The 72,089-nt window shown below is 42.0% G+C and overlaps 1 protein-coding gene and 1 non-coding gene across 2 annotated transcripts; both read right to left on the reverse strand.

Annotated features, from left to right (window-relative positions):
• Window positions 1–11,486: 11,486 nt before the first annotated feature.
• LOC119263142 lies at window positions 11,487–11,593 on the reverse strand. Its single transcript, XR_005130149.1, has one exon. It is a non-coding gene; the product is annotated as a U6 spliceosomal RNA (small nuclear RNA).
• A 12,713-nt stretch (window positions 11,594–24,306) lies between these two features.
• Window positions 24,307–30,928, reverse strand: prmt6 (protein arginine methyltransferase 6). Its single transcript, XM_017725257.2, has 2 exons — window positions 30,184–30,928; window positions 24,307–25,237 (listed from the first exon to the last, which is right to left on the reverse strand). The coding sequence occupies exons 1-2, from the start codon at window positions 30,886–30,888 to the stop codon at window positions 24,731–24,733; spliced, it is 1,212 nt and encodes a 403-aa protein (XP_017580746.1). The 5' UTR covers window positions 30,889–30,928; the 3' UTR covers window positions 24,307–24,730.
• Between the last annotated feature and the right edge of the window lie 41,161 nt (window positions 30,929–72,089).

Genomic DNA, 72,089 nt, shown 5'->3' on the forward strand with positions numbered 1-72,089 from the left:
GTTGGATGGTCAGTTCTGGATCACTCCAACTCATCCCAAAGGTATTAGATCTAGCTCCATCGCTCCAGAGAACATAGTCATGCTGCTCCACAGTCCCACCAAATATCATCCTAATAATAATGATAATTCCAAAATTAATCAGACATGTTTCCCTTCTTTAGACAGTAAAACCAACAGACCGAGAATGAGCGAAGCTCCCTCTTTTGCACATTAGAGAAAGGTCAAATCCATAAAAGGCCATAAAACATTATCATTGGACTAAATAATGAAGCATTTAAATGGTTTGTATGGTTTATCTGCAGTTGTGTGCAAATGTTTGGGCACCCCATTTCGTTAAAAAGTGTGTGAAGAACACACGTCGGCACATTTTAATGCACAAGTACTGTTTAACCGCTGAATTGACCATTTTGGAAAAAAAAAAGTGTGCTGCACAAAAGTTACGGCACATTTTACGTTTTCATTTTTATTCCAATATAATAAACTCATCAAATAAACAGAAACTGCGCACTAAATTTGCAGAGGAAGAGGCATGTTCATGGGCAAACTCAATAAGACATCATTTGACAAGAGGTGGTCGACCTCCTGCACTGTCTCTAGTAGATTAGAGACCTCAGCAGCAATCGGAGAGTCGAATCGTGGAAATACGTTCATCTGAACCACCTTTGAGACTCTGAACAAGAGTCAAGAAGCATGCTGATAAAATCTCTTTTAAAGATGATCCATCATCTGTCATCAAGCAAAGAGTGATTCTATACATTTATGGCATTTGCTCTTATCCAGAGCGACTTACAATTTGATTATTTTCACACAGCTAGGCGAAGGTGGTGTTAGGAGTCTTGCCCAAGGACCCTTATTGGTATAGTGTAGGGAGCTTACCCAGGTGGAGATTGAACCCCAGTCTACAGTGTAGAAGGCAGAGATGTTACCCACTACACTATCCAAACACCAATTCTATACTACTAAGAGAAATCTTATCATATGCAGGGCGGTCATGGGCTGTAGGTTAGGGAACCAGCCTTTTGACCGGAAGGTCGCCAACAGTACGTGATTGAGGTGTCCTTGAGCAAGACACCTCACCCCCAACTGCTCCCCAGGTGCTGTGGATTGGGCTGCCCACTGCTCTGGGCAAGTGTGCTCACTGCCCCCTAGTGTGTGTGTGTGCTCACTAGTGTGTATGTGGTGTTTCACTGCACAGATGGGTTAAATGTGGAGGTGAAATTTCCCAGTTTGTGGTTCTAATAAGGGTCACTTAAGCTTAAATACTTCGCTCTTGTTGGAAGAAAACCTCGTATCTCCAAATTGTTAACTTCACAGGAGAAGTTAAAAACCTACTTTACTTTTAATGGAAGTCAATGGAACCAGACTTTTCTCCAAGTAGCTTTTGGGCTGTTTCGTTTGGTCCATTTATATGTACACAAGGTTTTCTTCCAACAGCAGCAATTTGGACCATTTGCAACATTTACACTTTAAAGCACCTTCAGTGTAATTTGCTGCAGCACGTATGTAACATGGTTAACTGCTGTCACCAAGCAGATGTGCTGCGAACTCATCAGGTGCATCAGCTGTTGATGATATTAAGCACAAAACTGTCTTTACCACCAACAAACACAAACAAATCAGGGTCTACTGCTCATTTTTAGGAACAATAAACAAGAAGTAATTGATCATCCAATGGAAGGATTATTACTGCAGCGCAATAAGGACTGCAGGAAAAAGTCAAAGCACCTTCCCATAAAACAGCTCGATCAGAAGTACAGAAGTAGCTCGACAAACTCACTGCAGTCCAGTACCTTGTAGAACTGAGATGGAAGTACACTTTCAGCAACTCTTGTTGGTGTTGGGTAGAACCATTTTTAAAAAGAGGTTCTTTAAAGAACCTTATCCAACAAGGTTTTATGATAATATGTAAAACCATGGAGAAAAAAAGGGAATTCATAAATGGTTCTTTGCTTGGTTAATTGGTTCTTTATAGTTCTGTTTTGGTACCACAGGCAGTTGCCAGGTGCCAAGTGGTTGCTATGGTTTTGCGAGGTGGTCATAATGGTATTCCCAGCTTAGCTAGGGTGCTGCAAAAGGCTGATATGGTATGCCGGGATGTGGCATGCAAAGGTGTTTTCCATGGTATCCCAGGTTGTTTTTAAAGAGTGGTAGGTCTTTGCTATGGTATCGCAGGTGGGTTCTAGGGTGTGGTAGGTGTTTTCTATGGTATCCAAGGTGGTTTATAGGGTGCGGTAGGTGTTTTCTATGGTATTCCAGGTGGTTTTCTAAGGTGTGGAAGGTGTTTTCTATGGTATCCCAGGTGGTTTCTAGGGTGCGGTAGGTGTTTTCTATGGTATTCCAGGTGGTTTTCTAAGGTGTGGTAGGTGTTTTCTATGGTATCCCAGGTGGTTTCTAGGGTGCGGTAGGTGTTTTCTATGGTATTCCAGGTGGTTTTCTAAGGTGTGGTAGGTGTTTTCTATGGTATCCCACGTGGTTTCTAGGGTGTGATAGGTGTTTTCTATGGTATTCCAGGTGGTTTTCTAAGGTGCAGTAGGTGTTTTCTATGGTATCCCAGTCAGTTTTTAGAATGTGGCTTGGCGACACAGGTGGTTGTTAGGATGTTGCTGTGTAATTAATATGTTTCCTACAGTTTTGCTAGATGGTCGCTATGGTATCCCAGGTGGTTTCTAGGGTGTGGATAGGTGTTTGCTGTGGTATCCTTCAAGCACTTTAAACTGTTGCTACGCAGGCAAACATAACGGAGATGGTTCAGCTTCCATACCTTGAAAAATCTGAGACAAGTTAGAATGAAAACCCAGCAGAAAGGAAACAAGAAAAAGACGAATATAAATGAGCAAATAAAATAAACTATTTGCTACTCATTTCTGTGCCTCCAGTGTTCAATTAACGTGCGGTGTTAATCCTAATGCAGATGTTATTTATCTATTTCTTTTGCAAATGTTCAGGTCATTCTGTACTGCTCTGTATATAATATGTCTACCTAGACTTGCATGTGTACAGGTACTCACGCATCTCTTTAGCTCCTCTGTAGCTCTTTATTATTCCCTCGTTTTCATTCCTTATTCTATTTGTCGTATTTTCCCATAGCGAGGTACACTCTGTGTGCTTGCCTGGTCTTTTTAGCACATTGCAAGTCATGTATGTCCACTCAGCAGGACTGATTCCTTGTATGCGTAACATAATGAACTGATTCTAATTCAATGTCTATTCAAAGCAGCCAGACTTAACCTCAACAGGGGGGATTTTGCTGTGCATATAAACTCCAAACCCCAGAAATCAATCGGTTTCCTTCCTATATAGACTGAGACACATCCACTGCGCTGCCTTCACTATATTCAGCACCACCATAAATCTTAAAATCTATCGGAGGGCTCAGTAACTGGCATATTAATTGACATGAGCAGGCAGTCACGTGACCCTCCGGCCAGTAGAAGTAGCTCTTTCTGTTTATGCTCCTATACTGACATATTGATGATAAAGAAACTGATGGTTGCAGATCTTCTGGCCCGTCTCCGTCTCTGGTGGGTATCGAGTTTTATCTCATCAGTTTAGCGCATTGCTAACACGCTAACCAGAGGGGAAATTAGAGCCCCGTTTCCATATATAGAGAAATCTACTTTATGAAAGTAATGAGATATTTATTATACTTCTGTAGAGCAGAATCTTTGATGATCTATCGGATTGGTTTTGTCTTTCATATCCTAACGAAGGCAATCATACCATCTGAGATGAAGCACACGATGAAGCTGGACGCAGCGTCCAGTACCATCTTCATCCTCCGCTAATTAAGATGCCTGGACGGTTCCGGTTCCACATCACTTCACGGAAGAGCTTCTTGGGGCGAGATGCCGTAGAAGAGTCACCTTTGGTTCCCTAGAACACCTGTTAATGGATAAGATGTGTCAGGTGTGAAGAACCTTCACAAAGTACAAAGAAGCTCAATGGAATGTAAAGTTTCCAAATGCAATTGAATATTTTTACATTACATGGAGGTTCTTTAAACTTCAATAAAGGGTCCTCAAACATCTGATTTACAAAAAAGGACCATCCAGAGTAAAGTTCTTTCGGGAACCAGAAGTGGTTCTTCAACGGCATTGCTTCAAAAACCTTTAAAAGCTTAAAAATAAGGGTGCCTGAAAATTTATTTAGATGTGCAGTTTTTTAGTAGGTGTGGAACCTTTATGTGAGGTTCTTTATACTGAAAAAGGTCCTCATTCACAAAAAGGATTTTTCTCCTAAACGTTTTTGCCCCACCTTGAAGATTTATTGAAAGGTTCTTTAAGGAACCATTAAAATGAAAGCTTTATACTGGAAGCTCTTAAAATAGATGGTTTTTCAAGGGTTCTTTGGTAAAGACAGTGGTTCTATATAAAACCATAAACATGGTAAAGTTTAACCGTAAAGTGTTGTTTGCATGGAGAAATGGTTCTTCAGATTGATTGAGAATGTGTTATATATGGTTCTATATATATATATATATATTTGAAAATGGTTCTATATAGCGCCAAAAACTGTGCTTGCATCATTATGATGTCAAGCTTGTATCTACAGCAGAACCTTTTTACGCTATATAGAACCACCTACATCATGTTCTCCATCAACCTGAAGAACAGTTTCACCATGCAAAGAATTCTAAGCATGCCAATGGTTCTTTGAGTGTTCTTGATTTATTAGAACCACTGTCTTTTCACCTTTTTCAATTTTATACTGTTTATACTTCTTAAAAATAAATGTTCCCAAGTGGTTCTTGGTTAAGGTGGTTCTTCAAGCATTTTTAGTAAAGAAAACTGATCTATTTAGAACCATGAACACTCAAGGAGCCACTTGCATCATTGAGCGGTTCCTTGCATGGTGAAATGGTTCTTCAGAGAGACAGAGAATATGTTGCACACGGTTCTGAATTGAACCTTTTTGAAAGGGGTTCTATATAGCACCAAAAAAGGTTCTTCTCTAGTTACAAGCTTGACATCATTGCAACATGAGAAGCATTTTGGGAGCTGTATAGAACCACATACAGCTCATTCTCCATCAGTCCGAACCATTTCACTATATAAAGAACCATTTAGTCCTGCAAGTGTCTCTCTGTATAGAACCATTTTCTTTACTAAAGAACCCCCAAAGAACCATTTTTGCCTTAAAAAGAAATGGTTCTTGTTTTAGACGTACAGTTAATGGAAAAACATGGAACTGGCATTTACGTAATGTTGAGGTTCTTTAAACTTGTAAATCTCCAAAATGTTCTTCAAAGAATCACGAACAGGAAGGAGTTTGGGACACAAGCCCGGTTCCTCAGTGACATCACTCCAAAGAACTCTTCCTGGAAACTTCATATTTAACACGGTTATTCCCACAGTGTGAGCATTCATGATCTTCCCGAGGGAAAAATGTAAAAATGTATTTATTTGTAAAAATGTGGTGAAGCACCAGCAAAAAGACAGAAACCCATTTTCTCCTAATTGAAACCAATTTGCTGATATTAAGTGCGGAGCAGCAGAGCAGCTCTCCAGCTGACGGTAGAGTCGCTCCACATCATGGAGCAGGATTTTTTTTAAGCCTGTCCCCGAAATTGAAATATCATATTAAGTAAAAACAATACCTGAGAAGAATTACAAGGCACTGTAATCCAGAAAGTGCATGATTGGGAGGGGATTACGGCGGGGCCGCCTGCGAGCTGGATTTACTCAGGAGCGAGGCTCCCCTGTTCAGCTGAAGAGTGATTTCCAGCCCGGTCTGGATTTAAGTTCTGTGCAGTGTTTGGGATTTATTTTAGCGCCGATGAACAGCGGCCGCCTTTACCGTCTCCCTCAGCAGCGCTGCATGTTCTGTTTATCCAGGCCTGTGTGTTTAGTGGAGGGAATGTAAATGATGGAAAACGGTCCGTGTTAGGACCTTAAATATCACGGCTGTTAGAACAAAACCCCGTATCTCCATCTCCGTTTTTTGACATAACTGGAAAATGTTTGTTTCTCTTTACATTGTGTGCACATTTCATGAGGAACAGACCAAGAGAAACGGCCCAAAATGACCTGGAAAAAAATTCTGGTTCCATTGACTTCCATTGAAATTCAAGCCGGTTTTTTCCTTCTCCTGTAAAGTTACCATTTTTAAGATGCGAGGTTTTGTTCTGACAGCAGCGATTTAAAGGTTCCTCAAAAGGTTCTTGCTTTAAAGATGCAGCTCTAGAAAAACCTTTAACCCCTTAAATGGCCAAAGCCCTAAGAACAGCTCAGCTACGCATTTAAAATGTTTTTTTAAGGGTTCTGTAGTAAAGAAAATGGTTCTATCGTTACAAGCTTGACAACGAAACAATAGAAGTTTACAATGCAAAGAAGCCTTTAATCATGCAAAGGGTTCTTTAAGTGTTCCTGGTTATATGTAGAACCATTTTCTTCGCTAAAGAACCTTTGATCATTTTTAAGAGTGCAGTTTGTATTGTAGTCTATGTAGTTACTGCATAACAAGGCGTGGTATGTAATAAGCCTGGAATTTTAAGTTTAACTAAGTTTAATCTCAGATTTTGTTATCGTTTCCAACCTAGTTGGTACCCTCAAAGGTATGTCTTCAGTGCCGTTAGTTAGGGAACATAACTGTACAATAAATCGTTGAAATTATATATTTTAGTTGTATTGCATAATTATATTCAAGCTGCGGCAACCACCTAGAGGCAGTGTTTGGCTTGTCTGATCTGGGCTACTGTATAGCATAACATGACAGTGCAACATGGTGACCTCTTTTGAAAGAGTTGCATAACCTGATACACTATATTTCCAAAAGTATTCGGTCGTCTGCCTTCACGCGCATATGAGCGGTTGCCAGGAGACGGTACTTGTCTGACTGCACTGTGCCGAGTGTAAAGTTTGGTGGAGGGGGGATCATCGTGCAGGGTTGTTTTTCAGGAGTCGGGTTTGGCCCCTTAGTTCCAGTGAAAGGAGCTCTTAAAGCTTCAGCTCCAAGAGATTTTGGACAATTTCACGCTCCCAACTTTGTGGGAACAGTTTGGGGACGGCCCCTTCCTGTTCCAACATGACTGAGCACCAGTGCACAAAGCAGGTCCATAAAGACACGGATGAGCCAGTTTGGTGTGGAAGAACTTGACTGGCCTGCACAGAGTCCTGACCTCAACCCCATAGAACACCTTTGGGATGAATTAGAGCGGAGACTGTGAGCCAGGCCTTCTCGTCCAACATCAGTGTCTGACCTCACAAATGTTCTTCTGGAAGAACGGTCAGAAATTCCCATAAACACTCCTAACCCTTGTGGAAAGCCTTCCCAGAAGAGCTGAAGCTGTCATAGCTGCAAAGGGTGGGCCGACATCATATTAAACCCTATGGATTAAGAATGGGATGTCACTCAATGTATGTTCATACAAATTTTGGTGAAAAAGTCGTTTACTTAGCTTACTGGCTCATTAGGCACTTATTGGTTTGACTTAATGGGGTGAATAAAATGGAGTGTGTGGAGACTGTTAGGACTGCTCTGCTAGATTCTGACAAATCTAATAGATTTATTGCACTTTCTTGACTAATATGGACTCTGGACGTGTGGATTCAGGTCTCAGTGACTTCAGACTTACGTTCAACAACGAGCTGAACGTGGTCACATCACGTCTGAAAGGCCGCCAGGCTGAGCGTATAAAAGCGCTACTTCACAAACCTAAATTGCAATAAAAAGACAGAGTCGATTAAGTCAAGGCAGGTACACAGTAGCACATACATTTGTGTTATATACACAGAAAGTTTTTTCATTATTTATTCATTTATTTTGGAACTGCTCTATTTTATTTATGTTGTCATACTGAGGAAGGAAAGATGATGTAACACAGTGGTAAACACGCCCCTGTCCCAACTTCTTTGGAACGTGTTGCAGGCATCAAATTCAAAATGAGTGAATATTTGCAAAAAACAATAAAGTTTATCTGTTTGAACATCTGTCTTTGTAGTGTATTCAATTGAATATCGGTTGAAAAGGATTTGCAAATCATCGTTTTCTGTTTTTATTTATGTTTTACACAACGTCCCAACTTCACTGGAATTGGGGTTGTAAAAAAAGCCCTAACCAACCCAGCAAAGACAGTAAAACACGTTTTCAAACCTTTTTAAATGTATAAATGTACATTAGTGCAGTAGGTGAAGTACAGAAGTGTGTTTGGGACGTGCCGTTAGATCAGCCAGTGAGACGCGATCAGCAGCTCCAGTGGCTGATTACAGCTCCGCTGTGCAGCTCAGTAACAGTTAAACATCTCTGAGCAAAGGTTTAAGGCATCTATTGATTAAGGAGCATTTATTGAGGTAAACTGATGAACTTATAGGGGGGCAGTTGTGGGCTGGGGGTTAGAGAACTGGCCCTGTGACCGGAAGGTTGCTGGTTCAATCCCCAGTGCTGACAGTCCATGACTGAGGTGTCCTTGAGCAAGACACCTAACCCCCAATTGCTCCCCAGGTGCCATGAATAGGGCTGCACACCGCTCTGGGCAAGTGTGCTTCCTGCCCCCTAGTTTGTGTGTCTTCACTAGTGTGTATGTGGTGTTTCACTTCACGGATGGGTTAAATGCGGAGGTGGAATTTCCCTGTTTGTGGGATTAATAAAGCATCACTTAACTTATAGAGTAAAACTCATGTTATTTGCCAACTTTCGGGATTCGTTGTCCGTTTAAGGTGCCTCAGTGTAACTGCAGCTCCATTTAAGGTGGAACGGAAAATTAAAACGAGAAGCTGGTGAACAAGAAGCTAACTTGAGCTTGACATCCATGCATGAGTTTATTTATTATCGAAGAGCTTTGTCAACTTCGGAAGCCACTTTTATTAGATTCTACAAAATCTCACACACTGGGATGTTCTGAGCTCTGTAGATGTGCAGGCTGAACAGATCCAGTCCACCAGTCTATCTAATCTTCTCCTCGTAGTGTTTTCTGGAGACGCACCTAAAGCGTCTACATATCTTTTCGTGGTCATTCTGGTCTACTTTGTTAGTTTTTATGCACTTGCAGGGCAGGATCGGCAGTAAAGGTGAGGAGATGAGAATAGAAATCAACACATTTGCATTTATGGCATTTGGCTGACGCTCTTATCCAGAGCCTCTTACAGATTGATCGTTTTACACAGGTAGGTGAAGGTGGTGTTAGGAGTCTTGCCCAAGGACTCTTATTGGTATACTCTAAGGTGCTTCCCCAGGTGGGGATTGAACCCCAGATTACAATGTGGAAGGCAGAGGTGTTACCCACTACACTGCACCAAGCACGCTGGTATACCAACACAACATACCATCCTCGCCTATCAACATGGAAATTAGCTTTTCTTAATGACAATCAAATACCATGAACTATAGGAAAATACATCAAAGTAGATTTAGAGTAGCTTTCGCAAGTATAGGCTGCTGAAGTCTTCATCCTAGGCAAAATTTCTTGTTTGCAACGAGTTTCCAGTCCTCTCTCTGGAATGTTAAACAACACATTTATTGTAAAAAAAATGTGATTTGAAGTTATTTAGCTATAACTTTAAATGCTGGTGAGGTGAATTGGGTAATTAGCAGTATGCACAATTTTTCACTAATAGAACATATCAGTGTTGGACTACAAGCCAAACAAACAAACAAACAAAAAAAGAACAAAACTTTTTAACCCCTTAAAATCTCAGGCTTATTACATATGAAGGCTTATTACTCAGTAACTACAGGGACGTCAATACAAACTGGTTGACCTCCTATTAGGTTATAGAGTGTGTAGTACAACGCTGGGCCTGCTGGTGAACCCTGGGCATTTAGGGGGTTACACTGATCTTTTGAGGCGTGGTTACTTTCTGTCATTGAATCATGAACATGGATCAGACACTCATTTCACTGTGCGGTTTAATACAGACACACTTGCTTTGTTGTTTTCCACACATTCAAGACAACAACGGAGCCAAACATGAACGAACTGAAATGATGGTTCTAGGTCTAGTTCATTTCCCACCTACTGAGAAGACAGCCGGAACCAGCATAATAACCATGATTAACGGTGCAAAGATGTTTCGGTCATTTTCTTTCACTCTAAAGCATCTCATTTGGCTAATCAGCGACCTTCCTTGTTCATTAGATTAGAACTTATTGGCTGATATGAAACTATATATTGCGCTGAAACTATATATTGCACACACACACACACTCACACAAACACAGCTGCAAATGATCATATCTTATTTAGCTTATGATGCCTTTTGCCAAAATCTCTGCAAAGAAATAAGTAACAATAGCAATCAGCACATCAACGCACCATCCTAGTGTACATGCTGGTGCTCTTACTGGTGATATAACAGTGCCAGGCAACTTCATCTTCATCTGGAGAGTAAAGAATCCACTAAATTGCTGTCCGCTTCAGCTGCTAGTGTAAGCCAAAACTACTTACAGCAGTTGGGTCTGCTTTAGGCAGATAGACAATAGGAAACTTGTATGTAACATCCTGTGTGTGCTTGGGTACATTAGACTTTACAGCCTCAGACACAAGATTTTACTGTTACTGTCTTGCTTTGCTTGTCTATTTGCACTGCTGACATGATGAGAGTTATCTACTCAGAACTATAGCCGTCTTTTACGTTTTACGAACATTCTGAGCTGCACCAGGTTTGCGTAAGTTGATACTTCATTTTGAGTAAAGTCCTTAGTTTGTATTTTCAAACTACCTTTTTACTGGGGAACAGCTTCTTCCCTGAAGCCGTAAGACACTTAAACTGCAATTAGACGTCACTGCAATGGCACTTCGTGTCCACTTATTTATCTCTGCTGCTGTACTGAACCAGTGCCTCCACTACATCACCCCTCCACTACATCACCCCTACACGTCACTTTATACATCACCAGTATTAAGACGTGCACCTTCTACCTCGTACTCATGCTGCTGTTATTTGCACCTTCTATTTATTGTCAATGTTACTTTTGGGAGTTAAGTGGACCGTGAGTACAATGTTTCATTCCACCTCATTAAGATTGAGATTAAGGGACCCTTATTAGTCCCACAACAGGGAAATTTCACCTCTGCATTTAACCCATCCATGAAGTGAAACGTCACATATACACTAGTGAACACACTTGCCCGGAGTGGTGGGCAGCCCAATCCGCAGCGCCCGGGGAGCAGCTGGGGGTTAGGTGTCTTGCTTGAGGACACCTCAGTCATGTGCTGTCGGCTCTGGGGATCAAACCGGCAACCTTCCGGTCACGAGGCTGGTTCCCTGACCTCCAGCCCACGACTGCCCCAAATTTGTACAGTCGATGAGGATGGGATTCCAACCCATGTGTGCAGAGCACAGTGGATTAGCAGTCCATCGCCTTCGGCCACTTGGTCTGTAAAAGCTCTCTCACAGAAAGCTGGTTATGAATATGCCACCCTTGTTTTACAGTAGTGTTCTGAAAAGCCTCAGGCCTACAAAGTTTAACCATCTGTTTATGGACAGATAGTGGAGAGATACATGCAGGACATTGTAAGGAAAAAAAAACATTTTTCCCAAGTTTTCCACATCAATATGGAGCGCTTCACGGATTTGCGTGTCATCCTTTCGCAGGGGCCATGCGAATCTTCTCTCTATTGATCCATTTTTGGTATATGTGCTGCTGTATTGAGCTCATGTACCACATGCGATGCGAATGACAATAAAGCCTTATTTTATCTACCTACTAAATTTGGTTGCACCACAGATCTGCAACTTGTACCTTAACTAGTAACAAGTAACGCATACGTCGCTTTAACATGACGACATGTTCAGACCCAATCAGTAAACCTGCTGCCATGGAAACGCGATGGCGGCAGGCTCTGACTTGGGCAGACGCTCTTATCCAGACGGACATACAATTTGACATTTTTTACACAGGCAGGTGAGGGCGGTGTTAGGAGTCTTGCCCAAGGACTCTTATTGGTACAGTGTAGTGTGCACCCCAGTCTACAGTGTAGAGGGCACAGGTGTTTCCCACTCAACTACACCAACCAGAAGTCCCATGGACTTCCATGTCCAGCACGATGTGTACAAGTTAAACTTAATAAGACTAATTATCTACAGGAGGCGTCTGTTTATTCTTTACTATTTCACTGATATGCAGCGACGGTTTCTAGTTGATCGACACAACGGCAGATCAGTTTAGCCGTTCGGGCAGCTGAGTCTCACTGTGTCATGCATCCGGCAAGCTCTCGGAAAGAGACGGACTTCATCTCCCAGACTCCACTGGGAGATCATGTGACTGAGCCACTTCCCTCAGACCCAGACTCCACTGCCCAGAATTCTCTCAATCCCCCCGAACACTGTGTGCCTTCTGCCCTGCCCTACTGTGTTTGTTCGTCTGGTGTTATGAGCACCATTATTCTCCTCCTGTTTTTTGGATTTGACCCATGCCCGTTACTGGACCACATTTTTGCCTTGTGATATTAAAACCGCTGTTGTCTTTTTCATCGCCTGGTTTGTTGATCCGTCACACACTGAGCTGGTGCTGTGAGTTTAGACCAGGGCAATCACAGCATACAGTGTTCAGTTTAGTTACCCAACAAAAAAGTCACGGCTTTGGTCCTTGGGTGCTTTCTGTCAGTGACGCAAAAAGGGGGTGTGCAGCGTATGCGGCGCATATGGGCGCTGCACTAGAGGGGGCGCTGCACTAGAGGGGCGCTGCACTAGAGGGGCGACAAAACGATGCCGGAAAATTATTTCTAGTCTGCATTTTCTGTAAGAGCTGTTTGTTCAAGTCTGATAATACACATCAAAAAACAGCACAGCACTAATCAGGCGCCCATCCACTCCGTCCCCACCCTCCTGTCGTCTGCTCCCAAACACAGGCGCTTGAGAACGCGGCCCATAGGGAACGGAAGAGGGAGAGAGAAAAAGGTGTTGTAGGGATGAAGAAAAGCTTCTCAAAGTGGTTGAAAGACAGCAGGTTGGTCAGTTTATACGCTTTATTCACCTACGTCACCTTTGTCTACCAAAACGAGACTGTAGGGTCCGAAAGTAGCGCTGGACCACTGGGTTCTAGCAAAGCCGCCTCACTGCTGCGTTCCCAAACGCACTTATTCAGAAATAAAGGAATCTAATGGAGGTCAAACCTTCCATAGTTTCCCCAAAGATCCCGAACTTCACCGGGAATAGATTCACACCATCAGAAGAGATCGCCGTTTCAGTTTAAGATGTATGTTACTGTGCTAGCTAAGGCTAGCCATGCTAATATTACCCAGCCAGCCAGATGAATGATAGCAGTGAGGCAGCGAGCTAACGCTAAAGCTAAACTCGGTTCTCCAGCTACGACCTGATTAACCCTGAACTGCTTATTTTCTCGGTTTAACTTCAAAACGAGTGACATTAGTCAAGCCATAGCTCTTTATAGTAACCTGTTTAGCTAGCTAACCTAGCTAGTCAACACTCTAGCTAATATGCTAACCGTGGTAGCCTGGTCTAAAGCTCAGCTCGCTGGTGGCACTAAATCAGCTTAAACTCTTAGTTTCCAGCCACATTCACACACATTCAGCCTGGAACTGTTTTAGTTGAGTTTTCCTTTACATTTTTATTTATTTTGTCCTTTTATTTATTTAATTTTCTGTTTTACCTTTTTATTTATTTTATTTCATACTTTTACCCCTCTTTACTTTTAACCCTCTTTCTTTGTGCTTATATTTTATTATTCTAATTATTAATCTCTATTTTATTGCATTACATTTTAGCCTGTCCACTTATCAGTTTATTCTGAATTATTTTATTTCTTCTTAATTAAATCCTCACTGCTTGTTTTTTGCTCTTACAATTTAATTTGTATTCTGTTTATAAAGTTCCTTATTTTAGCTTGCCTGCTTAAATATTTGATTTTAATTTTAATTTTTTTCAGTCACTTTAAGTTAAGGGGCGGGGTTTTGGGGGGGTGCCGATAATATGAAAGACTCACAGCAAATTTGAAAAATAACACCAAATCATTCAAGGAAACCTGCTCATAGTTTTTACAGTTGAGTTGTGACAAGGAATGTTGGCCCAGGAATATAATAAAAATAAAAAAATAAATAAATGCGTCACAGTCAGACTTCATCATGCACTCTCACAGAATGACTGGACTGACCGCTACGTTTGTGGGTGTATCAGGTTTAGTATCAGCTGAATGACCCTTCTCAAACTCGCTGCTCCTGAGCTAAAACAACGTATTCGGAGTTTCATCCAGTGCAGTAATTGGAAAATGCTGTGCGATGTGCTGTGGAGTTCAGAGAAACGGAGCAGTGCTTGGAATCGCTGACCGCCGGCAATGTCCAGTGCCAAATTTTGCGCCAATGCACAGTCAATAAAAATAACGCTTTTGAATTTTTGATGTGCCACATGTAGTGTGCAGCGGCTGTAGCCTCTTAAACTCCTTGGAACCACCGCACTTTGTGATGTTCTCCATAACGTTCATACTCCATAAGCTCCATTCAGAAGCTGGGCGTCGTGTGAGGCTGTAGCTCTTCTCTCCAGTCTAATAGACGGTGATGTCATTTTAAACCCTTATAATAAAAGAAGCTGAACTTTGTTTTTCTACTGAAAGTCGACCCGTTTTTCCCCAAATCTGGGCTCTAAACTATAAACAGACGGCATCTCTTCAGTGATCTGCTCTGGAAACATCACTTTTAGAGAACAACACAAAGAGCGGCCGAGATTTTTGGCTTTCAGCAGTAAATTGTAAGCATATAGTGATATGTGGAGATCAGAAAACACACGTTCTGTTCATTTCAGGGGAAAAAAATAAATAAAACTAAAAATGTACATTTATTTCATGCAGTTAGTGAATAATTCGAAAAATTATTACCAAAAATGCCATTTGACTGTAGGAAATCATCAAAAACGTTCATTTAACTTAAAATTGTTGAGCAATATGTGGGATATACTGAGTTTCATGTACAACAGACTTAAACTATGAGTTAAAACAAAATGCGGGGTTACAGTCCAGCTTCCGCAGTCCAAAAGGAAACTAATGGCAATTAAACTGACCTCATATTTAACCGCCTAATTAACTCACTGCAACAGTTGCCAGTGGGTAAAGGCTAATTAACCAGAGTCCTACCTTGTACAGCACTAGCTCTAGATGTCTCGGGGTTGTTTCTGTGACTGTCTCGTCATTTTCCTTCTTCGCAGTGGTGAACTTTCTTTACTACAGCCAACTTTACTGCTGATCCTGCTTGCTGTAGGTGTGTAAACAGAAGCCTATGCTGTGAACCAGCCCAGCTCAGCTACGTTCCTACATTCAGGAGACAGAGTGGAGCAGGTAACGCTGTATTTACATGTTGCCTTTGGAAAATGAGGGTCATTCCAAGCCTCATCGATGGCCACGTGCAGCCGTGCGAACGTGTAAACCTGGCCACGGTGACAGCGTCCACTTCAGAGCAGTCGCTTATTAGGTTATGGTGGAAAACAGGCACAAGGATGTAAAACTGACCCCGCCAAAAAACTGAAATAAAGGGTGCCGTTGGTTATAAAGGCTATTTCTCATTTTGGGACTTAAAAGCATCTCGATCTCACAGCTCAGACGTCTGCAGCACAGTCTGAGCTGCACTCTTCAGACAGAGGCATAAAACAAAAACAACACATTCCGTCTCTAACTAGACACATTAGCGTGTTCAGTTGGAGAGAAAAAAAGAAAACAACACATTTCGCTGCTCTTAAGACTAAATGGGTTGAAATATTTCTATGCCCAGTTACAGAAAATACTTTGTGTCTTTCAACTCAGAAAACAGTACAACAGAGAAAGTGTTAAAACAGGTAACACGTGTGTGGTGGTATTTAACGCATCACTTTTTGGAGTGGGCTTCTGGAGAAGCAGAGGACAAACTAATCCTTTTGATGTCTGCTGAAAAGGTACCCTTACTGGGACCCAACCCTGCGGTCAGCTTGGGTGCTGCCGTGCCAACCACCACGCGGCAGACACCGATGGAGAGAGTTCAGTTCACAGTGAAAGGTTCGCAAAACGTCGACGGGCGACTGAAGGAAATCTGTAATTCAACCACTGCCTTTTTTTCTGTAACTGTAACAGCAGCTTGCTTATTTATTTATTTACTTTTATGGGAAAAAGCATCCCCTTGGAATTAAAACGTTCTGCTTGCGTTCTCAGCCTCAAAGATCTCGCATTCCAAATAGCACAACTGATACATGGACCAAGTCCCTGTCATACATGAACATGGCACCCTAACTGCATTCTAAATGTGTAACATCCAAACCCCATCAACTTCACTTTCCCTTCTTTCAGAACAGGTCAAAATGCAAAGAGAACCTTCTACTCCCAAGAGCTCATGTTCTGGCTGAAATGATGAGGTTCTAATCTGGCAAAATATGAAAAGAAGCAACAATTTTACTAAAAACACAAACGGTTCATCCTTGTAATTTGTTTTTAACAGATAAAATTAGTGTAACAGTGTTTACATGTATCAGAAATTTTAATGTAACACTTTCCATGGGAGTTTTGACATTTATTTGTATTATTCACAATTTTTTATGATTTATTTCTTGTTTTAGGACAAATAATTTTCATTTAAAAAAAGCATATTCAATATAAATAACAAATTAAATATGCAGATTAAATATAAAGGTCAATGCTAAATATCTTGTCCAGTGCAGAGGTCAGTTTTGGGAACCATTAGTATGGTTAGTATAAGCTTCAACCAGCTTATTAACCGTCCCAGCAGCTCAGTGTAGCAGGTCAGAGGCAGTTTTACATCAGAAATGTGACTCTAAAGCACCAAAATGTCTTATTTCAGGAGAAAGAAGAAAAAGAACGGATGAATGAATGAATGAATGAAATGAATGTTGGTTGTAATTAAGACCCGTCGATTCAAATGTTGGACATTTAATGATGTTAAAGGCTTAATTTTTATAAACCTTAAGACTTTTTAAAGAAGTACAAGAAGACAGGCAGAGACGTTTTTCATGTTTCAAAAAGTTTTAGAAACTTTTTCCCATGTCACTGTGCAGAGCAACGACATGACAAAGAAGCAGAACCTGACTGGTCCTCGTGTGCGTACCCGAAGCGGTGATTGGCTCACAGACAGACGACTATAGCCCCGAGTTCGAGTTTGACTTCGGAGACAGAACCTTTGTATTTTCTGGATAAACAGTTCAAAAATGCACCCAACTCACAAAAGACACCACGTAAATGTTCTAAGAACACGTGAAGAACTCGACTTCGATAAAACATCAGATAGAACCTTATAACAGCAAGGGGACAACATGTAAACAGTAAACATACTTGAAGTCAATATTTCCTTTACGCTGTTCTTTACTTTCTAGAACCCTGGCGATGTTGGTTGGGACCGAATCACAGCTGTGATGATATTACTCATAAAACACCACCACAAGTGCTCCACTGCGTAAATAAAACAAGAGGAAACTTGCCCGGAAAGCAATAACGGTTGTGTCATGTCCACTTTGAGGGAGAATCAGCCAGCAGCAATCACCACAGGGAAGGTGGAGGCTGGACCCATCAGTCATGGCGCCTTTTGACCGTGGATCTCCAGCCAAACACCAAGCTGCCTTTGGATTAAAATGTGAAATGGTCGCTGCTGCTGAAGCAGCACTGTGTGCGGCTGCACGGAATCAGGCTGCTAACGATAATGATGACAAATTGTCTCTTGGCCAAGGAGATCCACCCGCCACTCGGGGAACGGCTCTTCTAAATTAAGTTTTGTCAATAATGTGCCTCCAATTTGTCTTCTCGGGAGAACGCAACAGAAATATTGGTTACAGTAACAGGCTGGTGGCAAATGATTTCTCTCAGCTTATTTACAGTAACGTCATTACCATACAGGGGGACATATTGGGTAATATTGGATACAGTGATACGCCTCTGGGGCTCTGAGACACTCCAGTGGACTTTAATCCGCCATACCGTCTACATGTCTGCTAATAACTTCATTACACACACTTCCCACTATCACACACGGATCAGGCTCAAAGGCTTGAATGTGTTCTCATATATGGCATTTATGAGCTTTAATAAATCAGTGATTAAATAAATGGAATGTAAAGCCACACAAAGCTGAAGTAGAACCAGCTTATTACACTCCCGTCCTAAAGTCTGGAATCGTTGTTGCAATTCATGTAAAAATGGTTTGCAGGTAGATAAAGAAAACTATTCTAATATGACACAAACACTCTTCATAAACACATAATTAGTATGAAGTTGTTTGATGTTCTTATAAAATTAACATCCAGAATGAAGTTCTAATAAAATTAACATCCAGATTGAAGTTCGAATAAAATTAACATCCAGAATGAAGTTCGAATAAAATTAACATCCAGATTGAAGTTCGAATAAAATTAACATCCAGATTGAAGTTCGAATAAAATTAACATCCAGAATGAAGTTCTAATAAAATTAACATCCAGAGTGAAGTTCTAATAAAATTAACATCCAGAATGAAGTTCTAATAAAATTAACATCCAGAGTGAAGTTCTAATAAAATTAACATCCAGAGTGAAGTTCTAATAAAATTAACATCCAGAGTGAAGTTCTAATAAAATTAACATCCAGATTGAAGTTCTAATAAAATTAACATCCAGAATGAAGTTCTAATAAAATTAACATCCAGAATGAAGTTCTAATAAAATTAACATCCAGATTGAAGTTCGAATAAAATTAACATCCAGATTGAAGTTCTAATAAAATTAACATCCAGATTGAAGTTCTAATAAAATTAACATCCAGAATGAAGTTCTAATAAAATTAACATCCAGATTGAAGTTCTAATAAAATTAACATCCAGAATGAAGTTCTAATAAAATTAACATCCAGAATGAAGTTCTAATAAAATTATCATCCAGATTGAAGTTCAAATAAAATTAACATCCAGATTGAAGTTCGAATAAAATTAACATCCAGATTGAAGTTCTAATAAAATTAACATCCAGAATGAAGTTCTAATAAAATTAACATCCAGATTGAAGTTCTAATAAAATTAACATCCAGAATGAAGTTCTAATAAAATTAACATCCAGATTGAAGTTCGAATAAAATTAACATCCAGATTGAAGTTCGAATAAAATTAACATCCAGATTGAAGTTCGAATAAAATTACCATCCAGAATGAAGTTCTAATAAAATTAACATCTAGATTGAAGTTCGAATAAAATTAACATCCAGATTGAAGTTCGAATAAAATTAACATCCAGATTGAAGTTCGAATAAAATTAACATCCAGATTGAAGTTCGAATAAAATTAACATCCAGAATGAAGTTCGAATAAAATTAACATCCAGATTGAAGTTCGAATAAAATTAACATCCAGAATGAAGTTCTAGTAAAATTAACATCCAGAATGAAGTTCTAATAAAATTTACATCCAGATTGAAGTTCTAATAAAATTAACATCCAGAATGAAGTTCTAATAAAATTAACATCCAGAATGAAGTTCTAATAAAATTAACATCCAGATTGAAGTTCTAATAAAATTAACATCCAGAATGAAGTTCTAATAAAATTTACATCCAGATTGAAGTTCTAATAAAATTTACATCCAGATTGAAGTTCTGATAAAATTAACATCCAGATTGAAGTTCTAATAAAATTTACATCCAGAATGAAGTTCTAATAAAATTAACATCCAGATTGAAGTTCTAATAAAATTAACATCCAGAATGAAGTTCTAATAAAATCAACATCCAGAATGAAGTTCTAATAAAATCAACATCCAGAATGAAGTTCTAATAAAATCAACATCCAGAGTGAAGTTCTAATAAAATTAACATCCAGAATGAAGTTCTAATAAAATTAACATCCAGATTGAAGTTCGAATAAAATTTACATCCAGAATGAAGTTCGAATAAAATTAACATCCAGAATGAAGTTCTAATAAAATAAACATCCAGATTGAAGTTCGAATAAAATTAACATCCAGATTGAAGTTCGAATAAAATTAACATCCAGATTGAAGTTCGAATAAAATTAACATCCAGAGTGAAGTTCTAATAAAATTAACATCCAGAGTGAAGTTCGAATAAAATTAACATCCAGATTGAAGTTCGAATAAAATTAACATCCAGAATTAAGTTCTAATAAAATTAACATCCAGATTGAAGTTCTAATAAAATTAACATCCAGATTGAAGTTCTAATAAAATTAACATCCAGATTGAAGTTCTAATAAAATTTACATCCAGAATGAAGTTCTAATAAAATTAACATCCAGATTGAAGTTCGAATAAAATTAACATCCAGGTTGAAGTTCTAATAAAATTAACATCCAGAATGAAGTTCTAATAAAATTAACATCCAGAATGAAGTTCGAATAAAATTTACATCCAGATTGAAGTTCTGATAAAAATGAACATCGAGAATGAAGTTCTAATAAAATTAACATCCAGAATGAAGTTCTAATAAAATTTACATCCAGATTGAAGTTCTAATAAAATCAACATCCAGAATGAAGTTCTAATAAAATCAACATCCAGAATGAAGTTCTAATAAAATCAACATCCAGAGTGAAGTTCTAATAAAATCAACATCCAGAGTGAAGTTCTAATAAAATCAACATCCAGAATGAAGTTCTAATAAAATCAACATCCAGAATGAAGTTCTAATAAAATCAACATCCAGAGTGAAGTTCGAATAAAATCAACATCCAGAATGAAGTTCGAATAAAATCAACATCCAGAATGAAGTTCTAATAAAATCAACATCCAGAGTGAAGTTCTAATAAAATCAACATCCAGATTGAAGTTCTAATAAAATCAACATCCAGAGTGAAGTTCTAATAAAATCAACATCCAGAATGATGACATAATGACTATCCAGAAAGAAGTTTTAATAAAATTCATGCCTAGAATGAAATTCCAATCAAATTTATATCTAGAATGAAGTTCTCATGAATATTAACATTCAGAATGAAGTTCTAATAAAATCAAATTAATTATCCAGAACGTTGGATATTAAGGGATACTAGATAAAACTGGATTTGAATAAAAACAACATCCAGATTGACGTTCTACTGAAATCGATATCCTGAATGCTGCATATTTAAAGTGATCTAACCGTGATCCAGATAACCCATCAAGTAAGAACATAGACCACTGTAAACCATTTATCAACCTGCTCTTCTTCTAAAACACTTCAAATATTTAATAAAGCATTACATCGTCTAGTATCAAACCTCATATTTTACTCTACACAGGTTTACCTGCTATTAGAAGAAAAAACAATTATAGAGCAATAATTAATATGACAAGTGATTCCAGGCTTTTCGGGGCGGTGGTGGTGCAACCCAACAAGAAACACAACCATGATTATAAATCTAGATACATTTTAATTTATACATCAAACCAACCCTTTATTTGTTGATTGAAACGTGAGGCCGGTGTGGTCAGCAAATCTAAGCTAAAACATGGGAATGGGTGTTGAGATTTTCCTGCATCTTTCGTGATTTCCGAACTCTGATAAGGACCAACATTCCCCTCGTTATAAAGGACAATTATCCACAGTCTTGCTTCCTGATCACAACAGAGCTTTAAATCCTGCACTACCAGGGGAATTCAGCCCGTCGCTGTACCAGCCCACTAATGAGCAGTGAGTTATCTGCATGCACTGAATGGACATTGTAGTGGCTAATATGCACAAAAAGCCCAGAGTTACGCCTCTTTAAAGCAAAGTTACTGAAAGAGCACTCACACCTGCAGCTCAGGTCCAGACCAGACCAGGAAACAGGACACTGACACCTCACCCTTCTTTTGCTGTCCGGGGTCGACCAGAGGAGGATGGGTTTTTTTCAGGGATTCCTCTCGAGGTCTCTTTCTCTTGCCCTCATTTAAATGAACTTTAACACAAAGTGACTTTAAACTGTTCCGTTTCCAATTCCAGTTTCTTAGGAGGCCTGAAAGTTCATGAACCCTTTAAAAAATTCCATATTTCTGCAGCAATTTGACCTAAAATGTGTCCTCAGAGGCCTCCTGTGTTCGTGCCATGATAAACCTCCACAAACGTGTTGTGAAGATCAGACTGCGACGGATCCCTGTTCTTTAAGTTGAAATAAAACACACCTGGTCGCCATCCCACTGATCGAAAACACCCTCTCTGACTCCAATTTCACCTTCAGTTTATCTGCGAAACCTAAAGGTTCATAAACCTTTGAGCACCACAGCGTTTCTTCTGGAATGAGGGGTATTAATAGTGAGGTTGTGCTGCAGTAACAGCCTCTACTCTTCTGGGCTTTACACTAGATGTTGAACATTGCTGTGAAGATATGATTGAGCATTACTGAGGTCAGGTACTGATGTGGGATGGTCAGTTCTGGATCACTCTAACTCATCCCAAAGGTACTGGATGGAGCTCCATCCCTCCAGAGAACACAGTTTGATGACCCTTAGCGTTCGGCATGGTGACCTTAGACTCTCCTCAAGAGCATTCCATTCTGCTGGTTCAGTGCTTTTCTATGGAGATTATTCTTTCTTAATGCTGCAGTTAAACGGTTTCTACCATCTCAGGGATGTTACTGTGGTTACAGAGTTAAATGAGACTCTAATGGCTGCTTCAGACTGTAGCCTTTTCTTCCACCTCCTTCTGCTCACAGAACTGACCTGCTAACATCTGACTGATAACAATATGCTGGACTTACCTGATACAATTTCACTGCAGGTTTAGACATTGATCCGAATTGTAGTGTTAATGCTACCTGCTAAAGATGGTACAATATCACTTTTAATGACACCGAAACATTGTGAATTGGCGGAAATATATATTTTTAAGCCCAAGATAAGTGTTTCTAATAAAGTGGCCAGCAAGCGGAAGTACAAGGTAGGTGTTTCTAATAAAGTGGCCAGTGAGTGGAAGCACAAGGTAGGTGTTTCTAATAAAGTGGCCAGTGAGTAGAAGCACAAGGTAGGTGTTTCTAATAAAGTGGCCAGTGAGTGGAAGCACAAGGTGGATGTTTCTAATAAAGTGGCCAGTGAGTGGAAGCACAAGGTGGGTGTTTCTAATAAAGTGGCCAGTGAGTGGAAGCACAAGGTAGGTGTTTCTAATAAAGTGGCCAGTGAGTGGAAGCACAAGGTAGGTGTTTCTAATAAAGTGGCCAGTGAGTGGAAGCACAAGGTGGGTGTTTCTAATAAAGTGGCCAGTGAGTGGAAGCACAAGGTAGGTGTTTCTAATAAAGTGGCCAGTGAGTGGAAGCACAAGGTAGGTGTTTCTAATAAAGTGGCCAGTTAATACAGTTACCAATACCTAATGTTGAGTAGAACGACTGTTTTTATGGCATTTGCTGACTAATTTATGGCATTTGAGTGCATCAGCTACTGAAATTAATCAACCTGAAATATCTCCAAACAAAGGATTTGTGGAAATACACTAACTCTCCATGTGTCACCGATAATTATCTCCGCTTCAGCAGAAATGTTTTCTGAAAGCCTTGATTAGCTGAATAAGGTGTATCTGACTTGGCCTGGAACCAAACTCAACAGGCCGGTTTATTGGCAGGAGGACGGCTGAACAGCTTCGCTCCAGAACATTTCCTCTTAGATTGTTTAAAAATAAGAAGGGCAGTATATCTTCCAGACTGTCCATTATTTCAGGTGCATATTATTAATCAAGTCCAGTCACTGCAACTTGTTATACATGTGTTTTGAAATATTGACACTTCAAACATGATTTAAAATCAATGCAGTAACAATAAACCTTCCTTCATCTCTGCGTTTTAAGGGCCGTTTGTCAGTTTGAACTTCATCAGGTTTCTAATGTTAGGCCAAAAAAATATAACGTTATTTTATATCTAGTCTGTTAATAGTGACAGCTTGTCTTGTAAGAAGGATATGAGCATATATGAAGATTCAGATGTTCAAACAGGCACATTAAACAGAGTCCAGCGCTGACGTGCTGCTACACGAAGAGCGTTGCCTCATTTGGAGCAGACCATTGTCCAAATGCATCCCCAAAGTGGAGCACGTGGAAGCAGACTCAAGTACCATTTCTGCTGGACCCATGAACAGGCTGAGGTGCTGACGGTGGCTGAGGACCAAGCTGAAGAAAGTCTGATCGGTCCAGAACAAACAGGGTCAGAGTCGAAGGCAACGTGCAGCTCTTTTACTGCCCTGTTGCGGCTCCACAGCAGATTTAGATTTTTTATTTATTTATTTTTTTTAGGCAAAAATAAAATAATCCTCCTTTACAGTAACGCAGTGCTGGCGCCATTTAAGGTGGAACGGGAGAATTCGAACGAGAAGCCGGCGACTGAGAAGCGACTTTAGCCTCGTAGAAAGTCGAACATTGAGAGACGTTTTACAAGAAACGGTTCTACTTTTGTGGAAAGTTTCCTGCCGGAGATGCGAGAAAAGCAGCTATAGCTGAGCTGAAGCTTAAAGCAGAGCGAAGTGAGTCTGTGTTTTCGTTCAGATTAAACTGGCCTGCGTTTTATTTAGTTTACTGCATTTCTAACTCTAAAGGAATTACATTTTTTCCATAATGCTAATCCAGACTTCCAACATTTTAAAAGCGTCTACGCATCACGTCAGCAGATACATGCATGAAAAAAAAATAAAATAATTAAATAAAAATAAAAAAAAAAAAAATTATATCGGCACCAAAATTCCAATATCAATGCACCAACATTTACAGCAAAACCTGCATTTATAGTTTATGCTTTACCATCACTGTTGTTGTTATTATTGCTGCTATTTTCTTACTGAATAGCCATAAAACAGCGCTCGTATAAAGACAAACTAATTTCTGGAAGTTTTATTTTTATGTCGTTCAGTCTGGGCAGATATGAAAAAAAAAACTAGTAGTTAACAAACCAAAGCACGAACTCATTGACTTTCTTGCCCCCAATCAGGAATGGAGAAGGTCTTTGATTTCTGCTTGTGCTCCCCGATGGTGTACTCCACATGGATGCATATATGTCTGGAACTCTGCTCTGAGGGAAACATGCTGATGCTGCCCTCCACTCTAGTGTCCTGCACAACGTCCACGGGCTCGTCCAGATAGAGCACGGCCTGCTTCCAGTGGGTCTCTGGCTTGAAGGGCGACGTGGAGAGCACCAGGGGCTGCGTGCCGTCCTCGCCGGGGAACGTGACGGCGAACCACACGCAGAAGGCGTTGAGCGAGGAGGAGCCGAAGCACCGGCAGCAGAAGCTCCCGCTCACGCGCTTCAGCTGCTCCGGCGTGACTGTGTGTAAATCCAGCATGCCGAACCTGCACGGGTGCGAGAGCACGTCCTCCACGCTGACCGGCTGCACCGAGATCTCCCCGTTCATGATGCACGAGCGGGCGAAGTCGGTCATACACGACATGTCCACCCCGTACTGGCCCTTCACCTACGGAGGGGAATCGGGGCCAAATTGAAAAGCAGTCACTACAGAGGAAAAACACGAAACGCAATGCATGCATGACAACAGTGCTCCGCAGTCACACCCACAATACCAGTAAAAAAAAAACAAAAAAAAAAAAACAGAACCACTAATAAACTGAAAAAGCTGTGGCACAACAGCCAAGTTCCTATTTGTACAGGAATCGCATACATGAACATCTCCAATCTGGTTTTAAGCCACATCACAGTGCAGAGACAGCACTGGCGAAAACTGTGAACAAACTCTTTTTATTCTCTGACCAAGGAAATGTGTCTTTGCTAGTCCTCCTTGATCTTAGTGTGGCATTTGAAATGACAGACCTTTCTACATTACCAGATAGACTAGAAAACCTTGTAGGGGTAAGCAGGAGCAGCTTCAGTGGTTCAGATCTTACCTCACTGATCACTATCAGTTTGTTAAACGGTGAATCATCTGTCCTCGCAAAGTAAAAGTATGGTGTTCCACAAGGCTCTGTTTTAGGACCTATGTTATTGACACTATATATGCTACCACTGGGCATCAATTATATATATATATATATATATATATATATATATATATATATATATATATATATATATATATATATATATATATATCAACCAAACCAGACGATAAACTTAAGATTGAGGACTGTATAAAAGTTATAGAAGACTGGATGTCGAGTTACTTCCTCCTACTCCTACAGAAGTTAAAACAAAGGTTTCTCCTCTTGCTTTTAAGGAGATTTTCCTTGCCACTGTCACCACTGGTAACGGTCATGGGAGCTCGGACTCAGATTTTTCTGTAAAGCTGCTTTGCGACATCACTTGTTGTACAAAGCGCTATACAAATAAACTTTGACTTGTTTTCACTTGGGCTTTCACTTGGGGCAGTCGTGGGCTGGAGGTTAGGGAACCAGCCCTGCGACCAGCCCAGAGCTGACAGTCCATGACTGAGGTGTCCTTGAGCAAGACACCTAACCCCCAACTGCTCCCCGGGCGCTGCGGATTGGGCTGCCCACCGCTCCGGGCAAGTGCGCTCACTGCCCCCTAGTGTGTGTGTGCTCACTAGTGTATATGTGGTGTTTCACTGCACTGATGGGTTAAATGCAGAGGTGAAATTTCCCCGTTGTGGGACTAATAAGGGTCTCTAACTAACTAACTAACTAACTTCACTCAGCCTCTTTACTGAAAAACAATGCCATCTGGATTTGCATTGTAAAAACAAAACACTGAGTTCATCTCAGAGAGTTGAGTGTAATCCACTCTGAGATGTAATGAAGGCACCGCTAGATCGCTTTCCAGCGTGAAGCACTTTCAACAGATTTCAGTGGATTTGCCTCACTGAAGCGCCATCACATGCACCTACAGTGAAAGCAGTGAAACGCAACACACACGACATCTTCCACAGGCGATGTGTGTAATAAGCGCCATAAAAATAAAAAGCAAAACCTCTGACACAGTGGGCCTCATTCACCAACCATTCTCAGAAAGAAATTCAGAACGTTTTATTCTGATGGTCCACTGTAGATGCTCAGCCTCTCTTTAAGTACCATTCAAATAAATAGACATTAAATGTAACAACTTGAAAGATTCTATTAAATCTGTCCTTAATCCTAAACCCAAGTCCAACCGTTATATTGTTGATAACTGAGTATCACCAGAAAGCTTGTTAATAGTTCATGTATCTGTAGATCATCTATAGGGTCCATCCAAATAAAGTGTGACCAAGAAATTTCTTCGTAAAACCCGCTTGCTCAGCTTTCACGGTGATTCTGCCCACCTGACCAGATCGACCAGTGTTTTCATATCTGGGAGTTGTTCTTAGGTTAGAATAGAATCTACACACACTCAAGAACACAAAGGTAAGACAGGTCTGTGTTTTAAGAATCCCATATGGAAAAAAAAATATTGTTTGTATTTTTTTCCAATGGTATGTAGTTATAAAGATATATTTACATTTTATGGCATTTGGCTGGCACTCTTATCCAGAGCGACTTACAATTTGGTCATTTTACACAGGAAGGCCAAGGTGGTGTTAGGAGTCTTGCCCAAGGACTCTTATTGGTATAGTGTAGGGTGTTTGCCCTGGTGGGGGATTGAACCCCAGTCTACAGTGTAGTAGGTGAAGGTGGTGTTTGGTTATTTTCATACATTTTCAAATGTATGTACATTTCTGTGTGTAACATTTCCCCACCCATTAAAAAATAAATGGATTGTAGCCTCTTAAACTCTTCAGGACCGCCGGTGGGTCCAAAACGCACTCGGTCATGTTCTCCATAACGTTCATATTCCATAAGCTCCATTCAGAAGCTGGGCGTCGTGTGAGGCTGTAGCTCTTCTCTCCAGTCTAATAGACGGTGATGTCATTTTAAACCCTTATAATAAAAGAAGCTGAACTCAGTTTGTTTTTCTACTGAAAGTCGACCCGTTTTTCCCCAAATCTGGGCTCTAAACTATAAACAGACGGCGTCTCTTCAGTGATCTGCTCTGGAAACATCACTTTTAGAGAACAACACAAAGAGCGGCGCAGATTTTTGGCATTCAGCGGTAAATTGTCAACGTATAGTGACATGTGGAGATCATAAAACACACGTTCTGTTAATCTGAGGGGCTTTTACTAAATAAATAAATAAATAAAAATGGACATTTATTTCACACAATTACTGAATAATTTGCTTTACGATTTGGTCAAATAGATTCAGATGGACAAACCAAAATACACCCTGCAGAATCAGAGGTTCAAATATATTTGATTAATATGGCAAAACATTCTGAAATAAATGTGTTTATAATTTTTTTAATTTGTGTTTAATTATAATTCAAATACGTCAAAAATACATCTCCATATATTTTACTCCACAGGGAATACGCCATGAATGTGGGGTAACCTTTTCTGAGGACCTTTCATAAGATCATATTCACGTGAAAAAGGAAGGTATTAGTGAACGAGGCCGTCTTCGACCTCTTGGTTTACTACAAACGCATGAAATCGCAGAAATCCAACCAAACGAGTGAAGCGCAGCGCTCATGACGTCGTGTTTAAACGTAACCGGAGGAAAAGGAAAAGATCCACTGCAGTGATTTCTAGTTGTTTGAAGTACTGCTTAAAAGGAGGGCTGAGCAGCATGATGACGTTATGACATCCTGTGTAAATAAAAATAATGCTTAGTAACGCGTGGGAACAAGATCCTAATGCGTGGCCATGACTTAGTCATGATCTCGTTCCCACGCCTTACTAAGTCATGGCCACATATTAGGATCTCGTTCCCACGCTTTAAGTCGTGGCCACACATTAGGATCTCATTCCCACGCTTTACTAAGTCGTGGCCAAGCATTAGGATCTCGTTCCCACACTTCACTAAGTCGTGGCCACGCATTAGGATCTCATTCCCACACATTAGGATCTCATTCCCACACTTTACTAAGTCGTGGCCAAGCATTAGGATCTCGTTCCCACACTTCACTAAGTCGTGGCCACGCATTAGGATCTCATTCCCACGCATTAGGATCTCTTTCCCACGCTTTACTAAATCATGGCCACGCACTAGGATCTCGTTCCCACGCTATACTAAGTCGTGGCCATGCATTAGGATCTCGTTCCCATGCTTTAAGTAGTGGCCACACATTAGGATCTCGTTTCCAGACTTTACTAAGTCGTGGCCATGCATTAGGATCTCGTTCCCACGCTTTACTAAGTGGGCCATTTTTACAATTCTGCGCGATGCACATCGGCCAATCGTTTCAGCACGGCCAATAGGAGATCAGCAGGCGGGGCTGGCGGATCTTCTCGTCACCTGATAGGTCGGATTTATAAAAGAACGCCGCCCGCCTGGCGAGCGCTGTGAAAGGGGTCCGAGCTCTAATGGAGCTGTGGTCCGAGATCCCAAAGGACCAGAAAGAGCCCTCTTTAGAGTCACTTACACTGAGAACACAAAAAGATTAAGAAATTTACTCTCTTAAAACTCAGGCAACGTTTATGACAGTGCAGACTATAATTTTAAAAACCGCAGACACTGTAATTTGAAAAACGACAATCTGTGAAATTACGATGACGCCACATCTCGGTCACGCATCTATTTAGCACAGCTATTTCTATGAAACTGCATAGCTATGCGGTTATTTTTCACAGGCAGCAACCTTGAAATTGTGACTTTAAACTTTCGTGCACAATTTCCTTGATTTTCTGGCATTTTAGAGACGTTCTCTCTCCAACAATGGGAATGTGTAGTTGGACTATAACTGGCCGTAACGTTCCAAAGAATGTACACAGGGAGAAGTTTCACGGTACTGTTACAGTAGTTCTCTGGAACTGTGTACAGCAATGTGCTTTTACCTTTCTTCTTTTTTATAATAATTACAGTGGGTTGGTTAGTGTAGTGGTTAACACCTCTGCCTTCTACGCTGTAGTCTGGGGTTCAGTCCCCACCTGGGTAAACACCCTACACTATACCAATAAGAGACCTTGGGCAAGACTCCTAACACCACCTTGGCCTGCCTGTGTAACAATGATCAAACTGTAAGTCGCTCTGGATGAGAGCGTCAGCCAAATGCCGTAAATGTAAATGTACACTCTTTAAGATGATGGTTCTTCAAGGGCTCTTCGGTAGAGAAAACAGTTCTATATAGAACTCTAAGAACCCTTTGCATGTTTAAACGGTTCTGTGCATCATGAAAGGGTTCTTGAGAGAGCTGGAGAATGTGTTGTAGATGGTTCTATATAGCACCAACAAGGGTTCTGCTGTTGTTATGATGTCAAGCTTGTTACAACAGAAAATGATGGAACCAGATACAGTTCTCCATCAATCGGAAGAACCTAGAAACATTTTCTTTACTGAAGGAACTTTTTTTAGTAGTGTATGGAGGAGTAGTGTGTGTGTGTGTGAGTGTGTGTGTGTTTCCAGTGCAGTGGTCACTCCTCTCCGTATTCACCATGCTCCAGAAGCTCAGCCTCTCCTCGGCCACCAGGTGGTTGATGGGCGCCACGAAGAGCTCCGCTCGCTCGGGGAGGATGAGGCCGCCCGGCCGGAGCCACCTGTCCCGGGCGAAGATGACCGAGTTCAGCATGGACTCGTGCAGCAGCGCGTAGCCCATCCACTCGCTCACGATCACGTCCACCTTCTCGGGCAGCTCCGCGCTCTCCACCGTGCCCCGGATCACCTCCACGCGATCTGCCAGGCCGTTCAGGCGCACGACGCGCGCGGCCTGCTCGGCTATGGAGCTGGCCTCCACCGCGTACACCTTCCGGGCGCCGGCCTGCGCGCAGAAGACGCTCAGCACGCCGGTGCCGGCGCCCACGTCCAGCACCGCCTTGCCCTGGATCTGCTCGCCAGCCCGGAAGATGCCCCGCCGGTACGTGTCCGTGCGCACCGTGTCGGCGAGCATCTCCTCGTGGATGGTGACGTCCGCGTAGCTCTCGAAGTACAGGCTGTCCTGCGCGCTGCTGTCCAGCTTTCGCTTCTTAGACATGTTCTTCTCTCTCTCCATTTCGCCCCACGCTTCTTCTCCAGGAGAAGGAACCGTCCGCGCTGCATCCTGGGAGTTGTAGTCTCTTAGCCCCCCGCCGTAGGCGAGCGTGGACGAGAACTCCTTCGCAAAAAAACTACATTTCCTGGATTTTGGGGCGCCGTCGCGCATGATATACGAATCCGATTGTTCATTTTATTTATCTTCTTACCGGCTTTTTCAGCGAAATAATAATAAAAAAAATCTACGCAGTTTTATGGTATTTTATTTTTGTTTTAATGATTTCCTTCCTCGTTTTATTTGGCAGCTGGCAGTCAATAACTGAACGTGCTCAGAGAAAGCAGCAGTACCTGGGCTCGTCCTTCTGACTTCTCACCCCCTTTCTGTGTCTGAACTGGAGTTTTAAAATAAAGTCATTTTGCGAGGGTCCGCTCCAACCCAAACAAAATATCTGCAGTGCATTGTGGGAGTTGTAGTTTCCCGTAGTTAACAGTTGGATATGCTCAGAGAAAGCACTACTACCCGAGATGTTCCTTCTGAAAATAAATAAATAGATAAACAAAATGAATATTTAATAAATTAGGGGGAAAAGGCATAAAATCTGGCCTGTTATGGAAGATTATATTTCATTTATTTATACCAAGATATTAAATTCTGCATAGAAACAGAAAAGGTGCTCTGAAAATTCCACATTTAACTTAACAAAACGAAAATGTGTCATATAAAGCTTTCAGTTACAGAACACAGTACTGAGTTTGGAGTAGCAGGTAAAGTTTATGGTGTGAAACAGAAACGGAGGCTTTGAAATAATATTGTAATATTTGTAATATACAGTGTATAGATGTAAACCAAAGACAACATATCTAATGTTGAAACTGGGAAATTTTATTGCTTTTTGAAAAATGTTTGCCCATTTTGAATTTGATGCCTGCAACATGTTCCAAAAAAGTTGGGACAGGAGCGTGTTTCCCACTGAGTTACATCACCTTTCCTTTAACAACACTCAATAAGCGTTTGGGAACCGGGGACACTGATTGTTGAAGCTTTGTGGTGGAATTCTTTCCCATTCCTGCTTGATGTCCAGCTTCAGTTGCTCAGCAGTCCGGGGTCTGCGCTGTCGTGTTTTGCGCTTCATAATGCGCCACACATTTTCAATGGGAGACGGTCTGGACTGCAGGCAGGTCAGTCTAGTACCCGCACTCTTTTACTACGAAGCCACGCTGTTGTAACACGTGTAGAATGTGGCTCGGCATCGTCTTGCTGAAATAAGCAGGACGTCCCTGAAAAAGACGCTGCTTGGATGGCAGCAGATGTTGCTCCAAAACCTGTATGAACCTTTCAGCATTAATGGGGCCTTCACAGATGTGCAGGTTACCCCTGCCATGGGAACTAACACCCCCCACACCATCAGAGATGCTGGCTTTTGAACTTTGAGCTGAAAACAATCCGGACAGTCCTTTTCCTCTTTGGCCCGGAGGACACGACGTCCATGATTTCCAGAAACAGTGTGAAATGTGGACTCGTCAGACCACAGGACACTTTTCCACTCTGCGTCAGTCCATCTCAGATGAGCTCGGGCCAGAGAAGCCGGCGGCGTTTCTGGGTGGTGTTGATATGTGGCTTCGCTTTGCATGGCAGAGTTTTAACTTGCACTTGTAGATGGAGCGACGAACTGAGTTCACTGACAGTGGTTTTCTGAAGTGTTCCTGAGCCCATGTGGGAATATCCGTTACAGAATGATGTGGGTTTTTAATGCAGTGCTGCCTGAGGGATCAAAGGTCACGGGCATTCAGTGTTGGTTTTCTGCCTTGCTGCTTACTTGCAGAGATTTCTCCAGATTCTCTGAATCTTCTGATGATATTATGGACTGTAGATGATGAAATCCCTAAATTCCTTGCAGTTGCACGTTGAGAAACGTTGTTCTTAAACTGTTGGACTATTTGCTCATGCAGTTGTTCACTAAGTGGTGAACCTCGCCCGTCCTTGCTTGTGAACGACTGAGCCTTTCAGGGATGCTCCCTTTATACCCAATCATGACACTCACCTGTTTCCAATTAACCTGTTCACCTGTGGAATGTTCCAAACAGGTGTTTTTTGTGCATTCCTCAACTTTCCCAGTCTTTTGTTGCCCCTGTCCCAATTTCTTTGGAACGTGCTGCAGGCATCAAAAACAAAATGAGTGAATATTTGCAAAAAACAATAAAGTTTATCCGTTTGAACATTAAATATCTCGTCTTTGTAGTGGATTCAATTGAATATAGGTTGAAAAGGATTTGCAAATCATCGTCTTCTGTTTTTATTTTTGTTTTACACAACGTCCCAACTTCATTGGAATGGGGGTTGTATATTCATATCACTGTTGTCGAAACAAAACCTCGTATCTCCGTTTTTATCGATTTTCAGTTTTTAACATAATTTGAATATGCATGTTGTCTTTTACATTGCTTGGTGAATGCACTAAAAGAAATGTCCCAAAATGACTAATTCCCCCTTATGCCTGCAGTACTTCTCAGCTCTTCTCAGATGTACCACCCATTTGACTAATGCTAAATCCTCAGGAGAGCAGGTCCTCCTTCATCCCAAAAAAGGCTTGCTGGTAAAGAGCCTCACTGTGTTTGTATGAAGAGGTTAGGTGAGGGTAGAGGCATTATGTTGTTTTTTAGTTTGTTGTGCTCTCAGGGTAGCTTTCCGAAGGCTCAAAACGGCTGCACCAACCTGAGTTTGTTTGTTTCCCAGTCCTGAAGGCTTCCTTTTAATCAACAGAGAGAGAGAGAGAGAGAGAGAGAGGGAGAGCGAGGGAGAGAGAGATGAAGATGGATCGTTCTCTATATTCTACAGTGAGTCTGGACCTACAATGAGGTGGACCTACAGGTTAGCTCCAGAAACAGCCCTTTCCTTATAAATGGAGTGTAAATTGCAGATAGCCGTGTCTTTTGGACTGTGTCCATGCAGGGGGTCATGTTTCCATAGACTCATTTAGTCTGTCAGTCTGCTTCTCTAAAAGCCTAAAAGACAAATGTCTGAATCCTCAGAGGCTCCGCCCACACGCGCAAACTTCAATTCCGAAAAAGTTGGAACAGTAAGGGAAACAGAAAGCAGTGACTTATTAATCAACGATGACCTGTTTTTAAAAAGAGTTCAAAGGCAGGATACTTCAATATTTATCTCATCAGCTTTGTCGTTCTTTGTACATATGTAGGCTCATTTAGAAATTCATGCCTGCAACACATTCCAAAAATAAAAATAAAAAATTGGCACAGTGGGAATGTAAGACTACAAATGTTGTGAAATGTCCAAAAACATCTTAAACAGGTGATGCAATCATGCTAAAAGGAGTGTCCAGGAATGGATCCAGGCTCGCCACTTTGCCAAAGTGCATCAGCGAGTAATCCAGCAGTTTAAGAACCACAATATTCAACTACGTTGTTAGAGATAAAGATAATATGCAGGTAAATGATTCATTCATCAAGCTACAAACAATGTAAGGGTACCCTCAAATGTACAACAGCGGTTTTAAGTCCAATTGTGTACTTTAAATAAGTTTTTCCCAGTGGAAAAGTAGATATTTGTGTCTAATGTTTTAAAATAGAGCCATTGAATAAAAAGCCTGGAGGCGAGACGGGGGGTATGGAATCATTACAAGTTAAAAAATATCATTTCAGTGGATTATGGTTCAGTTATGTTCCCTGACTACTGAGGGACTAAGATATACCCCTGAGGGACCCACCACAGTGACAAGAGGGGTACTGCCCCAGTGGCAGTGTCATACACTCTCTGAAATAAAGGCATAAAACCGTCACTGGGGCAGGTCCCCCCTTGTATCTGGGGTGGTACCCTCCAAGGTTTCATCTCAGTGCCTTTAGTCAGGGAACATAACTGAACCATAATCCACTGAAATGATCTGTTCTAAGCTGTACTGACTCCACACACCCCGCCTCGCCTCGGCTCCAGGCTTTTACTCTACTGCTCTGTTTTAAAACATTCGGTTATGAAAAGGTCCAAATACCAACTTTTCACTTGGAGAAACTGATTTAAGTTTCACAATCAGACCTTAGAACCACTGTGGAACCTCTGAGGGAACATGTACACTGTTTGTACCTGAAAAGTACCTTTATTTCTAACAGTGTACCTTTTTTCTGAGAGTGTAGTGGTTGTAAAGATGGTATTTCACCTTCTTTGTTAACATCATAATATCATCAAAAGTGTCAGGGAATTTTAAATAGGATGGTCAAAAACCAACTGAATGTCAATGACCTTCGACCCCTCAGACGACACTGTATTAAAAACTGCCAGGTTTCTGTTACGGAGAAAACCACATGCCTTCAGGAATACTTTGACAAATGGTTTTTAATAAACACGTTTAAAACGTTCATCTCTGCATCCACACATGTAAGTTAGGCTGTTTTTTGCACAATGGAAGTCCTATCAGCAACATCTAGAAACGCTGCCGCCTTCTCTGGGCTCGAGCTCATCTGAAATGGACTGACGCTTAGTGGAAATGTGTGACGTTATCATGTTAATAACAGACGTTGTGTTCTTCAGGCCAAAGAAGAAAAGGACCATCCGGGTTGTTACCAGTGTAAAGTACGAAATTCAGCATCTGACATGGTAGAGTGGTGTATTTTAGTGGCTTTAAACTACCTTGCCATTCTCTTACGCAGCTTCAGGAGGATCCACAAGGGATGTAACAGTATAACACTGTGTTGTCTTTTATCAAATTGTATCGCATCATATCAGTGCATCGTGACATATATGTTACCTTGTGGCTTGTGTGTGAGCTTAGGGTTATGTTGGCACACTAAAGTACAGCGTTTTTCTTTTTTCCTAATATCATACTTGTATAATGTACAAATTTAATTCAAATAACCTGTAAACACACTCAGGTAAGGGGCTTTTCCAGCCACTCCTTATTTTCGCTGAGTTGATAAATGTGTTGTAGTTGTAGCGTAGAATAAGACACAAGAAAGGCCACGGTTCTGACACAAGTGGTGCTCTTTAATTTAATTGAGGCGCCAAGCGAAAAGACACATACATGGCAATGAACTCATGGAAGAGGTCACTTAGCCATAGCCATCCCCTCTACAGTAGCTGCTCAACCCCACTGACCCCACACCCTGACACAATAGCAAAATGAACCACGCATATACACGACGTACCTTGAGCAACAACAACTTAAACAGCAATGAAAAGTCCACGCATGCCATGAGCGTGTCCACTTGACCCTCTGCATGGCCACGCCTCCAGAGCCTCTACAGCAGTACGAGCCTGTAGCAGGATGCTACAGTATCAAGTCAAGACAATATAATATCGTATCAAGTCAAATAACCAATTTTGTATATTGTTACATCCTTAAGAGCCACCTGGGACACTTTTCCAATACAACTGGAGATATGGATACAAATCACACCACACTGACCACTACTTCTTCTTTACTCCACCAGGTACAAGAGCAGTGTCTATCCCCGAGCTTTCAAACTGGTCACACCGGCAGCATCAAGCTGAGCTTAACATCAACACTACAGTCTGTTACTGACCAGCCTGACCACCCAGCACACTACACACCGAGCTCCACCAGCTCACTACCGACCACCCAGCACACTACACGCCGAGCTCCACCAGCTCACTACCGACCACCCAGCACACTACACGCCGAGCTCCACCAGCTCACTACCGACCACCCAGCACACTACACGCCGAGCTCCACCAGCTCACTACCGACCACCCAGCACACTACACGCCGAGTTCCACCAGCTCACTACTGACCACCCAGCACACTACACGCCGAGTTCCACCAGCTCACTCCTGACCACCCAGCACACTACACGCTGAGCTCCACCAGCTCACTCCTGACCACCCAGCACACTACACGCTGAGCTCCACCAGCTCACTCCTGACCACCCAGCACACTACACGCTGAGCTCCACCAGCTCACTCCTGACCACCCAGCACACTACACGCTGAGTTCCACCAGCTCACTACAGACCACCCAGCACACTACACGCTGAGTTCCACCAGCTCACTACCGACCACCCAGCACACTACACGCTGAGTTCCACCAGCTCACTACCGACCACCCAGCACACTACACGCTGAGTTCCACCAGCTCACTACCGACCACCCAGCACACTACACGCTGAGCTCCACCAGCTCACTACCGACCACCCAGCACACTACACGCTGAGCTCCACCAGCTCACTACCGACCACCCAGCACACTACACGCTGAGTTCCACCAGCTCACTACTGACCACCCAGCACACTACACGCTGAGTTCCACCAGCTCACTACTGACCACCCAGCACACTACACACTGAGCTCCACCAGCTCACTACCGACCACCCAGCACACTACACGCTGAGTTCCACCAGCTCACTACTGACCACACCAGCACACTACACGCTGAGTTCCACCAGCTCACTACTGACCACCCAGCACACTACACGCTGAGTTCCACCAGCTCACTACTGACCACCCAGCACACTACACACTGAGCTCCACCAGCTCACTACCGACCACCCAGCACACTACACGCTGAGTTCCACCAGCTCACTACTGACCACACCAGCACACTACACACCAGCTCAGAGGACTGTATGCTGTGCACACATCTCTGGCTAGCCTTATTTCTAGTTGTTACGATTGGCCCCTCCCAGTCCTGTCCATGTGTTCATGTTTTGGTTTAGCCCTCTCGTTTCGTGACTCCGCCCCTGATAGTCTCCACCTGTTTTCCACCTGTCCCTCGTTTTCCATGTGTATTTAAGCCCTGTGTTTGCCCCCTCGTCTTGGCTGGTCTTTGTTTGATCGTGCTGTCTGTTTGATGTGTTGTTTGGTGCTTGTATCTATTGTATTCTCGTGTTGGGTTCATTGTTTGGGGTTTTGTGTCATTTATCGTGTCTGACTATCGTTCTATCCGTGTTGGCTCTTTGACCCTGGATTTGTCCATGATAAAAGTTGCTTATATGCATCCGCCTCCTGGCTCCCCGTCACACTAGTATGTTTATATATTTATATTGTATCTGTTTATTTAAGATGCTACCTGAACATTATGCCGCTACTTTGTACCTGTACTGTAGACTTTATATACAGATCACTGTTTACACCACTAGTACTTCTGCATTTACTGGACTGAACTGCAGTTCACCAGCACATTTCTGTCTATATACCTGATACACTTGAATATCTGACTGTGCACTAACTGTCTATACGTCCAGTACACCTACAGTGCATCCGGAAAGTATTCACAGCGCTTCACTTTTTCCACATTTTGTTTTGTTACAGCCTTATTCCAAATTGAATTAAATTAATCTTTTTCCTCTAAATTCTACACAAAATACCCCATTGTGACCATGTGAAAAACGTTTTCTCGAGAGTTTTGAAAATTTATTAAAATTAAAAAACAAAGAAATCATATTTACATAAGTATTCACAGCCTTTGCTTAATACTTTGTAGAACCACCTTTGGCAGCAACTACAGCCTCAAGTCTTTTTGAATATGATGCCACAAGCTTGGCACACCTATCTTTAGGCAGTTTTGCCCATTCTTCTTTGCAGTACCTCTGAAGCTCCATCAGGTTGGATGGGAGACGTCTGTGCACAGCCATTTTCAGATCTCTCCAGAGATGTTCAATCGGATTCAAGTCTGGGCTCTGGCTGGGCCACTCCAGGACATTCACAGAGTGGTCCTGAAGCCACTGCTTTGAGATCTTGGCTGTGTGCTTCGGATCGTTGTCCTGCTGAAAAATGAACCGTCGCCCCAGTCTGAGGTCAAGAGCGCTCTGGAGCAGGTTTTTATCCAGGATGTCTCTGTACATTGCGGCATTCATCTTTCCCTCTATCCTGACTAGTCTGCCAGTTCCTGCTGCTGAGAAACATCCCCATAGCATGATGCTGCCACCACCATGCTTGACTGTAGGGATGGTATTGGCCTCGTGATGAGCAGTGCCTGGTTTCCTCCAAACATGACGCCTGGCATTCACACCAAAGAGTTCAATCTTTGTCTCATCAGACCAGAGAATTTTGTTTCTCATGGTCTGAGAGTCCTTCAGGTGCCTTTTTGCAAATTCCAGACGGGCTGCCTTGTGCCTTTTACTAAGGAGTGGCTTTCGCCTGGCCACTCTGCCATACAGGCCTGATTGGTGGATTGCTGCAGAGATGGTTGTCCTTCTGCAAGGTTCTCCTCTCTCCACGGAGGAACGCTGGAGCTCTGACAGAGTGATCATTGGGTTCTTGGTCACCTCCCTGACCAAGGCCCTTCTCCCCCGATCGCTCAATTTAGACGGCCGGCCAGCTCTAGGAAGAGTCCTGGTGGTTCCGAACTTCTTCCATTTACGAATGATGGAGGCCACTGTGCTCATTGGGACCTTCAACGCAGCAGTAATTTTTCTGTATCCTTCCCCAGATTTGTGCCTCGAGACAATTTTGTCTCGGAGGTCTACAGACAATTCCTTTGACTTCATGCTTGGTGTTTGCGCTCTGACATGCAGTCAACTGTGGGACCTTATATAGACAGGTGTGTGCCTTTCCAAATCATGTCCAATCAACCACAGGTGGACTCCATTTAAGCTGTAGAAACATCTCAAGGATGATCAGTGGAAACAGGATGCACCTGAGCTCAATTTTGAGCTTCATGGCAAAGGCTGTGAATACTTATGTAAATATGATTTCTTTGTTTTTTAATTTTAATACATTTTCAAAACTCTCGAGAAAACTTTTTTCACATGGTCACAATGGGGTATTTTGTGTAGAATTTAGAGGAAAAAGATTAATATAATTAAATTTGGAATAAGGCTGTAACAAAACAAAATGTGGAAAAAGTGAAGCGCTGTGAATACTTTCCGGATGCACTGTATAACACTCGCCTATGCACATGTTGTCTATGTTCGACACCTGAACCTACTGACTGCACATTTTGCTTGTCTTTTACTGTCTTTTGTCTTTGCACTGTTTACTATACATCTTTTATTACTGCACTGGAAAAGTAGCCCCATAGTGTTTCATTATACTGTACTACCCGGTACTGTACAATGACAGTAAAGTTGAATTGAATTGAATTGAATTTTTAGGGGGAATAAATTCATACATCAATGTAAACATGTAAGAAAATATCTTTAAAATGGTGCAAATGGTGTATTCAATCAGATTTTTTCCAAACTTTTGACTGAATTTCTGGAAACAAGTGAGCCTGTCAAGAGCTTAACAGGCCTTTGGATGTATTAATACTACTTGACAACATATGAAAGAGGCTGTTTGTCTCCCTTCGCTGGATGAAATATAATTATAGCTGTAGCCCATCCGAGGAGAAAAACGTAGCCTGGACGTAATGACGAAAAAATCACTCCGGCTAAATTTGATATAATGGCATAATGTGTCAAAATTTGACATCTTAAGTTGATTGTGCATCATTTTCCCCAAACAAATGAATGAATTAAACATGAGATAAATTTGTATTTTCTTCAATGACTGTCTGTGTCGTTTTCTCGCTCTCTCTCTCTCTGTCTCTCTCGCTCTCCCTCCCTCTGTCATTCTCGCTCTCCCTCTCTCTGTCTCTCTCGCTCTCCCTCTCTCTGTCTCTATCGCTCTCCCTCTCTCTGTCTCTATCGCTCTCCCCCTCTCTGTCTCTCACTCTCCCTCTCTCTGTCTCTCTTGCTCTCCCTCTCTCTGTCTCTCACTCTCCCTCTCTGTCTCTCTCCCTCTCCCTCTCTCTGTCTCTCTCCCTCTCTCTGTCTCTCTCCCTCTCCCTCTCTCTGTCTCTCTCGCTCTCCCTCTCTCTGTCTCTCTCGCTCTCCCCCTCTCTGTCTCTATCGCTCTCCCTCTCTCTGTCTCTCTCGCTCTCCCTCTCTCTGTCTCTCTCGCTCTCCCTCTCTCTGTCTCTATCGCTCTCCCTCTCTCTGTCTCTATCGCTCTCCCCCTCTCTGTCTCTCACTCTCCCTCTCTCTTTCTCTCTTGCTCTCCCCCTCTCTGTCTCTCACTCTCCCTCTCTCTTTCTCTCTTGCTCTCCCTCTCTCTGTCTCTCACTCTCCCTCTCTGTCTCTCTCCCTCTCCCTCTCTCTGTCTCTCTTGCTCTCCCTCTCTCTGTCTCTCTCCCTCTCCCTCTCTCTGTCTCTCTCCCTCTCCCTCTCTCTGTCTCTCAATCTCCCTCTCTGTCTCTCTCCCTCTCTCTCTCTCTCTCTCTCTCTCTCTGTCTCTCTCGCTCTCCCTCTCTCTGTCTCTGTCACTCTCCCTCTCTCTGTCTCTCTTGCTCTCCCTCTCTCTGTCTCTCTCCCTCTCCCTCTCTCTCGCTCTCCTTCCCTCTGTCATTCTCGCTCTCCCTCTCTCTGTCTCTCTCGCTCTCCCTCTCTCTGTCTCTCTCGCTCTCCCTCTCTCTGTCTCTGTCACTCTCCCTCTCTCTGTCTCTCTTGCTCTCCCTCTCTCTGTCTCTCTCCCTCTCCCTCTCTCTCGCTCTCCTTCCCTCTGTCATTCTCGCTCTCCCTCTCTCTGTCTCTCTCGCTCTCCCTCTCTCTGTCTCTCTCGCTCTCCCTCTCTCTGTCTCTGTCACTCTCCCTCTCTCTGTCTCTCTCGCTCTCCCTCTCTCTGTCTCTGTCACTCTCCCTCTCTCTGTCTCTCTCGCTCTCCCTCTCTCTGTCTCTCTCGCTCTCCCTCTCTCTGTCTCTCTCGCTCTCCCTCTCTCTCACTCTCCCTCCCTCTGTCATTCTCGCTCTCCCTCTCTCTGTCTCAGTCACTCTCCCTCTCTCTGTCTCTCTTGCTCTCCCTCTCTCTGTCTCTCACTCTCCCTCTCTCTGTCTCTCTCCCTCTCCCTCTCTCTGTCTCTCTCACTCTCTCTCTCTCTCTCTCTCTCTCTCTCTCTCTCTCTCTGTCTCTCACTCTCCCTCTCTCTGTCTCTCTCCCTCTCCCTCTCCCTCTCTCTGTCTCTCTCACTCTCTCTCTCTCTCTCCCTCTCTCTCCCTCTCCCTCACCCTCTCTCTCTCTCTCTCTCTCTCTCTCTCTCTCTCTCTGTCTCTATCTCTCTCTCTCTCTCTCTGTCTCTATCTCTCTCTCTCTCTCCCTCTCTCTCCCTCTCTCTCCCTCTCCCTCTCTCTCTGCTCGCCTGGCACTCGCTCACGGGCAGCTGCCGCCGAAGCCCCTCACACACAGCTGGCGCTGGCCCAGGCCTTTACTGAGCCAAACCACATTTTCCTCTATGATGGATGGCACGTTCTGCCTTTAACCTTAACAAAATAACAACACGTTGCCCCCAGCCGTCACTCCAGCTCAGCGCACGCCTCCTCCCCCCGCCAGACTGCCTCTCCACTAACCATCAGACTTCCTCCACGCCTCCAGCTTGGCTTTTTCAGCCAGGCTGCTAACACTTTGAACTCTGAATATAAATTTTTGTAGAATTTCTTTCTTAATATTAATTTTAGTCTAATTTTATATTGCATATTAATTTTATTCGAACTTCAATCTGAATGTTGTTTTAAAACTGCACTCTAGAGATGAATTTTATTAGAACTTTTTTTGGAACATCATTCTGAATGTGATCGATTTTAGTCGTTTTAAAATCTTGACAATCTGGACACATCTAACACATCTCCACTAGCAATCCTGCTAATTAAATCTTAATGTGAACATTAAAATCATGTTATTTTAGTTTCTACAACAGAGTCAGATGCATATTTTGGAAAACAGCTTTTCCCAACTTTGGCCTCTTAGCGTAAATAAACAAATAAGCCAACGAACATTATAACCAATGCTTTCTGAGGTAACTTGGCTATGATAAGCGTGTTCACAGGAGGAAACGAGGAGCAAAGCTATTTTCAAAAAGCGTTGGTCTCTGATTTGCCTGCACTGCTTGCGGAGGAATTTAGTGGAGGGGTCTATTTCTCCACAGTAACAAGAAAAGGGACCGGACCACCGGCAGCTTTTCCACCCTGTGGAGTCGTAACGATGGAGCAGGACAGGAGTAAATCAGGTCTTAAAAGCTGGATGCGAGATTTGTAGCAGCAAAGCAGGAGACCAGAATCTTCCCTACTGAGCATTCAGCTTTACACCCTGGCATAGCAGTCCAGCCTTTTAGCCGTCGGCACCAATCTGCAGAAATTCAGCCCAGAGAAGAAAATGTTCTCTGACTCTGTAAGCAGAGCATATCTCAATATTTCCCTTCGCAGTTACACTTTGTGGGTAATGTATACAAACACTGTGCAAAAGTCAGAGACCAATCTTCATTGGTTCAATGTCCAATTTACAGTACATCTTAACTAGTAGTGAGTAAAGTGATCGTCGATCAAAACACTGAGTTTACACACACTTAATAATCCAATGACTGTAGAACATCAGATTTTTTCAACACTTTTACATGCACTTGAGTAATCAGATAATGGGGGAACTCCAGGTCTACACGAGTCAGACAGTAATCAGATTTCTGCTTTACAACCAGCCAAGAAGAAGAAGCGCCTGTGTGTCTCACAGCAACGCGGCTTCTTTCTGGTACCGTGGTCTGGTTTCACACATGGGCAGACTGAGAAAGGCGAAAGAAATCAGAGTGAGAGTTCACATGCACTGAGAAATCTGATCACTGAGCTAAAATCCAGCCTCTTTATCAGATTTCTAGACCTTAGTCTGATCTAAGAAATCAGAGTGAGAGTTCACAGCACTGAGAAATCTGATCACTGAGCTAAAATCCAGCCTCTTTATCAGATTTCTAGACCTTAGTCTGATCTAAGAAATCAGAGTGAGAGTTTACAGCACTGAGAAATCTGATTACTGAGCTAAAATCCAGCCTCTTTATCAGATTTCTAGACCTTAGTCTGATCTAAGAAATCAGAGTGAGAGTTTACAGCACTGAGAAATCTGATTACTGAGCTCAAATCCAGCCTCTTTATCAGATTTCTAGACCTTAGTCTGATCTAAGAAATCAGAGTGAGAGTTTACAGCACTGAGAAATCTGATTACTGAGCTAAAATCCAGCCTCTTTATCAGATTTCTAGACCTTAGTCTGATCTAAGAAATCAGAGTGAGAGTTTACAGCACTGAGAAATCTGATTACTGAGCTAAAATCCAGCCTCTTTATCAGATTTCTAGACCTTAGTCTGATCTAAGAAATCAGAGTGAGAGTTTACAGCACTGAGAAATCTGATCACTGAGCTAAAATCCAGCCTCTTTATCAGATTTCTAGACCTTACTCTGATCTAAGAAATCAGAGTGAGAGTTTACAGCACTGAGAAATCTGATCACTGAGCTAAAATCCAGCCTCTTTATCAGATTTCTAGACCTTACTCTGATCTAAGAAATCAGAGTGAGAGTTTACAGCACTGAGAAATCTGATCACTGAGCTAAAATCCAGCCTCTTTATCAGATTTTTAGACCTTAGTCTGATCTAAGAAATCAGAGTGAGAGTTTACAGCACTGAGAAATCTGATCACTGAGCTAAAATCCAGCCTCTTTATCAGATTTCTAGACCTTAGTCTGATCTAAGAAATTAGAGTGAGAGTTCACAGCACTGAGAAATCTGATCACTGAGCTAAAATCCAGCCTCTTTATCAGATTTCTAGACCTTACTCTGATCTAAGAAATCAGAGTGAGAGTTTACAGCACTGAGAAATCTGATCACTGAGCTAAAATCCAGCCTCTTTATCAGATTTTTAGACCTTAGTCTGATCTAAGAAATCAGAGTGAGAGTTTACAGCACTGAGAAATCTGATCACTGATCTAAAATCCAGCCTCTTTATCAGATTTCTAGACCTTAGTCTGATCTAAGAAATCAGAGTGAGAGTTTACAGCACTGAGAAATCTGATTACTGAGCTAAAATCCAGCCTCTTTATCAGATTTCTAGACCTTAGTCTGATCTAAGAAATCAGAGTGAGAGTTTACAGCACTGAGAAATCTGATCACTGAGCTAAAATCCAGCCTCTTTATCAGATTTCTAGACCTTACTCTGATCTAAGAAATCAGAGTGAGAGTTCACAGCACTGAGAAATCTGATCACTGAGCTAAAATCCAGCCTCTTTATCAGATTTCTAGACCTTAGTCTGATCTAAGAAATCAGAGTGAGAGTTTACAGCACTGAGAAATCTGATCACTGAGCTAAAATCCAGCCTCTTTATCAGATTTCTAGACCTTACTCTGATCTAAGAAATCAGAGTGAGAGTTTACAGCACTGAGAAATCTGATCACTGAGATAAAATCCAGCCTCTTTATCAGATTTCTAGACCTTACTCTGATCTAAGAAATCAGAGTGAGAGTTTACAGCACTGAGAAATCTGATCACTGAGCTAAAATCCAGCCTCTTTATCAGATTTCTAGACCATAGTCTGATCTAAGAAATCAGAGTGAGAGTTTACAGCACTGAGAAATCTGATCACTGAGATAAAATCCAGCCTCTTTATCAGATTTCTAGACCTTACTCTGATCTAAGAAATCAGAGTGAGAGTTTACAGCACTGAGAAATCTGATCACTGAGCTAAAATCCAGCCTCTTTATCAGATTTCTAGACCATAGTCTGATCTAAGAAATCAGAGTGAGAGTTTACAGCACTGAGAAATCTGATTACTGAGATAAAATCCAGCATCTTTATCAGATTTCTAGACCTTACTCTGATCTAAGAAATCAGAGTGAGAGTTCACATGCACTGAGAAATCTGATCACTGAGCTAAAATCCAGCCTCTTTATCAGATTTCTAGACCTTAGTCTGATCTAAGAAATCAGAGTGAGAGTTTACAGCACTGAGAAATCTGATTACTGATCTAAAATCCAGCCTCTTTATCAGATTTCTAGACCTTACTCTGATCTAAGAAATCAGAGTGAGAGTTTACAGCACTGAGAAATCTGATTACTGAGCTAAAATCCAGCCTCTTTATCAGATTTCTAGACCTTAGTCTGATCTAAGAAATCAGAGTGAGAGTTTACAGCACTGAGAAATCTGATTACTGAGCTAAAATCCAGCCTCTTTATCAGATTTCTAGACCTTAGTCTGATCTAAGAAATCAGAGTGAGAGTTTACAGCACTGAGAAATCTGATTACTGATCTAAAATCCAGCCTCTTTATCAGATTTCTAGACCTTAGTCTGATCTAAGAAATCAGAGTGAGAGTTTACAGCACTGAGAAATCTGATTACTGAGCTAAAATCCAGCCTCTTTATCAGATTTCTAGACCTTAGTCTGATCTAAGAAATCAGAGTGAGAGTTTACAGCACTGAGAAATCTGATTACTGAGCTAAAATCCAGCCTCTTTATCAGATTTCTAGACCTTAGTCTGATCTAAGAAATCAGAGTGAGAGTTTACAGCACTGAGAAATCTGATTACTGATCTAAAATCCAGCCTCTTTATCAGATTTCTAGACCTTACATTCTAAGAAGTCAGAACATGCTGTAAACATGACCATTTGAATAATCAGATAACTGCAGAAATCTGAATGTGATTGGATTATTGAGTGCGTGTAAAAACCACTCACTGGCTCACAGGAGGTTGATGCTTTCACTCTGCAGCCAATCAGTAATGCTACCCGGCATAAACATGAACCATCACACGCGTGATCTCCACACGCAATGAAATCACTCGTATTTCTCTCTTTCTGGGCCACATTTACTTCGCTTAAGGTGTGTCTGTGTATTAGTTATATTTCCTTTATATTATAAAGTGTTATAAAGTTATGAAGTGGTCCTCAAAGCGTCCGTTTCTTGAATGTGTGTTTATTCTCTTATTCTCTTACAATGTTCAAACCGGGATCTTACGCACAATATCTTAACAGCACTTTATGAGCAAATGGTTAGGATTGTAAGCACATCTGCAGCTAATGTAATGTCTGTTCGAATTCAGTGAACATTAGCCGACGCAAACCGAGACACATCGTATGGAATGGACCAACGAATTTAACCCATTTTCACGGCAGAACTTTCACCTACTGTACAGAATGTGTAAATCTGAAGTTAGAACTTAAAGCTACATCGAAACTATGATACTTTGTGCAACTGGTTAAATTCTAGAAGCTTGTAAACTTGAATGCAGAGGCAGTTTACGTTCAAACAAAGTTACGATCAAACTTACATTCAGCTGGTGCAACTGGCTGCTGATGGCTAGCCAATACTGATAGTCAACTACTGTCAGCTGAAGTTTTATATAGGCATAACATTATGACCACCTGCAGTAACTGCAGTAACACTGACGTGGTGGTGGTGTGTTAGTGTGTGTTGTGCTTGTCTAAGCGGATCAGACACACCGGTGCTGCTGGAGTTTTTAAACACTGTGTCCACTCACTGTCCACTCTAGACACTCCTACCTGGTCGGTCCACCTTGTAGATGTAAAGTCAGAGACGACAGCTCATCTGCTGCTGCACAGTTTGTGTTGGTCGTCCTCTAGTCCTTCATCAGTGGTCACAGGACACTGTTGGCTGGATATTTTTGGTTGGTGGAGTATTCTCAGCACTGCTGTCTGATCCACTCAGACCAGCGCAACACAAACTAACACACCACCACCACGTCAGTGTTACTGCAGTGCTGAGAATGACCCACCACCCAAATAGTACCTGCTCTGTGAGGGTCCATGGGGGTCCTGACCACTGAAGAACAGGGTAACAGAGTATCAGAGAAACAGATGGACTACAGTCTGTAACTGTAGAACTACAGAGTGCAGTTATACAGTAAGTGGAGCTGATAAAGTGGACAGTGAGTGTAGAAACAAGGAGGTGGTCATGATGTTCTGCCATGTATACATCCAAGATGAGTTATGCAAGATGCATTTTTGAGTGCAGGGGGTTTTCCAGTAGTGTTTATCTGGTGGGGACGGCGCTGGTGGTCTAGCAGGTCTTACAAGGTTTTCTCATTTTCTCTGCTTCTTATCGCTTTTTCCTTTGACTTTCTTTTTCTTCATGCAAGTGGATTATCTCATATCTAATCTTCTCCGAAATATCTCCCAAGGCCTCGTCCTCTTGGTGGCTTTCCGGGCTTTACTTTTTCCCACTCCCCTCCACATTTCTGAAATTATTGAAAGATTAAAAAGCACATGTTTGCACAGGCATCCACACCTGATCTCCCTTTAATTAAACTTGTACATCACTGTTTGCCAATCGAAAACCGCAGGCTTGGAAAGCTGATGGACTGAGCAGAAGCGCAGAGACTTTGCTCAGTCGGCCAGAAACCCGTTCGGAAAGCCAAAGATAATTTTAATGCGCAGAGATGGCGGCTCACCCACCACGGGAAGTCTCTGGCTATTCAAGCATGAGCTCGGCAACAGGAAACCCAAGCCAAATCACTTTGGACAATGAGGGATGTCCTGGAAAAATCGATAAAGCCACCCAAGCTGAGGGTTTGAAGCTCAACGCGTTGTTTTTTTTGATAGAACAACTGAATCTGGTTCTGTAGGATCAGTTCAGATGGATGGTGGAGGAGGAGGACGGTGGGACGAGAGCGGAAAAGCAGCGCAGAAGTCTTTATCGCGTTGTGGGATTACTGCACAGAGAAAAAAGGAAAGAAAGAATGATTTTCAAACGTCTTTTTTTTTCATAATGGTTGACAAAACAAACAAGCGACTGGTACCTGGTCATACTCTGCCTGTCAAAAGTTTGGGGACACCGAGGTTATCAATACCGCTGAGTGTGTTTTCTTGGTTGGTTTGCACATTAAGTAGAAAGCTGAAGGAACACCTAATAAAAGTCCTGCCTCAAGAAAAATATTGCCATGTCTGTCACTCAAATGGGTATTTATAGAATAAAACCTATGACATCAACACAATCGCTGCATAAAGTCAATTAACTCAAATTACTATTCAGTTACTTTCAAGCACATTCAATGCATCTCTTTTTTCAATGTTTAAAGGATCATGTTTTACTTGTTAGCTTAAGTTACTGTGTTAAAAACAAAAAGACTAAAGCATTTAGAAGAAAATTGTAGCACATATAGTCTAAATACAAGTAACGCAGTGATATGTTGGGAATAAAAGCAACTGGTTTAAACCGCCTGTAAACACAAAGAGTTTTAATATGTGAGCTTAACAAGAGTTAAAAGCAAACAGGTAAACAAACAAGAAACTGTCGAGTTTTTTATTTAGACAAAACCTGCTCTTCACACCATGGAAGATTCGTTGATGAACACGAGTGTCACGATTGGCCTCTCCCAGTCCTGTCCATGTGCTTTGTGTTTTGGATCTTCCATGTGCGTTTGTTTTGGTCCAGCCCCCTTGTTTGTTGACATCAGCCCCCTCATCAGCCCTGTTGCATTTAAGCCCTGTGTTTGCTGGTCTTTGTTTGAATTGTTATCTGCTGTGGTAGTTGTACTGGTTGTATGTTGGATTCTGGTTTGTCTGTCATGTCTGCCCCTCTATCAATCCGTGTTGGCTCTATGACCCTGGACCGTTTGGACCTCGTTTACAACGAGGCTGAGTGTTGAAGATAAAACTAGACATGAAGCTTTACAGCTTTACCTGGATTTTATCTTATTTGGTTGGAAAGTAACAGTAAAAAAATCTAACGTTAGTTTGAAACTCGAGACCACAGTCTATAAGCTTGTCTCCTTTAACTGGGTAAACTCTTTCCCCAGAATAGTTGGTGAGTGTTCATGTCCATGTTGCTCAGTAAAGTGGGTCAGTATGCGTGAGTGGAGCTTCCTGTGAGCTACTGAGTTTCCTATCACTGTGTAAAAGCAGCTCCATGCTGCCTTTATTGTTGGAGGCACTGACAGATTCTCAGCTAGTGTGTACACATTCAGAACGCAATCCACATCAATATGAAATGCTTATTATTAATTTGCTTCATCAAGGTCACAATAAAAGGCCACTGAATTGTTACATATATTTATAATAATCAAAAATGGTACTTGATGTTGCATGGTGGCGTGGTGGGTAGCGCTTGCCTGACAGCAAGGAGGGCCTGGGTTCAATTCCCCGGCCGGGCGACCAGGTTCCTCTCTGTGTGGAGTTTGCATGTTCTCCCCGTGTCTGCGTGGGTTTCCCCTGGGTTCTCCGGTTTCCTCCCAAAGACATGCAGTCAGGCCAATTGGAGATGCTAAATTGCCCCCAAGGTGTGAGTGTCTGTCTGTCTGCCCTGCGATGGACTGGCGAAAATGGATGGATGATTACTTGATGTTAATGAATAAAGTAGTCATGTCCTTGATTTGCTGGATCAGATGGTCCACACCCTGGTCAAACTGACAGTTTAACCATCGTTTTATCTTATAAACATGCCTCCTCACCTCCGTCAGTGTGTGTTGCCTCAAAATTTGTAAAACAACAACCAGATCACTTTTCACTTTGCTAAAAACAGCAAAGGATGACACACTCACTCCCTACTGGCTACTTCGACCATAATCTTCGATAATCATCAAATACAGTGGTCACGTGAAAAATAAGATAACAAAACACTGAATAAAGCAAGACTGTGACTCACGGTGTTCAAAAACAGCCAAGACTAGAGAGAAGGCATCCTAGATAGTGACCGGTCAGGTGTGGTGATGTTTAATGGGTGTGCAGCTGAAAAGCATGTTGTTCAGTCTAGAGGAGCTATTTGGTCACAGTGTATGTTGCTCCATAGAAAACAGCACAGCGTTAGGTTCTCACACATGTCCCGAATAGTTGAGTCCGGACCCAGGACCAGTTCTGAACAAAACCTCGTATCTCCAAAATGGTAACTTTACAGGAGAAAGAAAAAACCTACTTAACTGTTAATGGAACCAGAAAGTCATTTTGTGCTGTTTCTTTTGGTCCAATTATCATGAGATAATTACACACAATGTCAAGGACAACAGATATTTTCAAATTATGTCAAAAACTGAAAAACGACAAAAATGGAGATATATAGAGGGTGGGCCATTTACATGGATGCACCTAAATAAAATGGGAATGGTTGGTGATATTAACTTCCGGTTTGTGGCACATTAGTTTATGGGAGGGGAAAATTTTGGCTATTTTGGATCCAACTTTAGTTTTTTCAATGGGAAGAGGGTCGTGTGACACATCAATCTTATTGAGGATTTCAAAAGAAAAACACTGGTGTGCTTGGTTTTAATCACTTTATTCTTTCATGAGTTATTTACAAGTTTCTGACCACTTATAAAATGTGTTCAGAGTGCTGCCCGTTGTGTTGGATTGTCAATGCAGCCGTCTTCTCCCACTCTTCACACACTGATAGCAACACCGCAGAAGAAATGCCAGCACAGGCTTCCAGTATCTGGAGTTTCAGGTGCTGCATATCTCGTATATTCATAGCATAGACAATTTGCCTTCAGATGACCCCAAAGATAAAAGTCTAAGGGGGTCAGATCGGGAGACCTTGGGCGCCATTCAACTGGCCCACGACGACCAATCCACTTTGGAAGCAGGCACGTTCCCTGAGTTTTTCCAGCAAGATGGTGCACCACCACATTATGGGTGTCAGGTCCGAGCATTCCTAGATGAAGTGTCCTGGAAAGTGGATTGGTTGTATGTTGCTCCAAAACCTGTATGTACCTTTCAGCATTAATGGGGCCTTCACAGATGTACAAGTTACCCCTGCCATGGGCAATAACACACCCCACACCATCAGAGATGCTGGCTTTTGAACTTTGCGCTGAAAACAATCCGGACAGTCCTTTTCCTCTTTGGCCCGGAGGACACGATGTCCATGATTTCCAGAAACAGTGTGAAATGTGGACGCGTCAGACCACAGGACACTTTTCCACTCTGCGTCAGTCCATCTCAGATGAGCTCGGCCCAGAGAAGCCGGCGGTGTTTCTGGGTGGTGTTGATATGTGGCTTCGCTTTGCATGGCAGAGTTTTAACCTGCACTTGTAGACGGAGCGACGAACTGAGTTCACTGACGATGGTTTTCTGAAGTGTTCCTGAGCCCATGTGGGAATATCCGTTACAGAATGATGTGGGTTTTTAATGCAGTGCCGCCTGAGGGATCGAAGGTCACGGGCATTCAGTGTTGGTTTTCTGCCTTGCCACTTACCTGCAGAGATTTCTCCAGATTCTCTGAATCTTCTGATGATATTATGGACTGTAGATGATGAAATCCCTAAATTCCTTGCAGTTGCACGTTGAGAAACGTTGTTCTTAAACTGTTGGACTATTTGCTCACGCAGTTGTTCACTAAGTGGTGAACCTCGCCCGTCCTTGCTTGTGAACGACTGAGCCTTTCAGGGATGCTCCCTTTATACCCAATCATGACACTCACCTGTTTCCAATTAACCTGTTCACCTGTGGAATGTTCCAAACAGGTGTTTTTTGAGCATTCCTCAACTTTCCCAGTCTTTTGTTGCCCCTGTCCCAACTTCTTTGGAACATGCTGCAGGCATCAAATTGAAAATGAGTGAATATTTGCAAAAAACAATAAAGTTTATCCGTTTGAACATTAAATATCTCGTCTTTGTAGTGTATTCAATTGAATATAGGTTGAAAAGGATTTGCAAATCATCGTCTTCTGTTTTTATTTATGTTTTACACAACGTCCCAGCTTCACTGGAATTGGGGTTGTACTTCCGAGTCAAAATAAAGATTGATTGATTGATTGATTGGTTGATTGATATGAAATATGGACATAAGATGTACAAGATGTCATGTACAAGATCAGAGTGTGTCTTTTTCTTTGGACACGGACACTCAAAGGATAAAGAACAGCCCTTTTTGGATACATGGCGTTTCACCGCAAAGAAGGACCTGCAAACAAGAGCTGTTCTCATGTGAGAAGGATTTTAGCGACGCTGGTCCGTGTGAGCGATTGGCCTGATCCTCTCAGTACGTTTACTCACTCCAGGTGGGGACTTTGCTTCAGTCTTATTAGTTCTATACTGATGCATAATAGTGATAACATGGGACCATCATATGGCTGTCCGCAACAGTCCTTTCCAGCCAGAGTCAAAGCAGTCGCATCACAAAATGAACCAATAATGAATAGCTTCCACAAGCGCAGTGGACTGCGCAGACCACAGAGTTCAGGAGGTCCAGAGATCTGTTCTCTGGACTGCTCCTGCACTCAAAAATAGCTTTCACCATAAGTACCGAACTCCCAGAGCAGGCAGCCCTGGGTCAAGAAGTGAAAAGTCATCATCAGGTGAAAAGTCAGGAGAAGAAACGTATAATATTGCTAGTTTTAGGCTGGAATGCTTGTCAAAAGAATGGAGATGTACTAGAAACAGTAAAGGATACACAGTTGTATAAATGTGTGTGTGTGTGTGTGTGTGTGTGTGTGTGTGTGTGTGTGTGTGTGTGTGTGTGTGTGACCTGCTGTCAGGCTGTGTGTGTGTGTGTGTCCACAGGGAAATCCTAAACGCTGACAGCAGGACAGAACCTGTCACCTGCCCAGTTATCTTCAGCACTCGTCAGCCTCCGTCAATCCCTCCATCCGCCTGGCCCTCTGTCACTGCTCCACCATTCAGAAATAACACCCCACTGAGAAATGAATATGCGGATGCTCAGGCACGCCATCGATCGGCCCTCAGGATCGATGTGGAAGTGCTTTGATATTTTACCCTCACACAGCAGAGTACATTAAACAACACCCGTTTATCCACATTATGCATTTTACCAAACATTGATTACACCCCAATCTCTGAAAAACTGGACGGTGGATTGATTAATAAGGAGAAAAAATAGACATTTATCCATACTCTACATAACTTGAGGGATTCAAGAAGAGATTTGAGGACGTGATCATAGAATGATGGTGTTTATCGGTTAAGTCAACAACAGCTGTCCTGTCCATGCTCCTCTCCCAAATGCATTCTTCCATCAGTACGGAAGAGTGGTAAAGATCTTGACCTAACACTTTTGCATTATTATTGTTTTGCTACGCAGAGTTTAGCAAACAAGCCACAGGAAGAGGGATGGCGTTGTTTTTTCTTCAAGTTGTGTTGATTACTTTTAGTGGCTCAGAGTCATTCAGAGCGGTTTGGTGTGAAATGCTCCAGCCATCCATCCATCCATCCATCCATCCATCCATCCATCCATCCATCCATCCATCCATCCATCCATCCATCCATCCATTTTCTAAGCCGCTTCTCCGTCAGGGTCGTGGGGGGATGCTGGAGCCTATCCCAGCAGTCTTCAGGCGGAAGGCAGGATACACCCTGGACAGGTCGCCAGTCCATTGCAGGGCTGAAATGCTCCACTCTAGGAAAATTTTGAATCAGAACTGTTCACAGTGGTGGTGATAGGAACCAGACGTCCACCTTATGATGGTCCACTACATGATGATGGTTATGAATTCACTGCCTGATGACTGAGACGCTGTTTTATTTTAGTTCTGAGACAAACGTTTGGGCTACAATGTACTTTCTCCTAAATTTCCTTCGGGATCAATAAAGTATCTATCTATCTATCTATCTATCTATCTATCTATCTATCTATCTATCTATCTATCTATCTATCTATCTATCTATCTATCTAACAAACATCCATTTGCGGTGGAGGGAGACAAGCAGGGCACTGTGAGGTAAAATCAAACCAACTTGTTTCAGATTCATCACTATTTTACCATCATCAACACTCCATATAAACTCAGAAGACTCATGTAGGTTCTCTGGTGGTTCTGGATAGTAATAAAATGTCTATATTTGTGTTGTAGTCATGGCGACGCCTGGTTCCCATCACCACCACTGTAAAGACGTTTGAGTGTCTACAAACAACCGTTTTACATCAAAGCACATCAATGATTACATCATGCATACATTTTGAAAAATCCATGGAATTACTTAGTATTTACTAATGAATTGACTGAAGAGCTGCAATATGCAAAGTAAAATTCTTCCTGCATGTCTTACAAGAGTAAGACACATGAGTTACAATCACATGAGTTGTACATATCACACAAGACACCACTCAGCCAATCAGATCTGTGCATTACGATGAGCTCTGAGACGCGTGATTGGCACCACACAGGGGAGGGACGAGGAGAGAAACAGCAGTCAGAGAAGAAAGTGAGTCAGAGGGAAGTTATTCCACATGACGTGATCTAAAAAGAGGAAACTGACAGTAAATGGTGTTGAAATCTGACCGAACTGGACTTTATTTGATCTCATGTTCAGTAAATGTTGGTGAAATCTGACCGAACTGGACTTTATTTGATCTGATGTTCAGTAAATGGTGTTGAAATCTGACCGAACTGGACTTTATTTGATCTGATGTTCAGTAAATGTTGTTGAAATCTGACCGAACTGGACTTTATTTGATCTGATGTTCAGTAAATGTTGGTGAAATCTGACCGAACTGGACTTTATTTGATCTGATGTTCAGTAAATGTTGGTGAAATCTGACCGAACTGGACTTTATTTGATCTGATGTTCAGTAAATATTGTTAAAATCTGACCGAACTGGACTTTATTTGATCTGATGTTCAGTAAATGTTGTTGAAATCTGACCGAACTGGACTTTATTTGATCTGATGTTCAGTAAATGTTGTTGAAATCTGACCGAACTGCACTTTATTTGATCTGATGTTCAGTAAATGTTGTTGAAATCTGACCGAACTGGACTTTATTTGATCTGATGTTCAGTAAATGTTGGTGAAATCTGACCGAACTGGACTTTATTTGATCTGATGTTCAGTAAATGGTGTTGAAATCTGACCGAACTGGACTTTATTTGATCTGATGTTCAGTAAATGTGGTTGAAATCTGACCGAACTGGACTTTATTTGATCTGATGTTCAGTAAATGTTGGTGAAATCTGACCGAACTGGACTTTATTTGATCTGATGTTCAGTAAATGTTGTTGAAATCTGACTGAACTGGACTTTATTTGATCTGACGTTCAGTAAATGTGGTTGAAATCTGACCAAACTGGACTTTATTTGATCTGATGTTCAGTAAATGTTGTTGAAATCTGACCGAACTGGACTTTATTTGATCTGATGTTCAGTAAATGTTGTTGAAATCTGACCGAACTGGACTTTATTTGATCTGGTGTTCAGTAAATGTTGTTGAAATCTGACCGAACTGGACTTTATTTGATCTGGTGTTCAGTAAATGTTGTTGAAATCTGACCGAACTGGACTTTATTTGATCTGATGTTCAGTAAATGTTGTTGAAATCTGACCGAACTGGACTTTATTTGATCTGATGTTCAGTAAATGGTGTTGAAATCTGACTGAACTGGACTTTATTTGATCTGATGTTCAGTAAATGTTGTTGAAATCTGACCGAACTGGACTTTATTTGATCTGATGTTCAGTAAATGTTGTTGAAATCTGACCGAACTGGACTTTATTTGATCTGATGTTCAGCTGTCGACTATATAAGATGTTGATATTCCTACTCAGCTACTTCAGTAAACAGTATATGGCGCTGAGTCACAATGCAAGTTAGACGTTATGAGGCTTGAGGAAATTTTCCTTAATATTCCTTATTGAATGTTAATTAAGGACCCCTGATGTGAAGTATACTGCTTTAAACGTACTTCCTTATTATAGAAATGATAGAAGTTCTTTACACAGAAGCGGGTCTATTACTTACCAGCTCCACCCAGTTTGCGGCAAATGGTAATCGGCTAATTGGTTGTTACTTACGCAGTGATAATGACTTGTTAGCTACAATCGCCTTCGTGGCTTTATTGTCAACAAGTAAGAAGGGAAAGTGTTTACATCTGATTGTTCCCCAAGCTGTTCTCTAAGGTTAGGGGTTCCCTCTGAGTGCTTTTATCTACCAGCCATAACTATTATTGCAGAACATTTCTATTCCTCTCGTTACTGCGGCCTTTTGAAGAGAAATGGTTCGGCGATATTTCCTGTGCTTTATGAGGAATGCAGAAGTGGTGGGGAAAAAAAAGCACTTATCTCCCACCATCTTACCTCATCCCATCATCCTGCTGACCAGTCAGCACGGCCAGAATCACGGCCCGTCACTCCAGAACCCATTAATCAATTCAATAATTAGATCCCTTTCCCTGAAGACTCGCCGTCCCAGAATCAGTTACGCTACTCTGCAATTAGATTAGATTACTGGGCAGAAAACTGCAAATATGACAGACATGCAGGGGCAGGAAGAGAAAGGGCGGCGCAAAGAAAAGCGCTCATTTTTCTGTCCGAACGGGGAGAGATAGGCCAGTGACAGGGAGATTGTTACCCTCTTTGTATCCCCTCCTGTAAAGTTTCGACTGAGGCCTAATGCACACCCGCATTCGTATCGAATAACCGGAGAGTGCTCATAAAGCGGCTGAACTGATACCTCCACTCCACCTCGCCCTCCCTGAGTCAAACGAGCCTTTATTTTTCAGCGCCGGTCATTAATCAAAGCTGCAGCGGGGAGAACGTGGAACGTTTGAAAGCTCTGAGTGGACCGCGGCGTTTTGCGGTGAGGGCGCTAATGAGATTTCACTTAGCGTGTGCGTAATTGGCCGACTTGGTAAAACAACCGCAGAATTTTTCCATTGATTTATCAAAAGCGCCGCTGTCTAAATAGGGCTGTGATGGTCATGAGTCTGTCCTTAAAGTGGTAGTTCTGCGGAAAATCCAAGGCATCCAGCTTTACAGGAGCCCCAAAATATAGTCGACGTGCTATTATCTATAAAAATGGATGAAAGCACGTTGCAAGAGTTGAAGAGCAGTGGCTCAGCTGGCCTGTCCTCTACAGACTTCATTTCCCACAGTTCCTCACTGAAAGGCACTCCTCTTACTCCCGTTTCCCAGGCAACCTGCTCTAGCTCACTTGACATGGTCCACCTGTCAGTTCGGCACATAACATCTGTCTGGTTGTTCTTCCTCTGCGACGTCTCGAACACGGGTGAGTTCTAGTGACGGTAGAAATGAGTGAGAAGGTTTCAGGTCTTTTAGAACTCGTGTGTTCACGTTAAATTAAAGGCCTCTGGGCACGAATGTTTGGTGGCCTCTAATTGGCCATTGGCCACCAACGAAACGCCCATAGAGAGTCTTTGCAGTCTATAATCTTTGTATGCAGGTTATTCTAATCTATGACTGCTGATTGGCTGTATTTATTCAGAAACAGATACTTTAAGCTATAGCCAGGTAGACCAGCCATGACATTAAGTCCACCTCCTTGTATCTACATTCATTGTCCATGTTATCAGCTCCACTGACCATATAGGTGCACTTTATAGTTTTAGGACCCCACAGGACCACCACAGAGCAGGTACTATTAGGGTGGTGGGTCATTCTCAGCACTGCGGTAACGCTGACGTTGTGGTGGTGTGTTAGTGTGTGTTGCGCTGGTCTGAGTGTTTTTAAACACCTCAGTGTCGCTGCTGGACTGAGAATAGTCCACCAACCGAAAATATCCAGCCAACAGGGTCCTGTGACCACTGATGAAGGACTAGATGACTGTGCAGCAGCAGATGAGCTGTCATCTCTGACTTTACATCTACAAGGTGGGAGTGTCTAAAAGAGCGGACAGTGAGTGGACACAGTGTTTAAAACCTCCAGCAGCACTGCTTTGTCTGATCCACTTGCACCAGTGCAACACACACTAACACACCACCGCCACATCAGCGTTACTGCAGTGCTGAGAATGACCCACCACCCAAATAACACCTCCTAAGTGGGGGTCCTGGGGGGGTCCTGAACGCTCAGGAAAGTATGCAGAGAAACAGATGGACTACAGTCTGTAATTGTAAAACTACACAGTGCTCCCATATGGTCAGTGGAGCTGATAAAATGGACAATGAGTGTAGAAACAAGGAGGTGGTTAATGTGTGCATCAGTTCCATATGAATTAATTATAGAACATCGGCACGATCGTTGCCGTAAGCACGTAAACAGAAAGATCAAACTGTGTTATGAAACATTTTATACATATAGGAATGGGAAGTAAACGCATCGCTCTCTCAGGCCGATTACGCTGAAGAGGACTGGGCTGCATCTAAAGATCGGCCTTTCTAATTCTTCATTCTTTCATCCTTGAAAATATAGATTTCTAAATTGCTGCTCCTTACCTTCGTTACTCATTGTTAATCCTTGCTTCTTTTTAAGCCCCACAGGGCTTGTTCTCTTCAGGCAAAGGAGCCAGCCAAGGTTCCCCACGTCCAGCCAACACCCCGCAAATCAACACCTGACACGGGGCTGGTGGAACACAGACAACCTGCGGCGCGGCCAATTAACGAAATCACCATTTTGTGCACATGTGCTCTTTTCAGAAGGAAAAGCTCCCCTGGCAAACTAATCACCATTCTGTGGAGGAAGCATGCTGGGATACGCCACTGAAAGCCAACACTGAGGCCTGGCCTGGGTAAAGCCCTTCTAAAGCCTCCAGGAGAAGCTGAGGCAGCACCACAGCTGCCCCTGGACTAGCCATGCATTAAAGGGCCTGGCAAAAGTTTGGGAACTCTTAGCTCTTCCGAATATGTTTTAAACAGTCAGCATGTTTTCTTCGTTCACTTGAATGAAATGAACCTGCTTATGTAAGTTCTCTCTTTGCTGCGATGCCAGTTGGGACACTGCACTAAGTCAGTACCTCGTCACGCTCCCTTTGGCAGACATCACATATGGGCAGTTGAATCTGAGAGACTTGTTGGTCTGATTTGACTCCACTGTTCCCCTTAACTGCCATTTCTTTCTGTACACTCCTGAAAACAAATGCTTCTTTAAGGGTTCTTTATTAGAAAAAATGGTTCTATCTAGAACCGTGAGCACTCAAAGAACCCATTGCATGATTAAAGGGTTCTTTGCGTCATGAAAGGTTCTTCAGCTTCATGGCGAATGTGCTGTGTATGGTTCTACACTGATCCGGCATAACACTATGAGTGGATCAGATGCAGCAGTGCTGCTGGAGGTTTTAAACACTGTGTCCACTCACTGTCCACTCTATTAGACACTCCTACCTCGTCGGTCCACCTTGTAGATGTAAAGTCAGAGACGACAGCTCATCTGCTGCTGCACGGTTTGTGGTGGTCATCCTCTAGTCCTTCATCAGTGGTCACAGGACGCTGGTCACATGACGCTGTTGCCTGGATATTTTTGGTTGGTGGACTGTTCTCAGTCCAGCAGAGACACTGAGGTGTTTAAAAACTCCAGCAGCACTGCTGTGTCTGATCCACTCGTACCAGCGCCACACACACTAACACACCACCACCACGTCAGTGATACTGCAGTGCTGAGAATGATCCACCACCCAAACAGTACCTGCTCTATGAGGGTCCATGGGGGTGCTGACCACTGAAGACTCGAACATATATTAAACATGATTTATTTCACTGACCAATTCCCACTATATGCCTATAATGACAGGAGTGCACCAAAACCCTCATGACTTTATTCCAACATTGGAAATTTGTCTGCGGCAGCTGTTTGGCTTAAGGCCGGCACTAGAGGAGCCCATGAGCTGAATCAGAGGTTTGAAGAGTCAAATGCTCTGAAATCGTTATATATTTAAGGCTGTACAGTAGCAGCATCAAAACAGAATCATTGTATATGTTTATGTGCAACAAATTGGTTTAACTTTATTGGAAAAAGTGACTCCAAAGAGTCGATTGGCGTGTCTATATCAATCATACTGATTGGAAAGTTTGAGGTTTGATGTTCCAGAGTAAAGCTCTTCACTGCTATATCAGACTACAGCTTACACATATATAAGTGCTAAGGTAACTGAGTCATTGTCAGAGGAATTTAAAACAGATAAGGTAAAAAAAAAGGAATAATTAAAAGCAGTGGAGATTACAGTTATAGGAGCACTGCCGTGACTTGGGATGGATAATTTTGGTGGATTTTGCCTCAAAATGACCCAATGTGAAGCCAGAACTGAGTATCCCTCTTTTTTCCTTCATCTTTCTTCTTTTTCTTCTTTAATCTGAAGGCGTGATTCTCTCAGCAGGTCCTTCAGAGAGATTTCCAATTAACCCACAGCTGCTAATAGGGAGCGGAGCGGCACCTGGAGCAGAGCTGCTTGTCCGGGAAGCCGTCCGTGGGTGAACCTCTGTCGACAAGTCGAAGCAGTTCATTACCGGTGTTTACTGGGATTCCGAGTCACATTGCATTCATCCACTTACTTACGAACGAAGCGAAAGAAAAGATTTAAAGCCCTGCGCTGGTGCTACATCGTGCACAACAGAGGGAGGGAGGACTTTCCTTTATTTCCTTTCTTCGTCTAAACGAGTCTATTGTGCGCTTGTGTTTGCATTTTGCCGGCGTACCTTGGGCCATCATCAAGGCATTCAAGAGGAAACAATTAATTCGGCAGAGCCGTCATCTGGCATGATTAGGTCCATTACTTGTTTACAAGCGTCCGTGTGCTAAATGCGGAGACATTCTTGAACCCGGGTGTGCTGCTGGAACACAGCCTGCGAGGCAAACTCTGGAAGTTACTCTGGCTATTGATATCTGGAGGATTTAAGCAACAAACAAGCTTCGCCTTACAACCGTATGTAAATGAAGTTAATAGCAAGAGCAAAACACACAAACAAACAACAAAGGCTGACAGCCTTTTCAGCTAATTGTGTTTCTTGAAAGGCTCAGCTAGAAGTTTGCATTTGTCACCAAAAGCTTCTTCATATAAGCAGCTCCACACTATTTAAAGTGCAATTTCATACATTTATTGCTAGTCGTACTGAGAGTCTGATACAGGACAGTTTACTGCATTTAGCCGCAGATTGTTTCATCTATTAGGAGCGCTGGGGTGCCTCCATACCTGTTACCATGAGCCAAAAATAAGACATACAAACCCAGTTCTACAAAGGTTGGGACTTCAAATAAAATATAATGTGATTTATAAACCTTCTTTGTCCCGTATTTAAACAAAAACAGTATTTCTCATTATGAAATTGATGTTTGTAACATATTTAAAAAAAATGTTTAAATAAGGAAGGGGCAGTTTAAGACTAGGATCATTGCGAAATGTTCAAAAAAAACATCTCATACAGGTGATGAAGACCTTTTGGAGCAGGGATGGGTCAAGGCCACTTTGCCAAACATGCATCAGCAAAAAAAAAAAACAACAGTTTAAAAATACGGTTTCTCATTCAAGGAAAATACGTGTTTTCAGTATTTCACCCTCTGCAGCCCATAACATCATCAGACGATTCAGGGAATCCAGAGAAATCCCTGGGCGTTTAGGACAAGGCCAAAAGCCACAACCAATCGCCCATGACCTTTGACCCCTCGGGTGATTAATATTACCACAGGAGTTTGGGAATATTTTGGAAAAGCATTATCAGTGAACACCATATATCGCTGCATCCATAAATGCAAGACTCTACCATTAACAGAGGAAGTCACATATCAACAACATCCAGAAATGCTGCTGACTTCTCTGGGCTCAGGCCTCTCTGTAATGGATTGATGCATAATGGAAGCTTGCTCTGATCTGACGAGTCAACTGCTTGTTCTCGAGGCCAGCGTAGAACATGACCATTCGGATTCTTACCACACTTTCAGAAAATAAGACGCTAAAGTGTCACTGCGGTGGTGACTTGTCACTTACACTCACTCCTGTTTTACAGACTGATGATCCTCCACAAGGGGGAGCCAGTAGGACTCGTATTGAAACAGAGGAGCTGGCTTGATTAACTCTTTGCTGATGTGGGAAGCATTTACTTGACCAGAGCGGTCACTTCAGCGGAGCTGTGAATGATTATCGGCTATAAAGAGTGAGGGGGTGGTGCTCCTTATCAAAACATGTCCAGAGCAAGGTAAATGAATGTCTGTATTCTTTTAGACACAGTTGCTGGACAGAGTAGGAGGGTGAATGGGGTTCTATGGAAAAAGGGGATATGTGGTGTTACAGCAGGAGGCAGCCGAAGAAATATGGTTATGTCAAGTGGACAAAAAATATAGCCGATAGGGCGGAAATAAAGTGAGTAATAGGAATAAAGCAAAATAACATACAAGAAAGTGGCTGAGTTTTACATTTGCGTCACCGAAGCTTTCTTCATGTTCGCAGCTCCAGACTTCTCAGAGGAAAAGTTCATACCAGAAAAGGCTGAAATTGCACTCCTTGATGTTGTCTCCTCAAACCTGACCTTGAGCTTCTGAGAAATAAAATCAATGGCCTCTAGACCGAGCGCTGTGCCCTGAACAGAGCTCTCCTGAGCCAGCCAGGCCCTCAGCAGTGTAATGATGAGTGATGAGACAGATTCACACGTCAGTCAAAACAGCCACCAGCCTCGGTCTATCCTCCAAACATACAGCAGTTTATCACTCGCAGCAGACAGGCTGCATGCTTACAGCCTAATGGAGACATGTCATCGTGTGCTCAGTGGGTGTGTACGTGGAATAAGGCGTCACTGGCGTATATTGGCGTATATTTGCCAGATAAGCATGTATAAAACAATGACAGGCTCATCCACAGACTTCAGTCAACATAACAAAATCCTCAGATAAAACACAACATGTCAAAACCTCCATTTTTCAGGATTTGTTTTGATCCATTTGCAAAAGTCAGCAGCCGGTGATCATTTCATGATGAATGGACCAAGAGAAGTAAAATAGGAATGTAGTTTTTTTATATGCATTAACTTAACAATCTCGATCCTACAATAAATGTTGGGGACAGTTCGTAAAATGCTAATAAAAACAGAAATGATTGACTAAAAAAAGTATAAAAAACATGATATTTTATGTTTTACCTTATAATAATCCAACAATAACAGCACTGATAGCACGAAATCATTTTAGGACTAGAAATACCAACTGATCCAGTTTAAAAGTGGAATATTTAGACATTCTCCTGTTATACAAGTCTTCACCTGTGTGCATTCATACATTTTCAAGGGTAGATAGGTCTGGACTGCAGGCAGGTCAGTCTAGCACCTGTACTCTCTGATTAGCAGCCATGTGCAGAGTGTTTCTTCTTGTAGTCATGGTGAAATTATCATGGACATCCCTGAAAAAGACGTCGTCTAGAAGGCAGCATTTGTTTTTCCTAAATGCATGCATATATCTCATCTAGCTCTACTGGGCCCTTCACAAATGGTGCAAGTTACCTCCTACACTCACAAGTCATGACAGACTTCAGTGGTTGGACTTTAGGCTTAGTCATTTTCCTTTTATTGAACTGTATTATTTGCCTGCTAAAAAAAATAATTTTTAAATAAGTTATTAAACAATTTTGTTTCCCATTCAGTTTACTACTGTTGTAGGTTTTCTTGCATGAAACGATGCATAAAAACACTACTAACATTAGTAGCGCCCCCTGTGGCAAATCTGAATCACTGTGGAGAAAGCTAATTATCTTCGTTTCCCAAAATCAACATTAAATTGCAAAACTTTTACGTGCTGCTTGTTTGTTCACAGATAAAATAACAATTTGATACACTATTGAAACTAACAGGTAAGCATTTTCATTTTTCATTTCATTTTGAATTTAGTGCTAAAATTTATATTTAAATTAAAATCAATTTTTATGCTACATCACTTTTATAGCACCACCACTAAAAGCTCAAAAAGGTTTACACACAGTTCCTGACTAAGATTTTTAAATATCTTAGAGTTTGACCAGGCATAAGTTAATACGTTATTTAGAGGGAACATGCATGCAAATTTCAATGCACAATTAATATTTATTTGATTAAATTAACATATGGGGGGTATGGTGTGTGTATAGGCTGGAATTTATGTTTTTTCAGTAGGCAACACTCAGCAAATAAATACAAATTATGCACTAAAATTAGCAGAAAAATGCCATGTTGTTTCCATGTAAAATATGTGTAGACTTATCTGGTTGGGATAGTGTAGTGGGTAACATCTCTGCCTTCTACACTGTAGACTGGGGTTCAATGCCCCACCTAGGCAAGCACTCTACACTATACCAGTAAGAGTCCTTGGGCAAGACTCCTAACACCACCTTGGCCTACGTGTGTAAAAATGATCAAATTGTAAGTCGCTCTGGAAAAGAGCTTCAGCCAAATGGTGTAAATGTAAAATGTTTCCAATTAAAAAATGAACAGAGCACTGACCAGGGGTTTCTAAACTTTTGCATGATACTGTTGTATATGTGTCTGTCTGTCTACACATACACACATCTACAGTGGGGTAAAAAGTATTTAGTCAGCCACTGATTGTGCAAGTTCTTCTACTTAGAAAGATGAGAGAGGTCTGTAATTTTTATCATAGGTAAAGTATTTGTACATTTATTTGTATTATTTGTATTTATTTGTAATATTTGTAAATTATGGTGGAAAATATTTATTTGATCACCCAAAAACAAGCAAGATGTCTGGCTCTCACAGACCTGTAACTTCTTCTTTAAGAAGCTCTTCTGTCCTCCACTCATTACTTGTATTAATGGCACCTGTTTGACCTTGTTATCTGTGTAAAGTCACCTGCCCACAGCCTCAAACTGTCAGACTCCAAACTCAACCACGGCCAAGACCAAAGAGCTGTCGAAGGACACCAGGGAGAAAATTGTAGCCCTGCACCAGGCCTGGAAGAGTGAATCTACAATAGGCAAGCAGGTTGGTGGGAATAAATCAACTGTGGGAGCAATTGTAGGAAAATGGAAGACATGCAAGACCATTGATAATCTCCCTCGATCTGGGGCCCCACGCAAGATCTCATCCCGTGGGGTCAAAATGATCATGAGAACGGTGAGTAAAACTCCCAGAACTACACGGAGGGACCTGATGAATGACCTGCAGAGAGCTGGGACCAAAGTAACAAAGGCTACCATCAGTAACACACGACGCCGAGAGGGACTCAGATCCTGCAGTGCCAGGCGTGTCCCCCTGCTTAAGCCAGTACACGTCCAGGCCCGTCTGAAGTTTGCCAGAGAGCATATGGATGATCCAGAAGAGGACTGGGAGAATATCATGTGGTCAGATGAAACCAAAATAGAACTTTTTGGTAAAAATTCAACTCGTCGTTTTTGGAGGAAGAAAAATGCTGAGTTGCCTCACACCTACTGTGAAGAATGGGGGTGGAAACATCAGGCTTTGGGGCTGTTTTTCTGCAAAGGAGACAGTGTTAAGGGAAGAATGAACGGGGCCGTGTATCGTGAGATTTTAAGCCAAAACCTCCTTCCATCAGTGAGAGCATTGAAGATGGAACGTGGCTGGGTCTTCCAGCATGACAATGATCCCAAACACACCGCTCGGGCAACGAAGGAGTGGCTCCGTAACAAGCATTTCAAGGACCTGGAGTGGCCTAGCCAGTCTCCAGACCTCAACCCCATAGAAAATTTGTGGAGGGAGTTGAAAGTCCGTGTTGCCCAGTGACAGCCCCAAAACATCACTGCTCTAGAGGAGACCTGCAGGAGGAACGGGCCAAAATACCAGCTACAGTGTGCAAACCTGGTGAAGACTTGCAGGAAACGTTTGACCTCTGTCATTGCCAACAAAGGTTATGTTACAAAGTATTGAGTTGAACTTTTGTTATTGACCAAATACTTATTTTCCACCATAATTTACAAATGAATTCTTTAAAAATCCTACATTGAGATTTCCTGGATTATTTTTCTCATATTGTCTCTCATAGTTGAAGTGAACCTATGATGAAAATTACAGACTCTCTCATCTTTCTAAGTAGGAGAACTTTCACAATCAATGGCTGACTAAATACTTTTTTGCCCCACTGTACATGTATCTGTTTATTCTTCAGTAGGATCCTTGTTCTCATACAATGATCTTATCTGTGTTTTCTTGGTGACAGTGGTCATTAAAACAATGGACATTGGGTTCATTCCAATCACAACAGTGCTTTAGACAAGTCAGGTGAGTCAGATGCTTCAGGACTGCATCTGATCTGCCATTTGGCTCAATTAAAAGCCAGCATGTGTGAGGTGTTATGGATACGGAGGAGATCAGTCTGCCCTGCTTAGCGGCGGGGGGAGACTTGGGGATTGATCTTGCCTCATGCAGGGCGGTTGCCATCACTACCAGGTGGAAATTTCAGCTGTGTGACGAGACTCAAGACACAAGACCCTTCTGGCTGAAAGAACTACATCTGATACCTTCGTCTGTTTCTCTGCTGCTGTTGGGCTGCATTGCTTTGTGCATCTGCATCCACTTAGCAATGCATACCAGACAATAATACACCAGAGGATAAGTTAAGATAAGATAAGATAAGATAAGATAAGATAAGATAAGATAAGATGCCTTTATTGTCATTGCACAGTGTACCACAAAATTGAGCAGCAATCCAACGGCACTTTCTACACAATATACAATTAAACATAAATATAAATAAAATATATAAATATATAAAGTGCAGATTTAAGGAAAAAAAGTATAAAAAATCTTAAATATAAAGAAAAAAGAGCTATAAAACTATATATTCTAAAACAGACAATAGACAATAGACAGGTGAGGTAGCAGTTGGTTATTGCACATTTCTTAGATCGCTTGTAGAGTAATGTAGTATTGCACATCTGAAGAATTACTGCACAGAAAGAATATCGATTGCACACTCTAGAACAAAAAATGCAGTGAATAATAAGTAGAACAGAGGTGGAGTGGAACTCTGAAACAGTGTCCTATGAAATCAGTGCCAGTAAAGAGCTGTAGTGGTGTTCAGTCGGTTCTACTGAGCCCAGAGTTCTATAGAAAGTCCCTATCAGTGTGTTTGGAAGTTTTCAGTTCCCGTACAGCTCTGGGGTAAAAACGGTTCATCTAGAAATTATACAAGTTAGAAGTTAGACATGAAAGAGAAGAAATGCTTTAACGAAAATGCTAATGAATATAATGATAGTGACTGAGAGATGCTAAAGGAATTGGCTTCAGTCACACCAGCTAATAATATTTTAGATGATATTGATGATATTGAGATTGATATATGAAAACACTACCACCAATACGGAATTAAAACGAAAGCTGGCATCACGTGTCCTAGCAATGCTAACATGTGCAGTGATGATTTAAATTTAATAATGGAAAATTAGCATCACATGTTCAAACAGTGTACACCAGACAGATAATCAGATAATATACCAGACATCAGCCTCTATAGATGAAAGAGTATGACCAACCGCGACAGGAATGCTTCTGCAAAAATGCCAACATTGATAATTAGCATTGGAAAACATGTTACACACTAACAACAGGCTTGACATCGATGCATCTGATAACGTACCAGAAATTAACCTGCTGGACATGGAAATTCACAATGTTGCTATTGCTAAAGGTTCTAGGTTTAAGTTAGGTTTATATTTTAGGTTGAGGTTTAGCTCCTAGGTTCTAGCTTTAGGTTTGGGTAGGTTTACATTTTAGGTTGAGGTTTAGCTCCTAGGTTCTAGCTTTAGGTTTGGGGTAGGTTTACATTTTAGGTTGAGGTTTAGCTCCTAGGTTCTAGCTTTAGGTTTGGGGTAGGTTTACATTTTAGGTTGAGGTTTAGCTCTTATGTTCTAGCTTTAGGTTTGGGGTAGGTTTACATTTTAGGTTGAGGTTTAGATCCTATGTTCTAGCTTTAGGTTTGGTTTACATTTTAGGTAACTTTCTAGGTTCTAGGTTGAGGTTTAGGTTCTGGCTTGAGGTTAGGTTTACAATTTGGGTTGAGGTTTAGTTCCTAGGTTCTAGCTTGAGGTTAGGTTAGGTTAACAGGTATTCTGAAAGTGACAGTTTGTGACGGGGAGCGAGGAGGCGGACGAGATAAGCGAGATTTATTATGGGCAAATTCCAGGGTCATAGTCTAAACGGTCCTGGTTCAAATAGCCAATACGGACAGCAGGAGAGACAGACATGACAAAATAAGCACAGACATAAACATCCAAACAACACAGACAGAGAATCAAGAATCAGTAACCAGACCTCGGTAAGGGTAATGAGGGACAGGTGCAAACACATGTGGAGACAATCAGGGCTGGAGTCATGAAACAAGGGGGCAGGACAAGAAAACCAAAACAAATGCACATGGAAGATCAAAACATGGAGTAGTGGGAGGAGCCAACCGTGACACAGTAATGCATTATGTCGCTATTGGTAAATTAGCATTATATCCACTAGCAATGCATACTGGGCAGTAATATACTGGATAAAAATCCAGATTAAAGCCTCTCAGTCATATAAAAGAACATTTTAGCGTGAAATAAATCCTTTAACAGAATGTTAACATGACGTTAGTAATGGAAAATAGCCTTATACATGCCAGCAGTGCACACCAGACAACGATGAATCGGATTATAGTCTACACTTCACCCTGTAGAGAAAGACAATGTTCTAACATCACGTGAATATTTTAACAAAATGACTAACGCTGATAAATATGATTCATTAAAATCAACAATAGAGGATCATCATTATAGAAACTACCAATGCATACCAGACAATCATATACCAATATTCGCTCTATATCTCCAGAAGAAGATCCCAGCATACACACCTAACAGCAAAGCACTGGATAATATACCAGATAAAAGCCTGGAGGGCGTGTAAGTAAAGATTCTAACCGCAGCACCAACACTGATAATACTGATGAATTGAAGTCGGTCGTGGAAAATGACCATCATTCAGGTGAGATAATGCTAACTGGCCCCCAACTAGCTTCTGATTTTTAACTATTGTGTGTTGTAAATGTGCTGCGGTGTTCTCTACACACTTAACACCATGGTTCTGCAAGGGCTGTTTAGTAAAGGCAATGAACTGACTTCTTTACAGAACCACTCACATGCTTAAACGTTCTTTGTGTGGAGAAATAGTCTTCAGGTTGGTGGAGAATATGTTCTATCTAGCACCAAAAGGGGTTCTGCTGTTGTTATCATGGCAAACTTGTAGCGGTAGAAGAACCCTTTTTGGTGCAATATAGAACCACTTTCAACCAGGTTCTATATAGAACAGTGTGCAATAAATTCTCAATGAATCTGAAGAATCATTTTGCCATGCAAAGAGTCACTTAAGAACGGATTTGTTCCAAAAGGTTCTAAATTGAACCATTCCCTTTACTAGAGAAGTCTTGAAGAACCATCTTTTTTAAGTATGTAGAGTGAGGTTTCTCAGGTTTAGAGATTAGAAATCATCACCGCAATGGAGATAGTACACAAATCACGTACTTGAGTTAAAGTAGAGACCCCCAAGGTAAAATATTCCTCCAGTAAAAGTAGAAGTTCCTCCCTTTAGACCTCCACTGGAGTAAAAGTACTAAAGTATTTCCCTTCAAATGTACTTAAGTATAAAGTAAAAGTACTAAAAGAGTAATTCTGGCTCTGATGTCCTGTTATCATTTTTATAACCAGACTGGCTTCATGAACTCATTTCAGGTGAAAGTCCTCCAGCGTCTCTCTTGGTAAACCAGTCTTTTAATAGAACGTCATTAATTAGTGACGCTGACGTCTATTAAAATGATCAGAAGCACAAAACACTGAAGGTAAACAGTTTCCATCAGGGAGAACCGAGTGGCTCTGAAATCACTTTTTACACACAAGCAAAGTTTCAGTTTCAGATTTATTTACAACTTAGTTCCAAGTTTAAGTTGAATAAAAACTGGCTTTAAACTCAGGATCACAGATGAGCTCCTTTACTATGTTGATCTGTAGGCGTCTGTTCATAAACATAAACCAGCCCAAACTCATTTACTATAAAATGAAATGGTGTTTGTAGAAATTCAGAAAAAAGCCGCGTCAGTCTCGACTGCATATGTGGACATATTTCTATATTGAGCTCTATTTACACAAAGTTAGGTTAGTTCATCATTTATGTTGAACAGACTCTCCCAAAGTTTTACGCTGCTGCGCTGACGTTGAACCGCGTGCTGCACTGGGTCGGTATGACCAACAGGTCAAAACCAGCTCTAAACAAAGTGACCGCTGGGCCCTGATTGGCGCTCTGGCTTTGCGCTTCTTTCTGAAGTCACTGAAGTTCCTGTTGTTACTGAATAACAAGCCTATGTAAGTAACAAGCCTGGGATTTTAAGGGGTTGAACATCTTGTTATGCGTTCCAGTGCAATCGACAGACGAGCGTGCAGCTTCCAAAGATTGTGTTTGTGTTTTATGTATCATATTTTTTGTAAAGAATTCAATTAAACAGGGTTCAGCATTAAAGAGCTATCTCAAGTCATCATCTTTCCATGATGGCACTGTACCGTCAGGGACGGCGGGTTGTTGGCAGCAGAGATCTGCGGTTTTACCCTTTCAGAAAATCCATTCCAGTGCATTAGCAGAAGACGTAATTGGTGAGCTCTGTTTGTCTAATTGCACACATCGATTTAGCAGCTAACCCTTCAGGTTGAAATTAAATTAAAGAAAATTTGATGGCAAACACGGGAGGGAAAGCGAGGGAGCTGATTCCGATAAGGAATTTCAGCTGCGATAATGGCCGTTTAAAGAAATAAAATAATAAAAAAGACACTCCGAGAAACCGAAAAGAGCTTTTCAATTCAGTTCTCACTCAGGCCCATCGACTTCTGCGAAAATTGCCTACAGGAAGAGGGGCATAGGAAGAGGCTGTAATGAGGAAACACTATTGTTATAGATACATATCAGATATGCAGTGTCATGTTCCTTCGGTTCAGTTATTGCTCCTCACTGCTCTAATCTCACAGTGTCCTGATAATGATCTCATAGGTAATCATTAAACCTAAGGCTCTCTCCAGGAAGCCTCTGCACGAGACACGTCCATCTGTAATACACGGCTGAGCCTGGGACGCTGCCGTCTGCGGTATGAACAGGACGGTGAAGACCTGCTGCTACACCAGCACAGAAAACACAGGGAAAGTTCAGATCACTGTGTTTTTACAACCCCAATTCCAATGAAGTTGGGACGTTGTGTAAAACATAAATAAAAACAGAATACGATGATTTGCAAATCCTTTTCAACCGATATTCAGTTGAATACACTACAAAGACGAGATATTTAATGTTCAAACGGATAAACTTTATTGTTTTTTGCAAATATTCACTCATTTTGAATTTGATTCCTGCAACATGTTCCAAAGAAATTGGGACAGGGGCAACAAAAGACTGGGAAAGTTGAGGAATGCTCAAAAAACACCTGTTTGGAACATTCCACAGGTGAACAGGTTAACTGTAAACAGGTGAGTGTCATGATTGGGTATAAAGGGAGCATCCCTGAAAGGCTCAGTCGTTCACAAGCAAGGACGGGCGAGGTTCACCACTTAGTGAACAACTGCGTGAGCAAATAGTCCAACAGTTTAAGAACAACGTTTCTCAACGTGCAACTGCAAGGAATTTAGGGATTTCATCATCTACAGTCCATAATATCATCAAAAGATTCAGAGAATCTGGAGAAATCTCTGCAGGTAAGCGGCCAGGCAGAAAACCAACACTGAACACTGTGACCTTCGATCCCTCAGGCGGCTCTGCATTAAAAACCCACATCATTCTGTAACGGATATTCCCACATGGGCTCAGGAACACTTCGGAAAACCACTGTCAGTGAACTCAGTTCGTCGCTCCATCTACAAGTGCAGGTTAAAACTCTGCCATGCAAAGCGAAGCCACATATCAACACCACCCAGAAACGCCGCCGGCTTCTCTGGGCCGAGCTCATCTGAGATGGACTGACGCAGAGTGGAAAAGTGTCCTGTGGTCTGACGCGTCCACATTTCACACTGTTTCTGGAAATCATGGACGTCGTGTCCTCCGGGCCAAAGAGGAAAAGGACTGTCCGGA

This window comes from Pygocentrus nattereri, chromosome 3, assembly GCF_015220715.1.
Source record: "Pygocentrus nattereri isolate fPygNat1 chromosome 3, fPygNat1.pri, whole genome shotgun sequence".
Taxonomy (NCBI): Eukaryota; Metazoa; Chordata; class Actinopteri; order Characiformes; family Serrasalmidae; genus Pygocentrus; species Pygocentrus nattereri.

Bases quoted from the DNA above. Each gene is read 5' to 3' on its own strand.
- prmt6 (XM_017725257.2), bottom strand. From the start codon at position 30,888: ATGCGCGACGGCGCCCCAAAATCCAGGAAATGTAGTTTTTTTGCGAAG. The intron at 25,238-30,183 runs GTGAATACGGAG...TCCCCTCCGTAG, and splicing joins GGCTGAGCTTCTGGAGCATG to GTGAAGGGCCAGTACGGGGT.